Source organism: Telopea speciosissima, chromosome 2, assembly GCF_018873765.1.
Source record: "Telopea speciosissima isolate NSW1024214 ecotype Mountain lineage chromosome 2, Tspe_v1, whole genome shotgun sequence".
NCBI classification, from domain to species: Eukaryota; Viridiplantae; Streptophyta; class Magnoliopsida; order Proteales; family Proteaceae; genus Telopea; species Telopea speciosissima.
This window is the reverse complement of record NC_057917.1, coordinates 60,112,338-60,167,756: the sequence shown is the minus strand read 5'-3', so window position 1 is coordinate 60,167,756 and position 55,419 is coordinate 60,112,338. Positions and strand designations below refer to the sequence as shown.

Here is a 55,419-nt window from a genome sequence, read left to right as displayed (position 1 = left end):
ATTGGTTCGGTTTCGGTTCCATAAAGTGATAGTGTGATCCAAATCCGAACCAAGAACCGCCTCGGTTTTAGAATTAAATCCAAATCCGAACCTACTCGGTTCGGTTTGGTTACGGTTCCAATTCAATTATAGAATACGGTTCCAATTCGGGTCTTGATACGGTTTTAATTTGGTTATACAGCTCGATTCTTATTCGGTTTGCTAAACAGTTCTACTATTTGACTTTAAATTCCTAGCAACATCTGCTACTAAAAGTCCTACAAATGCCCACCTCGTATTTTTTGGCCTTACATGTTTAAATGCACAGTTTGAAAATCCATTAAATTAAAAAATTATAAAAGTTTGGAACTTGGAACTTGGGACTTGGGAGAGACGAAGAGTTGTAGATAATAGAAATAGTAAAACCTTTTAAAAATTATAAAAGGTTGGAACTTGAAACTTTGGAAGGTAAAGAATCTCCTACGACAAAGGAATGAAGGAATAAAGCATTAAAGCCTAAAGCCTAAAGGTCAACTATCAAACTTATTGTTGTAAAACTAAAATACTAGGGATTTAGGTTCGGTCATTTGGTTCGGTTTTGAATAGAACTGGCGGTTCCTACATCGAAACCATATCCGAACAAAACCAAAATAAAATCTTGATTGGTCGATCTGAATCCGAAGCTAATTAATCTGGTCCGGTACAATTCGGTTACTTTAAAAATTATTATTGTAAATCTAAAATACTAGGGATTTAGGTTCGGTCATTTGGTTCGGTTTTGGATAGAACCGGCGGTTCCTACATCGAAACCATATCCGAACAAAACCAAAATAAAATCTTGATTGGTCGATCCGAATCCGAACCGAATTAATCCGGTCCGGTACAATTTGGTTAATTTGGCTCGGTTTTGGATTCGGTATTCGGTTCCGGTTACATTTTGACACCCTTAGTATTGGGTATATAGTTGTTACAGCGTCTAGGCGAACCAAAGTGGTCGAGGGGCTCAAAAAACTAAGGCAACACCAAGTCACCAACAAGGTGACTAGGCAACCAAGACTCTCATCCACACAAATGCACCTGGACACCTAGGCAACACCTTGACAACTATGATTGGGTGATTGTTTGGGATGCATCTGCAGTGAAGAATTCAGCTGAAGAATAATCCTTCCATTGAAGCAATGTGCGGGCAGAACTTCTGCCATGGCATCTGTACATGGAGTTCAAGGTTTCAAATGGCGTAGAGAGTAATCATTTACTACACAATTCCAATTTTGAAATACATCCAATTTTAAGGCTGTTAATTTTTTTTGGGTGCGAATTTAAGGCTGTTATTTTGTTTGATGATCTTCATTACAATTATCTATCAAATTCAAATATAATCTCTTTCACTATTCCAGGTGGTTATTCTATTCTGGGTACTGAAGAACTTAGCATTTTGAATTCTTGCCTTCAGGAATTCCTATATAATTTAAGTGATACAATAAAAGTTTTTCAGTTCTTTTATTAACCGATTTATATATAAGATTCCACTCGCGCCCATGGTTGGGAATTAATTATTGGTTGTGTCTCCAAAGGTTTTGAATTTGTTCATAATGATTAAATTATATCTGGTCTTGTTTCTGCTTTTCCAGTAAATGTTTTAGAACTTTATATCGACACTTCATTACTGATTCTAACGATGCCATGTTTAACTCTTTTTCTTTTATTTGGTGGAATCATGTTCCCTCTTCTTCCTTAATCTTGGAGTATGTGAATTTTGCTCGGTTGTAACAGTCCAGTGTAAGCGTAGATCAAGAAATAAAATTCAATTTACAGGATCTTGCTAACAGTTGTTTGTCACAATTATTGCACTCAAGTGAAAGCTTTGTATTTCATAATTCTTAAATCCAGTAACAGTAGACATTCGTTGGAGCTGGGTTCCTTGAGGGGCAGCGACTAGAGAACACAGAAATGAGGGCAAATCAGTGAGGTTCCTATGGCAAAATAACCAGTGAGTAGACCAAATAGATGATGGCAGCGACTATTTTTTTTTTCTTTTCAAATTATGATTATGGAGATATAATTGAGCCAGCAACAAACAAATTGACAAACACAACAATGGGGGAAAAATGAGCAAAACATCTCACAGTATCATATATTATAATCATAAAACGAGTAGTGTTTTACATCTTTGTTGATTTCTAACTATATATATATTTTTACTGTAGAAGCTGAAGATGCAAGACCTGACAAACATCTCATACTATCTAAGTAAACATCTCTTTGTACATATTGCTAACCATGAAAAGGTAAACACAAAGAACTACATATGAAATAGACCATACTAGATAGTGCTTATCAGGGCCTTCTTGATGTTCTCCTTTCATGAATGAATTTGGTTGGATCCAATGTTTCATCTTCAATACCTACATTGCCATTGTTTATGACTCTTTCCTCAAGTAGATTTTGCTTCTCTTCACTCTCCACATCTAGACTTGATCTGTCTATCTCTGCTTTAACATGAGCGTGTGAGCTGTCCTCATCCAATGATTTATAAGGTGCAAGACTAAGCAGTATCTTTGCTGCAACATTTTCGGATATCTCTTCAATTGTTGCTTCATTCTTGGGTTCCTCATTACTTCTTGTCACTACTGGTTGCTTATGACTTGCAACAGTTTCAGGGTTTCCATTTGAGCAATTACTGTGGTCCATGTGGTTGGCTTCAGAATCTGAAATAGAAGATGCATGGGAAGTCTCAATGCTGTTTCTCAACCAAACTGATTCTTTAAGTTCTGATTGAACTCCTCCTGTTTTGACTTTGTTCATATGAATGGGCTCAGCACATTCACCAACCAATTTGGGGCTACTGCTGATAGTTAAAGTGCTAAGATTGCCATCATTACAAACATCAACACCATGTGATTCTATGCTGTTGCTCCCATGACTCGAGATATTCAGATTGTTACTCCCACCATCATCACTTGTTTGGGAGGTTAAGCTGAAGAATCACGAGTTTTGCATCCCAGAAACTGAATTAGTTTCTAGGGAAGTTGACGTTCGGACGCAGTGGAGGTCCTTGGAGTCGTAATGCAGAGATTTAGACGATGAAATTTGAGGACAAACGGTAAGTTGTGCTGATAGTAACTCTTCACCAGTGGAATCTTTCTGTTGGTGGTGTTTATCCTTTTTCAAATCAGGTGTCAGAAAACTGCTACCAATTTCTGTAGGTTGATATATCTGAGGAGAAGCTAAATCAATGCATCCTTTGGCCAGCTCAAGAGTACTCCCAACATGTTCTCTGGGTTTGGAAGACACTGAATCAAGAGAGTTAAATCTTTGAGCTGTAACTACCAATGATCCCTGCAAGAGGAAAATTTGAGCAGAAAAATGGCATTAGCATGAGTCAGCTAAGATGAACAAACACCACTTTAACAACTACTGGCCATTAAACGAGTCATTAGTGAAGTCTCAACAAGGTAAATGCCTGCGTAGGCGGCTTGGAGCAGGAAAGGGAGAAACAAATACTTCCTTTCAGGACAATACTTTTGGTACACACTTCCTCTCTCAGGACAATACTTTTGGCACACGTAGGAACTGATGCCCAGACCCCCAGAGGGCCCATCAAGGAGGGTCATTTAGTTCTATTTTAAAAGTTAATGGTCATACGATGAGCTTATCAATAGTTTGTAAACTTGTCAGTTACGATAATTTCTCTACACCTCTAATGCAGTAGATTGGATGCATCTGACCTGGTTTGTGGCCTAGGAAATAATGGGTTTTCTAATCTCCTAACAGAATAACTCTAGCAGAAGTCAGAATAATATGATACAGGGTTAGGGACAGAACAGAAACAGAGAAGTCTCAGCAGTTAGAGTTAAACAGATCAGAATGAGCTCAAATTTTTGTTGATAGATTTGTTTTGCTTACAGAACAGTTGTGCAAAATATTATCAGAATAAGATCATAGAATAGTAAGCTCTTGAAGAAACCTACTGCCATATGGAATTCTGCTAAACATAATCAGAACTGTAATAATCTCCCAGTAGGTTCAAAAATTCAGAACAAGAATTGAAGTAGATTGGACTCGGAAGTTAACTCAAACTTACAGAATATAGAAGAGCAAATAAACAGTAGCCGAATTTGAAAAATAACAGAATATAGCACAACCGTATGATAGGTTTAAGTGTTCATAGCTGACCAAGGATGAGCAAAAGAATAGAAGTTAACAGGCTATTAATCCACCTATGCCTCGCCCAGAATCCACCAGGTATATTACTGAATCCACAGCAGCTTAATTTCAGAAACACTGATCTCTGCATATTGCTAATAGTGATGGGAGGGGACCTGGAGGTCTTTACATATATTTATAGTATTCCTATATCAAAATTGTCTTGTGAAAGGATAATGTCAATCCTCATTCGAAAAGATTAGAGAATACTAAATTCTAATCTGTCCCAAATACTTGAACAGGACTGGATTTAAATAATCCTAATCCAGCCTAGCTAATAACAATAGAAATAATAATAATAATAAGACAGCAAAAGCCCCCACGATTTGGACTGGAGAGATTCCTGATGTGACCAGGAATCTGGAATCAGAAACTGGACATAACTTGAAACCTCCAGCTGTAATGGATGTCAGATCTGCTGGCAGATTTTCTGGTCTTCTTCCTCCTTTGGTACTGCTGCTGATACCTTTCTTCCACATCAGGAGATCTCCCAGGGAAGTTGGCTCCTTCCAGTCCTCTCAAGCAATTCAAATTACCAACAACTCAACCTTTTCTCAACTAAATGGGGTTGGCTACGAAAGTACCAGTTGATAGAAAAACCAGAGGAAATTAGTCATCTTTTAACAGCAAGTACCCACGATCCCAATGCTATCAGAAGGGATAACAGATCCTTGGCAATACAACAAGATCATCATAACCTTATCCCATAATAGACAAGTAAAAAAAGGGCAGGGGGGGAGGCATTGGGGGTAAACGGAACTCTAGGGCATTGTCCCTTATTAGCTATGTACCGTTTCTTAACTGCCCAACATTCTGCTCTATGTCTCGAGATGGTATAATACAACAATAACAATCACATCATTATGGTTCAACAGATCCTCGGCAGTCTGATGGCTAAATGAATGGTAAGATAGAATCATTATTTGAAAAATTATGCATTAGACAGATAATGTGACTGAAAATATATAAGGATAGAAATGATCACTCATATGCACATTCTGAATGATACGAATGCAGAGAGGATAGAGTAGCAAACTAAATCAAAGGTCCTATAAAGAATTTATACGCCGACTGGCAGAAAAAAGTAATATTCCAAACAGAAGATGTCAAATGTTGTTTGCTACACACCATGTATGGTAACTAAAAGGAACTTGGGGTGCCTGTCCTGTACCGTGCACATATTATGGCCAGTAATCCATCAAAACATTCTGTCCATTAAATAGGTAACTAAATGAATGGACAAACTCAACAAACTTTATCAGAAGATCCCAGCAACTCATTGATGGACTAGTTAATTATTACACCTATTTCCTTCGGTTGTTCTTTAGTTCCAGATTTCACAGTTCAATGATCGAGTTACAGTGCATGGGATATTCTGGAGGCAGCCTGCTTGATTAATTCTTCGCATTGATAGGCTACCCATGGTTGAAAAGTCCCATCATGGACCTAAAAATACCCCTTCATTGGAAATTCATGTGGAATAGAGAAAAGAACCATGCAACATAATTCATTTTAAATTGTCAACTTATAGGTCATATGCAATGAGATCAATACATAACCTGACGCAAGTGCACAAGCTTTCCTGCTTGGTGATTGGATGAAAGGATTGGTTCCACATTAATGGAAGGGTTCCCAACTGCAGGCAGATCATTCCATAGAAAATTACGAAGTATGTTCTTATGAAAACCTTCCTGTAGACTATAAATTCCAGAAGAGCACTTGTTCATATCAATTCCATAACTTTTGCTTTCTTGAGCTCGGACACAATCTTGATGCATCTGCTGCATTGATTCTGCAAGTGTACTGAAGTCTTTATCTGGATCTCTCCGCTTCAAACTTAGAGAATCTGCATGAGGAACAGATAAATTGCTTTCCCTGAATGAGACCTCATTTGTTTTTGTTCCTTCGAGCAAATTGGTATTAGAAAGCATTGCATAACTGTTTGCTTCAACCTTAGACTCAGAATCTTCCAAGTAGTCTTCTGGGGGCCTTTCAAGATCAATTTCTATTCTGGGTTTGGTCTGACCACTGGGAAATTCTTTTACTTCAGTGGCATTCATCCATGTCAATGTTTTTGGACCACAACCCGTAACCTCTTGGACTGCACAAATAGGGTTCAAGGAAAGAATAGTTGATCCAGCCCTACAAGCTTGAGTAGAAATACAGGATGGCCTTAAATGTTTTTTCTCCCCAACTGCACCATGAAGCTGACCATTGTGAACAGAAACGTTGTTGGAACTAAATGTTAACAATTGGACATGGACATCAATTCTTTGCGTTATTTCTTGCATTGCCAATTTTTGGATACTGTACAGCTTGTGCAGTGCCTGAACCTGAAGATGATAGACAACAATTCAGAAGGTTAAAAGTATTTGACTAGGAGTCCTAAATAATATTTGAAACATTTTGGAAGATGATAAAACTGACAATAAAATGTTTACTTTTTTTCATTGTCCATTCACACCTTCAATTTGTTTATCACTCCTTACTAGGGAATTCATTAGTTTCAGATGTACATGTTCAAACCATCTCAATTGACTTTCTCTCATCAAATCAACCACTGAATGTGTTTCTTATCTATATATAGCTCAACTAGATATATTGATAGGGTTAAAGATACAATGGAGCAGTAACTAGCTTGAGAACAATTGAAGAGACAACGAGTTTCAAATAAACAATGTGATGCAGATCCTGAGACAGTCTAACAGGTTAAGTTCTGCAAGATAGCTGAACCAGGCAATTTGTTTTATCCCAGCTTTATCCCACAAAAAGAAGCTTCCTAAGTATGTTCCATGGACCTCACCAATGGAAGAGAATCTTAAAACTGGAAAGAGGGAAGCAATTAAAATTGTAGGGAAATTGATTTCACAATACTGACCATTGAATTTATTCAATTTTAGAAACTAAGGTATTTTCTTACTTTGGGTTCAATCCTTTTGTTTGAAGTCCGGTTTGAGCCCAGTCAAGCGCTCTTGAGAACATTGCTGTTCCAGCATATTGATAGCATCTAAAATCAGGAAAATTGTAATATTTTTGTGCTTCTCACTAAATTTGAAAATACTACCTTCGCTGATATTAGAGCCAATTGGGCTTACATGTTTGTATTGTGTTCCCCTTGGCCTCAAATAGAAAGTAATGTATGTTCACTTCTTGTTGAGGTGTTCCCTCACTGCTTTATAATAAATCCCCACTTACCCAGGGGGGGGGGGGAAATAGTTTTAGTTTGGGTCAGTTACGGTTTTAGTCTTCGTCATATTCTGGTTGTGATTTGTCTTCGCTTTATTCTCAAATGTATATGTTGATCCAAAATACTATCCTCGTAACTTATTTTTTACCTTATTTTTCTGGGGGGTCAAAACTTGCTCATTTTGCTTGATTTTGTTCTCATTTTAAAGGTTTTTTGGTTACCTAAATCCAAGGGTATACGAAATACTCCATGATTTTCCGATTAAAGCTTTATGATCTTTTGCACTGCAACACGGAGATTTTCTTCATGTGAAGGTGTGATGCTTTCAATCCATTCTAGGTGTGATTTTAGAAAACTTATAGGTGTGATGCTGGTCTGCTCCATCCTTCTTCTTTTATTCCCTACTTTATTGCTGACATCGCACTTAGCACATTGCAAACACCATCCTTATCCTTTAATTACCCTAAAACTTGATTAACATCAATTAATCCTTTCAAATGATTCCATTATTCTACCTTTATAACTTAGTTTCCCTAGACCATTTCTTCAAAGAATAGTCCTAAATACTCCATCTTTTCATGTCCACAAATTCTAGGTTAAACCTATGGTATGTTTTTATGCTTACACCAAGGGTCCAAGTTGGGCCAACATACCTTAGGATTGGTTATGGATGAGTTGAATAGGAACACAGATAGTAAGTCACATAGGTTCTTTTTATGGTTAGTACATAGTTTTAATCATAAGACTAAAGAGGGATAAGTATTAAATATGAAGGGATGCTGCAGATCAAATGGTTTTAAGATAAGCCATATAGGTTAGATGGTTATTTTTAAGAGGAGACGTTGAAATGTCCTTGCTTCAAAAGAAAGAAAAAAAGAGGTTAAAATGTTTCCCATCAAACTACAAGTCTACAACAGGATATATCCTACTGACCAAATCATGCATTGGAGCAGAATGGAATTGTCGGAGCATTAAGTTAGGAGAACTTGAAATTTTGGAGCATGATTATCGTGCTCGTGTGTTTATAGGATAATTAGAAGCATTCTCAATAGTTAGGTTACATTGTAGGACCATTTTTTAATCTAAACAGAGACTTTACACTTCTTTTTTTTTTTTTTTTGTGGGGGGGAGAGGGGCGTTGAAGTTATTTATTCACAAGTAGTTTTTTACTTTTTATGTCCATACTCCATTTTACAGTAAAATATATGGTCTTTTTTTTACCCCTAAAGGAACAGAAAAAATATATTAATAAGAAAAAAACAGAGGATACAAAATTAATGTCTGGGCATACCTGGACGAATACAAAAACAAAAGAGGAGAACCCCACCTTCGGCATTGCCATCAGCAGGGAGAAACCAACTCAACCAAAAAGCAAAATCTAGGTAAACAGAAATCTGGGTTACCCTAGCATCTATTCTTAAATCTTCTTTGATATGGAAAGTGAAATTTGAAATTGTGAAAAGTATGGTCATCTTGTATAATGTTTTGGTATGTACTTATTTGGTCCTCTTATGTAATCGTTTAGTAAAATTAGATAAGTGAAAATATTGTTTGGGTTACTAGTAGTTATGTTTTAAGGGTAGTTTGGGAACTAGCCTATTGACTAGTTGCCTTAATATGTAATTTCTATCTTTTTACCTTTTTACTCTTTACCTCCTTAGGGAGGTGTATGTAATTCTATTATTTCTATTAGTGAATCAATATAGGTGTGGAAAGATCTCTCTCACACACAACACATTACAACCGAATCATTCTCCTTCTCTTCCTCTTGTCTCCAAACTTCTCCTTCTCTCTTCTTTTTCCTTCTCCATCTTCTTCCTCCCTATTACTTGTTTACTTAATCTAAAACTCAACTTGGTATCAGAGCAGGTTTGAGAGTCGTGTTTTAGCCCTTCTCCTATTCTTTTTCTTCTCTTTGAAACCCTAAGATACAAAGGGGTTCAAGGAGAAGATCCCTATGTAAAAGGATTACTGAAAGAGCATGGAATAGGTTCGATTTGACCTATTTGTGTGGTTGAAGCTGCTGTTGGAACTCTGTTGCAGCTCCCTTATGGTTTTGTAGCCCTTACAGCCACTGCAGAAATTTCCGCCAGCCAGAAGTTGCAGTCCTTGTTTCTCTCTCATTTCACATGGGTTTCAGCCTTGGAATGGCTCTTTGGAATCGCCCAAGGGTGCTTATCAGGCCCCTTAAGTCCCTTCTTGCAGCTTGAAGAATCTATTGGAACTTTTTCAGTTTTTTATGGAACCTCTGTTCTGCCCAAGTAAACCGAGACTGCACTTCTTCTGTGTTTTTTGTATTTGGGCTGCCCTATGCTGCTTTCTTGGTTGAAGAATGATAATGGCCATCTTGTTTGAGATCTTGGAGCTCTTTTTAAGTTTGTATTCCCTCTTGGAAAGTGTAAAGGACCAGCCTATATCTGTGTTCTTCCTTGCTGGGATTCCTGTTTTGTATTGGATTCTTCTATTTGGGTTGAGTGTGTACTCCCCAACTGCTGTTTGTTATCTGTTTTATGGTCAAGTGCTCTTTCCCATATAATATGGTTGATACACCCACATCTGAGGTTGGTTCGGCTGCTTCACAGCCCCTTCCCACAGCTCCTCCAGTTGTTTATGAGAGCATACCTACACAGATATCCTTTGTGAAGCTTGATGGTACCAACTACTTGGACTGGTCACACTCTGTGAGGCTGTCACTCAAGAGTAAAAGAAAAATGGGATACATTACAGGCACCATTACAGCTCCAGAGCCTGGTTCACCTACCTATGATCAATGGGAGGCCGACAATTCTACAGTAATGACATGGTTAATCTTCTCCATGACTTCTGAGATTGGACGAAGGTTTATCAGAAAGGAAACTGCCAAGGCAATCTGGGACAGTGTCTCCCAGACTATTGACAGAGTGGGTGACTCTGCCAAGGTCTATTAGCTTCACCAGAAGATTAACTCCATGAGGCAGGGTGACAGGACCATTTCTGAGTACTACAATGCCTTTCTTACCCTGTTAGAAGAATATAACCACTACAGGGATCTCCATTTGAAGGATCCAGAGGATGAAGCTAAGGTATACCGGACTCTTGAAAAGGAGCGTGTCTTCACTCTGCTTGGGGGTCTGAACCTTGACTATGAGCCCATCAGGCTTCAGATCTTAGGCCGGTCTCCCTTTCCATCTCTTAGTGAGGTGTGTAGTTACTTACAGAGTTAGGAGACTCGGCGTGTTGCTATGGAACCAGCTCCAGTATCCTCTCTTGAGAGGTCAGCTCTCAACTTTAGTTCTTCCAGAGACACGCGTGGAGGTGGTAGAGGCCCAAGGCCTAACCGTGAGGTAGCCAACACAGTGGAGACAATTGGTGCCAGTGGAGTTGGTAGGGACAAGTTTAAATGTGATCATTGTGGGAGAACTGGACATACCAAGGATAGGTGTTGGTCTCTCATGGTCGTCCTCCTGGCACACGTGGTCGTGGTGGCCGTAGAGGGGGAGCTCGAGCTCATTCAGTGATGACTGAGGCAGATACTACACAGGATGACTCCACCTTTATGGATACAATGGTCCGCAGGGTCATGTCACATCTTAGCATATCTCCTACTGCAGCCAGCTCCTCATCATCCTTAGCCTTACAGGTCTCCACCTCAACCCCTACTACAACCCAGTCTTGGGTCATTGACTCTGGTGCCACCGACCACATAACTGGTACGTCCCATAATTATGATACATATACCATTTGCTCTGGTAAGGATAAGGTTAGGATAGTTGATGGCTCCCTATCCTCCACATCTGGCAAGGGTAGCATTCCTGTCACCTCTTCTATTTCTCTTACTTCAATTCTTCATGTCCCTAACCTTGTAGTTAATCTTTTATCTGTGAGTCACCTGACTAAATCTTTGAACTGTTGTCACTTTTTTCCCTTCTCACTATATTTTTCAGGATTTGGTAACGAAGAGGATTATTGGTAGTGGACGTGAGGAGCAAGGCCTTTATCTTTTTGACCCTTTTTTGCCCACAACTCAGTCTTATGTGTGTGGAAGTACTAATAGTAGTTCAGTGAAGTCTGTTATGTTATGGCATCGTCGTCTTGGCCATCCATCTTTTGTTGTAATAAGGAAACAATTACCTCACTTATTTTCTTCTGTTGCTTCTTCTCATGTTTTTCAATGTGAACCGTGTATGTTTGCCAAACATTGCCATTCTTCTTATCCATATCATGGTAATAGAACTGCTGCTCCTTTCCATATTGTGCATACTGATATTTGGGGACCTTCCCCTACTACCTCTTTATTTGGCCATCATTACTTTATGTCATTTGTTGATGATTTTTCTCGTGCTACTTGGACTGTTCTTATGAAACATAAAAGTGATGTTTGTGAGGCATTTCAAACCTTTTATCAGATGATTCTTACTCAGTTTAACACCCGAATCAAAACTGTTTTGTCTGATAAAGGGGGAGAATACATGTTTGGTGGTCTCCAAACCTTCTTTGCTAATAATGGCATTATCCATCAGCTAGCGTGTGTTGACACACCCCAACAAAATGGGGCTGTTGAGAGGAAAAATCGTCATTTATTGGAAGTTACCCGTAGCCTCCTGTTTGGCATGCATGTCCCCAAGACCTTCTGGTCTGCTGCCCTTCTCACTGCCTCCTTTCTCATCAACCGCATGCCTACCAAACTTCTTGATTTCAAATCTCCCTTGGACATCTTATCTCCCAAAGTTTCTGCTTTCTCTCTTCCTCCTAAAGTCTTTGGGTGTGTTTGTTACGTGCATGTCCACAAATCAGCACGCATTAAACTTGACCCCAAACCCCTCAAGTGTCTATTCCTTGGGTATTCTCCTACTACCAAGGGTTACAAGTGCTATCACCCTTCTTCCCGTCGGTGTCTTATTTCTAAGGATGTCACCTTCCTTGAATCTGTTCCTTTCTTTGCCCCTTCTCAACATCCTCTTCAAGGGGAGAAGTGTGGAAGTGAAGAGGCTGCTGAGTTCCTTCATTCTCCTCTCCCTATCTCTCCTTTTCTATTTAACATTGGAACACATAAGACTGTGGATGTGGCAAATACTGGTGATCAATCAGGTGTGAATACAGAATTGGTGGTTGCAAGTGGCTCTGGTAAGGAGAAAGATTACTACATTACATACAAAAAGGGTGAAGGCTTGCATAACCAAGGAAAGCAGACCTACCAAGAGTCCTCTTTGGATCCAGATCCACATCTTGAGATTCATTCTTCTCAATCAGGTGACATCCCTTCTCCTCCATCTGATTTAGATCTTCCTATTGCTGTTAGAAAGGGGAAAAGAGCTTGTACTAATCCCATAGCCAGTTTGTCTCCTATGATGCTCTTTCTCCCACAAGTATTGCCTTTATTACTGCTCTCTCTACAGCTTCTATTCCCAGGAATGTTACTGATGCTATGTCTGACCCAAAGTGGAGACAAGCTATGTCTGAGGAGATGATGGCCCTTGAGAAGAATGGTACTTGGCAATTGGTGGACCTTCCCAAGGGACGTGTCCCAGTTGGATGCAGATGGGTCTATACAATCAAGTATAAATCTGATGGCAGTGTTGAAAGATACAAAGCAAGGTTGGTTGCAAAAGGGTACAGTCAAGTCTATGGGATTGACTATCAGGAGACATTTGCTCCTGTGGCCAAGCACAATTCTATAAGAGTCCTCTTATCTTTGGCTGTCAATAATGATTGGCCATTATATCAGTTAGATGTGAAAAATGCTTGTCTTCATGGTGAATTGGAAGAAGAAGTGTACATGCAAACCCCTCCAAGCTTCAAAATGCCTTCAGCTGAAGGGAAAGTGTGCCTCCTCAAGAAGGCACTATATGGTCTCAAACAATCACCCAAGGCATGGATTGAGCGCTTCCGACAGGCTATTCTGAAGAATGGGTATTCCCAGAGTCAAGCTGATCACACTCTCTTTACCAAGCGGGGCAATAGTACTATCACAGCCCTCATTGTATATGTTGATGATATTGTGGTCACAGGGGATGATATAACTGAGATAGGTAAACTGAAAAACTACCTGGCACAGCAGTTTAAGATCAAAGATCTGGGCCCCTTGAGGTACTTCTTAGGAATTGAAGTATCAAGGACCAAGAAAGGAATCAACATATGTCAACGGAAGTTTGTTCTTGATTTGTTGACAAAGACAGGGATGTTAGGCTGCAAACCAACAAATTCTCCCATTGAGCAGAATCATAAACTGGGAGAAGATTGTGGTTCTCCTTTGGTTGATGCGGGAAAGTACCAAAGGCTAGTAGGGAAGCTTATCTATCTTGCTATGACTCGCCCAGATATCTCCTATGCAGTGGGAGTGGTGAGCCAATTCATGCATGCTCCCAAGAGTGGCCACTTGGATGCTGTGTATCGCATTCTTAGGTATTTGAAGTCTTCTTCAGGGAAAGGACTGTTGTATGCCAGACACAATCACTTGAGAGTGGAAGGCTTCACTGATGCTGATTGGGCTGGCTCCATTACAGACAGGAGATCTACCTCCGGCTATTGTACCTTTGTGGGAGGTAATTTGGTTACTTGGAGAAGCAAAAAACAATATGTTGTAGCCAGATCCAGTGCAGAGGCAGAATTTCAAGCTTTGGCTCATGGTGTTTGTGAACTCATATGGTTGAAAAGGCTTGTTCAGTAACTGGGATTTGATACTGAAGGCCTTATGAGACTCCACTGTGACCATGGTACAAAATTTCGCGATATATCGGCGATATATCACGAAATTTCGGTAATTTCGGTAGGGCCTAGACGAGATGTGAAGGCGAAACCAAAAAAGACAAAATTTCGACGATATTTAGTAACATTTCGGGACATTTCGGCGATATACCAAAATATCGCCGAAATGTTACAAAAGACCTCACGTGACTCATTAAACCATGGTTATAAATACCATATTTCGCAATAACAATAAATATCGACCGAGAGTCAAGCGTAAGCTGTTTTTGGCCAGCTACACTCGCTTTCTTCTCCCAAACTATACCGTGGTCCACATATGTCCTTCAAACAGAGCAATGGACGCGACTCAGCGGGCCATGAGTGGGGTTGAGCCAGGAAGGCACAACAACTATTATTAGCACTTGTGAGTTGTGAGTTGTGAGTCTTGTGAGTCTTGTCTCTTGTAAGTTGTAAGTTGTGATTTCACTGATCTGTGAACTTGTGAGTTGTGAGTTGTGACTTTGTATATTGCCTATTAAAGTATTGACTAGTGAGCTATTGAGTATTGACTATTGAGTCATTGACTATTATGGAGTTTATGAGAATATGATTTACGAATTATGTCTTATGAGTTTTAATTAGTTTGTTTAAATTTCTCTTATGTCTTTAACTGTCTAATCAAGGGTCGGCAACCGTATACTGTCAATCAAGGGTGCAAGCCCAAAACACCACTTTGAGTTCATTTTTTTGCAATATGAAGGTTTAAATGTGTTTATTTAGCTTAAATAAGGGTGTCCATGAAGTATCAGGCCTAGACATGGCCAAAAATCCACCGAGATGGACTCCCAAAATATTGCAAAAAAAATGCAATATTTCGGCAAAATTTCGCCATATTTCGGATATTTTGGATATCTCGGTAGGCCCGAGATACCGATATATCACGAAATTTAATACCTTGACTATGACAACAAGGCTGCCATCAGTATTGCCCACAATCCAGTCCAACATGACCAAACTAAGCACATTGAGGTTGATAGGCACTTCATCAAGGAGAAGATAGACTCTGGCTACATTTGTACTCCTTTTGTGCAAACTGGTGATCAGCTGGCAGACATCTTCACCAAGGCTCTTGCTTTTCATCAATTTAGTGCTCTCCTAAGCAAGTTGGGAATGCATGATATATATTCTCCAGCTTGAGGGGGAGTGTTAGAGTTATTAGTAGTTATGTTTTAAGGGTAGTTTGGGAACTAGCCTGTTGACTATTTGCTTTGATATGTAATTTCTATCTTTTTACCTTTTTGCTCTTTACCTCCTTAGGGAGGTATATGTAATTCTATTATTTCTATTAGTGAATCAATATAGGTGTGGAGAGATCTCTCTCACACACAACACATTACAACCGAATCATTCTCCTTCTCTCTTCTTCTTCCTTCTCCATCTTCTTCCTCCCTATTACTTGTTTACTTAATGTAAAACCTTTTGAGTTTATGGAAGACGGAGAGATGATGTTTAACCAGAGACATTCAAGAACAGGTTCCTTGGTGTTTGTTTTTTGCTGAAGATATTATTTTGGTGTATGAGACAAGAGAACGCCAAGTTGGATTTATGAAGATCAATCTTGGAATTAAAAGGTTTTAAGATAAAAAGAACAAAAGTAACTTTAGTTACACTAAGACGGATAATGAGGTGGTGAATATTGATGAGAGGGAGATTCTGTAAAGTGATTATTTTAGGTATCTGGGCTCAATCATAAATAAAGAAAGTGATACAGAAGATGATGTTTCACAGAGAACTAAAATAGGATGGATGAAGTGGAGAGGTGTGTCCGGAGTGTTGTGTGATCCATGAAATCCTTTAACTTAAAGGAAAATTTTATAGGACAGTCTATGATGTATGGTGCGGAATGTTGGGCAATTAAGAAGTATTATATAGATAAACTCAATGTATCTGAGATGATGATGTTGAGATGGATGTGTGGCAAAACTAGGAAGGAAAAAGTAAGGAATGATCAAATTAGAGTTGATTTGGGAGTAGCTCACAATACATGATAAGCTACGACAAAGTTGTTAGAAGTGCATGTCCATGTTCAACGGAGGCCTTTAGATGCTCCAGTATGGAGGAGTGATTTGACTCAAATTGAAGGAGCTAAAGGAGCCAGGAGCAGACCTAAAATGATTCTGGGAGAAGTGGTGAGAAAAGACAGGCATAGTTTAAGCTTTGTATCGAGTATGACCTTGAGTAGAGCTGATTGGAGGGTAAGGATCCATGTAGCTGACCCATTTAGTTGGGATAAGACTGAGTTGTTGTTGTTGTTGGGGGAGAGATGATGTTTAAGAAGAGAGTGAAGGGATGTCTTTTCATGTAAATCAAGGAAAGTAAAGTCAAAATTAAATCATTTAAAGATAATTTTAGAAAGCACAATTAAAGAGAATAATTATAACGTTACATCCCTGGATAACTCATTCCATTGGAATCTCAAACAGCACTTAAAAGGCTAAATTTATGTGAAATACAGCTCTCCATCTAGTAATCAATTTCAATACAAGCTAAATTGAGCCGACTTACACCAAGAGGGCACAATCCATGGTGAACCACTTTAAAACGCCAAAAGATGCCAATGGCAAAAGGCAAGTTGGGACAATAAAACAATTCCTTTGGTCTAAAATGCCAACAGACAAATGGCAGGCTACTGGCTACCTCATTATCCAATGATAATCACAAAGAAAAGTTTGCCATAACAACAAGGTACATAAGAAAAAAGAGCCAGCAATGTGGTATAAAATGGAAATTGGAGCCAAAAATTGCCATGCTGGAATGGTATTGTGAAAAAGTTGCAGAATGCCATATAGTCCAATGTGTCAGTTTTAGACAAAATGTTTTAACTGATGTGGTGAACCAATTTAGACTGCCAAAAGGTAATTGTGGCAGTGATATGTTCCTATTTATTGGCCAAGAAAAGGGTTAGTATACTAACTGAAACACATACTAGTTGATTTCATAATGATTAAATTTGCCATCTTATTGAGAGGGGGAAAAAAGGAGCTGACCCAGTTCTAACGTGAGTTTTCAACTATTGAAAGTATAGGTTATCTGACCACATCAGTTCAGGCATAACAGAAAGAACTAGTGCATCCAGTCCTGCTAATCAGGTGACTATTATCATAACTTAAATACCTCCTCAATATTAAACAAAGAACTCAGCAACTAAAGTCAATCTCATTCTACCTTTGGGAAATCAATGGATTAAGGAAACAAAGGGGAAAGCAAGAAAGAAATGATCAAATGTTCAATAACTTTTCTTAGTAAAACAGTGTCGGCTTGTGCTGCAAGTTAGGAACCCAAACCTGCTCCCTAAACAAAGCTTCATGCTTCCTCATTGTTTCTCGAATTTTATCAATGCTTCCCTTTGATATACTTCGTGGACAATCCTCAGGTCTAAAAATACACAAATCATTATCGATTTTCATGTTACTGTTGAAGCTTTTTGGCCCATCATTGGGTAAACTCACAGCCATCATATCTATTCGAGCATCTGGAAAATTGCATATCATTGGTATCGTGTTGTGATATTAGCATGCTGGAATTTTATAGATACAAGACAATGAGAACCTTCTAACATACTTATCTCTCATGAGAATCAATATGGACATACAATAAAGAATTGACAACATCATCCAATTTTACCCTCATTACTAAAGATGAGCTAATTAAACATATAATTGGGAATATCTACCTTTAGTATATCAATACCAAATCCGAATTGAAAATTAGTCACCAGTTAAAATGAAAATTTGGAGTTGGGGATGGCTGGAATAAGTTTTTCATTCATAACTGTAAACTCAATTCAACTCAACCTTATTCCAATTAAATGGGATTTGGCTAAATGGATTATCATTCATAACCACAAGATACTAAAAACCTAAAATTTGTATGAATTTAAGGAAAACTACCGATCTCACACACCTATCATGGCTGCAGCAGAACCATGTGACATTAAGATACGAATCAAGCTCAGAAATATTTCAGAAGGGGACCAAAGGACATCAATTCATAAGTTTGTCATTCATAATTGTAAACTCAACTCAACTCAACCTTAGCCCAACTAAATGGGATTTGGCTAAATGGATTATCATTCATAACCACAAGATACTACAAAACTAAAATTTGTATGAATTTAAGGAAAACTACTGAGCTCACACACCTATCATGGCTGCAGCAGAACCATGTGACATTAGGATATGAATCAAGCTCAGAAATATTTCAGAAGGGGACCAAAGGATATCAATTCAGAAGAAGACCAAAAGATATCAATTCATAAGAAGACCAAAAGATATCAAACACGTTATTTCCTAAACATGGCCATTATCGATGCTTGACAACTACCCCCCTCCCAAAAAAAAAGCAGATTCAATTTGCATAACACCAGAGAATGAGATAATATCTTATTCTTCCTTTAGTGCCGACAAACAACAACCTGGGAAGTTAGAATAAAGTATTCAGTAACCCCTAACTAGATGAATTCGAGTCAATCTCCAAACCAAAATATTTTCGACAGCTGATTAAAACAAATCTTAATGAGATCACTTTGTCCACAAATTTCATTTAACTATGCACCCTTTTGGATTATGACAAAAAATTATAACCCTTTTGGAGAGGAAAATGTTTATTTCCAGTTAAGCAGTCTAATCAATTAATATCTCCAAAAGAGAGAAATTGAGCCAAAACCGACATTAAAAGGGGTGGGGGGATTTATTTTAGATTCTGTCTCCTTCATTCATTCTAACAATTGCAACCTCTTAGTACCCAAAAGATATATGTCATGAATCCAAGGAGCAGGATGGATGGATTCTGGAACTGCAAATAAAATTGAGTGATCTGTCACCATAAATTCATTATATATTCATGACAAAATAATTGGTGAGAAATGCCTGTACTTTGCAAATATTCTGTTAATATACTATCCTTCAGAGAATCAATAGCATTCTCATTGGCATTTCTATGTGTACCAAAGTATGCTTATACAAAATTTCAAGGTCTATGAAAATTCCAAATTCTAAGTTAAAGGAACTTCCAAGGACTCAGCAATGCATCCAATGCCTTAAGTGATAGTGTTCCTCAAACCGTTAAAGAGGCATTGAGGGAACAACAGAAGATTTTGACTCAAGTCAAAAGGAAATATCCAACAAATAGAGCTTGAAAGTTCAGCAATCAAATTTAAATATCCAAGAAATCTGTTGATATCAAGTTCTACAGTCCTGCAAGCCACAGCATAAGAAGAGAGGGAATAGGGAGCAGTGAACACAGGAACTAGTTGTGTCAAGCTTGCAGATGAGCATCCACAAACAGTGATAAAGACAGTGAGATCACAAGAGAGCAGTAGATCAAACATCCAAATCACATGAGAAGTAATTTTTCATCTGTAAATCCAACACTACATTTAACTACGAAAAAAGCAAATGTTCAAGCAAACAAATCAGAGTGATAAATGATAACACAATACCGAATCCAACGCCTGGTCGTCCATAAGAAAGCACTGTTGCAGAGCTTTGTGGATGAAACAACAGTAGATAGCGAGTTGTTGTCGATTCGGAATATAAAACGAGTAAGAGAAGAACTGAAAAATTAGGTTGACAGGAAAGCGACTGCAGGATTTAGGGAGAGAACAAAGAGTAATAAGAGCTTCAAAGACCCTCTCTCTTGGGTTCTTGCCAGGTCAAGCGTGCCACGTGGCATAAATGGCGAGGGACAAGATCAAAGTCCAGCACCTGATTGTTATCCAGTCTTTTTGTGCTTTCTTTTCTCAGATTTTTTATTTATGGGAAGTAGTTTTCAGTCCGGGAGTGTGGCCTACGCCAGCACTCCCATGTAATTTGGATCATCTATTGCCGAGTTGCCCGATAGGACCGTGTTGCCCAGACACGATGCTGCGTGCAACGTCTACTTTACCCCTACCCAAGCGCTTTGCCCGAGTAGGGGTAAGGCAGATTGAACGCAGCACCATGTCTGGGCAGCACGGTCCTACCGGTAGCTCGACAGTATAGGATTTCGATCCCACTCCCATGTGTCTATCTCTCCTTCTCAAAACAAGGGGGTAGAGGTATCTTTTCAAATGGGGAGGAGAGGGATAGACTCGGGAACCAGGAAATTATCCTCTCCAATTCCTTAAAGCGTGGCATGCGGCAGTACTAGATGTCAACACCTGGCAGTTGTTGCATCCAACGGTCCATATCAATGAGATCGGACCATTGGATGCAGAAGCTGACAGGTGTCGACATCTCCACCTAGCACTGCCGCACTGTCACACTTTAGGAATTGAAGAGGATAATAATTCGATAGACTCATGAGAGTGCTGGCATAGGCCACACTCTCGGACAGAGAACATTCTCCCTTTATTTATGTTCCTCCTGTTTTTCTTTTATTTTCTAAAATGAAATAAAAACTTTCTCCAAAACACACCCGTCGATAATTCTTTTGGAGGAAAAACCCACATATCGTTCCTAGACGGGTTGTCTGTACTCCGTAGCTCTTACTAAAAAAATAAGTTTACGTTTGGATGCCAAGAAAAAAAAAGACAAAATCATGAAGATGCGATGATTAATTTATGAGTCTATCACTCTCCTCAAATCTAATTTTACAAAATCATGAACGTGCAATGATTAATTTATGAGCCTATCTCTTTCCTCAAATTCAAAATTTTTTAATATTTTCTTGACATCTAAACATAGCCTGAGAAAAAGACTAGCTGTAACTTTGTCCTTTTAGTCCTGACGATGAGCCACTAAAACTAAATGTCTATTCTTTTTTAAAATATGGGAAGCAGTTTTCCATCCTGGAGTATGGCATACGCCAGCACTCCCATGTGTCTATATCTCTCATCCTTAAAACCAGGGGGCAGAGGTGTCTTTTCACATGGGGAGGAGAGAGATAGATTCATGGGAGTGCTGGCGTAGGCCACACTCCCGGACAGAGATCTTTTTCCCTTAAAATATTTACAGGTACACTAATAGAAATAGTATTAAAAATCAAATAACCAAGAAATAGCTCCCATGACTAGCATGATCTATTTCCCTAAGTTAGTCATTTAATCAAATCTTGACAGCCAACCCACACTTCTATTCTTTTCCATTCATGCGCTTGTGCCCCTATAGTCCTTCCTATAATCTCTTGACTTCTGATTCTTGAGCACATCCTGAAAAGCCACAATCCATATATGTCACAACAATTTTAGAGTGAAAAAATCCTGCAATTATATCAAAACAAGGAGCATCTATTAAAAAATGTCAAAAAAATTTTACATGTAGACCCACAGGTCTTCTGCTCGCATGTCACTTTAACGCAAACAGAATGTGTCAATTGGCAAAATAAAGGGAAAAAGAATGTTAACCAATCGCATGGTTACTCCACCCAGAAATAGGAGCATGTAAAAAGACTGTTCAGCCACCATTGAAATCGAAAATCTAATCCAAACCAATGACTCTATACGCATATCAAAGGTTAAAAAGAGAAAGGAATGGTTGGTACAAAAGGCAAGTACTTTATGAATAAATCCTGCAATTGGACCAAAATTAGGAGCATCTATTATACATTATAAAAACTTGATAGAAATTTAAGTAAATTGAAAAATGCATGCTTTCATTGAGAGTTGAACTCAAGACCTCCCGCTTACTAAACGGGTGCTCTAACCAACTGAGCTATGAAAGCGTTGGTCGTAAAGGTATTGAATTACTTATATAAAATTGTAGCAGCACAGTTTTCTGCACTCAGAAGGTTGAGGTTGGGTCAGCTAAGGGTCTCTGTTTCTTATATGCCTCTTAATTCGTTGTTGATTTTAATGGCAATCGTGGCCATAGGTGAGAAAGCATGTCTCCAATAGTCCCTTTGTTAAGACAAAGAAGACTTGAAAAGGACTCCTTTACCACAAGAGCTGTAGCTCGTCTTCTAGGAGCCTAGAATGCCTAGGGTGCATCCAACTGTTGGACTGTGCCGTACACATCCATAGGCATGCGCCGAGATGTGTATGGCACAATTCAACCGTTGGATGCCCCCTGTCCGCGGTTCCCTGGAGCCAATCCTGATTCGGAGGTGTGTGCTTGCTATTGAATTGAAATTCAACTATTAAAACAAGAAGGTGACATGGAGACATGGATGTGCTCCGTCCTCCACATAAGTCGATGTCAGTCTTTTTGGATTTCATGTGATCCATTTTTTTGTGGGTACGATTCTTATTCATATTTGTCTCATCTGATTCAGATATAATTATATCACCTTTTACTCTTAAATAAAAATTGATGAAAGAAACATAATATCAATGATTGTAAGATGACGTGTACCATGGGACAGCATGCCCTTCTTTTTCACTAAGTAATATTAGGTTTTGTAATTGATTGAAAAGTCAATGTAATATGTCTTGGGCTACTAGAAAAAAGAAAGGGAAATACAAGTCCAATATGTGGTGACCTTATAGTTAAGCCATAAATGTCTATAGAAAACTTGCTTATAAATTGTTGGAAGGGCAAATCATCAACTTCCACATAATAGAAAATTATTGGCTGCGGATAGAGGGAATAGAACATGCATGTTGCTCATATTAGAGTAATCTATGTCGGGATTTTCTTATTGACAATCTTTAAGGTGTCAAATAATTTGTAATCTTATATTTTTATATAACAACATGCTTATAAATTGTTAGAAGGGTAAATCATCAACTTCCACAGAGTAGAAAACTATTGGTTGCGGGTAAGGGGGAATAGAACATGTTTCTCATATTAGAGTAACCTATATCGAGATTTTTTTATTAACACCAATAATTTGTAATCATATATACAACTTGCTCGCACCAAATTTAATATACTCATGCATATATGTTAAACATAATCAACCCTGATTAGTTCTTAGAATCTCTCAGATCTCGTCTCTCTTTCATCATATGTTGTTATTCTACAAAAGTTCTTTTAATTACTATGTATTTTATAGGTCATTTGCTATTATATATTAGAACGTGGTACATCAGGGTTACAAAGCCTGTAAGAGACCAGAACCTCAAACAAATAAGAATATAAGACATTTAAGGACTAAGTAAGAGATGGCAAACATCCATTGGTAAAACATCAAACCAAAATTTATTATAATTTAATCACTAATTTCTTTTTAAACCAGAAGCTGACAGTGCAGTTTTAGTTATGAATATTGGATTGACTGTATCGGCTGATTCGTTTCAATGTCGGCTATCATAAATATTGATACAAATCGGTAGTATCGGTAAAAAATGGATTGTTTTTTGGAATTTTCATCCGATTCAGATCAATTCGATCTGATCCGTATCAATATCATATCGGTCTTGGCAGCAACCGATACCGTTTACTAAATTCCTGTTGTGAGGCCTTAAATAAAGTAAAAGAGAAATTGAGATTTGAGATGGAAAAAGATGGGAGAAGATTTTTCTTTGGTAGAAAGATGAGAGAAGTTGAAAGGAGGCAAATACCGAGTAGGAGGGGGGAAGTGATGGGGGCATTAAAGGCCTATCATGAGTCATAATATGGAGAGAGACATCTATGATTCTGAATAATATTAAATGGATCGTTTACCCAAAAAAATAAAAAAATAATAATAGTATTAAATGGATAACCACTTTCAAGTTTCAAATTAAATAACGGGAAAGCTACTAATACGAGTATTTAATATTTATATTTTTAGAAAAAAATTTAATAAAAAATCTTATGTGAATATATAAAAAATCTAATGTGAGTAGGCATAGGAAACGCCTCACGTTCATAAAGACTAGGGGCTGCAACAAGGTTGGGTTGGGCCGGGTTTTTTAAAACCCCAGTTCAACCCTGAGTCCTCTTAGCTGGACTCAGGCCCGGCCTTGACTCAGAGCCTAAAAAATCCAACCTAGACTCGCATTCAGGGTCGGACCGAGTTGACCATAATTGGCCCTGATCATGGAGTGGGGGAAGGGAGGGATCTTTATCACCTCCAGTTGGCTGCCCGGCCCAGTTCCCTAGTTCCTCTAACAAAGAGGGGCTGAAATGACCTCTCTACCCATGCCCAAACACTCTGCCCGGGTGGGGTCCACCATCCCCCTATTAGAGGAACTGGGGAACTGGGCCGGTCAACAAACTGGAGGTGATAATTTTCCGGGAAGGGAGAGATGCATGGGCTGGACTGAATCGGGGAGAAAATTATCAGTTGTACATAAAATAACACTATAATAAAATATATTTATAATTTATTATCTTTATATATAATATATTATATAACAAAATATGTGTGACATTTAAAGTTTATAGTAGTATAACTTGAAATAGGTTTGGGATGGGCTGGATCGGGCTCAGCCTAAGGCCTCAACCCTGGCCCGACCTGACCCTGACTGAGAGCCAAAAATTTTTAGCCCTGACCCGCCCTTAGGGTTAGGTATCTCAGCCCAAGTCATGTTCGGGTTCAGGGCGGGTTCGGGCCAACATGGCCAAACTTGCACCCCTAATGGTTAGTGTACATGCTAATTCCCAAGCTCTTATTCGTTACTTAGTTGGTGAATCGAAACAACCATCGATAGAATTTTTCAATGTTATCAGTGATATAAGGTTTGTAAAGGAGTTTAAAACTTGGAAACCGACTCTCCTACGAAAGGATAAGGTTGCGTACATTTACCCCTCTCAGACCCTATAATAGTGGGAACCTCATGTAGTAGGACACTTTGAGAAATGAGTCCTTTCTCTTTTGTGTTTTTTCACTCTGATTGTAGGCTAACTCTCATGCTCATGGTCTAGTTAGGTGGATTTTATGCTACCCAAGGTCGGGTCTTTGGGTCTCTTCTTCTTCGTAGGAACTCATACCTATTGTACGATCTTTTTTACCCTTTGAGAATGAATAAAAATATAAAATTTACTCCATAAATAGATTTGTACTCCCTCCCACCCCCACCACAACACCTCCCCCCAAAAAAAAAATGAAAAAGAAAAGCAAAACCGAAACATAAAACTTGATTTTAAAAAGAATACCAAAAAAAGAAGGAAGTTAGTATACATCATCAGTAGTATGAGAAACCAAAACCAATATTTTTTTCTATAATATGGTTGTTGCGAATGGAAACTTTCGATGCTTGGTTCGCCCACGGATGAGCCTACAAAAATCAAGTGATGAGCACAAGAGAACCGATGTGGCTCCGGCCTAGGACTCTCCGACGCTCAAGTTAGATCACCAGTGCAACAGCGTAACAGCTAGTAAAAAGTGAGATGTCGAATTGTGCTTCATACCTGGGTATTTATAGAGTATGGATGAGGTGAGGCGGTTGGGAGAGTCCTAGTAGGGTAGGAGTTCTTCTTTTGGAAGGCTCTCTAGCATAGAGCGGAGTGGAGAGCTATTTTCGGGGTCAAACTCCTATTAAAATAAGAGTCCATGTAGAGTGTGATTCCGTATCGCGCTGGGATCGTGGCTCGATCCTTATTCCAGGATATTCAGGCGGTGCTGACGTGGCACCCCGATTTCTGGCAGGCCGTCGTGATGACCTTGGTGGAGGGCTCAGCCTAGGAGCTCGGCCATGGAGGTCGGCCATGGGAGGTCGATCTCGGTAGTCACCTCGACCTTGCTATCCTGGGTATGCTCGGACAGAAGTTTATGGCTGACCTGAGTGAGCTCGGCTCGGAGCTCGGATTAGCCGGGCTAAAGTGTGTAAACTCGGCTCAGAGCTCGGCCTCAGCTTGGCTAACTTGTGTGAGCTCGGCTCTGGTAGGCGACCTATCAGGGATATGGTTGACCCGGTTTCCTACTCAGCCCAGTTCGGTTCTTGGACTGACATCAAGTCGGCCACGTGGCAGCTTCTAATTGGTGAGGTGACTCTGTGCTTTATCAATGTTAATTCAATCAATATCCAAACTAAGTATGTGTCCATCTCAACATCTAATAATGTGTTAATTAAATCTCATTTCTTTAAATACTAAAATAGAACTTTATTTGAAGAGCTTGTATTGCTTAAAAAACAAAGAGAAAGCCATAATGAAAGATGAGACTACAAAATTGAGATGGCAACCAATTGACATTTGGCAATTCAAATGGATTCTCTATATATCTTATGGTGAAAATGACGAAATAATCTCCACAGATGACAATAATACTCATTGGTGGTAGAAATCATCTCTGTTTGTTGGTGTCAAAATCTATCTTCAAAATTGCCCGCCGTTGCAATAAAAGTTGTGGTTACCAAAAAAAAATCTTTCTTCTAAATAAGGGAAGAGGGAAAAAATAAAAAGAAAGGAGCAAAAACCAAAACTATATTTTTTAGAAAAAAAGAGCCAGCCCGGGAGAGTGGCAGTTGCCACCCCTGCACTCGGCCAATGGAAGAGGAAGTATGGACATCGATATGGGGACCAAGGGCATGGTGGTCATTTTACACCCATATTATTGATAGGGACCATGCTCCCCCCATATTATTGATAGGGTTTTGCCACCTTTAATTTATCTGTATCCATATGAAAGGAGGCTCTTCAATAACCTATGATGCGGGCTTCTCTCTAGAGTCCCACTATACCAAAAGCAATAGAAACCCTAAACCTTTTTCTTTTTCTTCTTCCTTTGCGCTCCCATGTCGCCACAAGAGAAACATGGGGGCGTAAAAAGGGAAATCCAATCAATTTGTTCAAAATGCCAAAGTCCAATGTATGCTTTTAAAAGCCCAAGTTTGTCACAAACTCATACTTCATATTAATCTTAGCCAAATATGGTTGTACTATTATTTTCCTAATAATTAATTGCTTCTTTGATACTCATTCAAAACCCTACCCAAAACAAAATAGGTACTCTTTCAAAAATTCTAAAAGAGAGATGGAAGAGTGGAAAGAAACCATGGCCATCTATGCCACTTAGACCAAATTCATCCTTGACAGAGATGTGCTCTAGATGAAGGGGAGTCAGAGTGGCCTTGGGAGCTCTCATCCATTTTGTCTATATCTCTCCTCCCACATTAGGAGCAGATGTGTCATTTCATAGGATGAAGGAGAGAGATAGACACAGGGAGATGCTAGCGTAGCCTGGTAGCATTCTTTTTGCCTATATTATTTCTTGTATGTCTTTTTTGTGTAGTTAAAAAAGTAAAGATTTTTTATTTCCATGGCAAACAGTTTGGCTAGAAAGATTGAAGTTGAAAAACCTTGAGAACTGTTAGGTTATAGATATATACATACATAAGGCAAAAAGAACGCTGCTTGGTCATGTGGTTCCTACACCTAGACACATGAGTGTGCTAAATTACCATCCAACCCCTCCAAAAATTAAAAAAAAAAATCATCTGTATTGATGCTCTTATGTGGACTCTCATTGACATCCACGTTGTTACAGGAGCTACACGACGAAGCAGCAATATCTTGCCCCATACATAATTGTTCAACCCTAAGATGCCCTTTTCCCACCCCTCATGTGCAAGCTTATAGAGGATCCACAAATTAGGTTTTTGTCTTTATAATTGACATAATTAATATTCTAGTCATGACTTGGCAATCCACATGGATAGATCGGAGATCCAATTTTTTTTATATCTTTTGCCCATCAAGTGAATGGAATTTTCAATTCTAAAACACCTGTGCTCAACCCATTGAATCATTCTACCTAACCATCCAATTCTACTGTTTTTAATGTGTCCATGGCCATTCAAATTATCCCAATTATTGATGAGGGGATGAGCTTTGACAAGCCTACCCTTTACCAATTTAATAATTGAAGAGACTAGAATTCAGTACCTAACTTAAGACAATTTAGCCTTACCCGCAGCATCCGCCTGATTTCCATTCTTGAGCTGTTGAGCACAAGGTTTAAAAATTGGGATTGGATCAACTGATTCCGATTCTTACCGATTTGTTTCAACTTATGCCATTCCAAAATCTTTTTGTAAGGGTAACTTTACATCTATAGTGACCGATTCTTCATTGATCCTGAATTATTTTGATCCGGGTTCAATCGAAATCAATTAGGGTTCTGATTTTAGGTTTTTAAACCTGCTTGGACGTTACAATGTGGAAGATGAAATATAAGTTTTCAACAATCATGGAGTGAAATTTGACTAAATCGTTGTACATTGTATAGACAGGGCCTTCAGGCTAAGGAGTCAGCAATGTCATTGGCCAAACCATCGTACACTGCCTAATACCACTCTCTATTCATTTTTTTAGGCCGCTTTAAAAAGGCATATGTAGGAGTAGGCCAGTGAAACTAGCTCACATATATTTAAAGCCTACCCTTGTCTAATGCCTTGTCAAGTGAATACAATCAATAAAGTACCAAGTTGGAATTGACATTTTCAGTTAGGCCCTCTTTGGTATGATTAATTTGTTTCGGAACGTGATTGATATAATTTTTTTCACACCTTATTTCTATGAAACTAAAATCCATTTTCAATAGAAATCCTGAAATAGTTGAAGGGAAATTTCTTCTATTTCGGAAGAAATCCATTTCAATTATTTCATGCTAAAACCCTTTAATGAATATGTATTTATAATGAAGGTAAATATGTCATTTGACATTTGTAATAGGAATGAAGCTAAAACAAACAAGCATCTCTCTAACTCAACTCTTTCTATAACCCTTGACCCACCCAAGAAATAATAATAGGGGAGTGTGGTCCCTGTGCGTTCGGGGGCCAATGAGAATGCATAGAAGCATCTTGGGGGAGGGGCGAGAAGGTCATTTTATCCCCTGCGTTTGGGCGTGGGCGGTACACTCGCCTGTAGACACCTCAGTATGTCAGCCCCGGAGGCTTCTCGTGATGATGATGAGCATCTTTCAAGGCATAGAGTATGGGTATCTGTAGACCATATAGGGTAAATGTCCACTTCCTTGAATTTGCCCACAAATCATTCACCCAAAATATCCTGAGAGGCAGAACCCTGCAAACCCTCATACGGTTCACCGAAGTCAAAACACAAGCATCTGGACATTCCAAGCCACCCTTGGAAAGGCTAGACCCAACCCAGTTCAATTTGGAACCAACCTAATCCAGCACAAAACAAGCCCAGAATGCAGTCTCGATACCCACACCTGAGGTCAATAGCCAAAAGGCCCGAGTCAACATTGACCCTCCTCTTGTTAATGTCAAACAACACATTTTGAATGTATATGTACACTCGACATTCAAAATTCATCAATCAACAATGAACAACCTCTGAGTAGACATTGAGGCTTGTTCATCAACACCATGTCGATGTAGACTCCCACTCTCTTCGATGTCAATTCCTGTTTAATCTGAGACATCCAAAACTTATCATGTTTGACCGAGATTTTGATTTCTTTCGCGACTAAGCCCCATTTTGGCAATTTGGATCTGAATTTTGGCTTCCTTAGGCCTCTATAAACCCTAACTTTGTCAACAAAACAGTTGTCTACACCCCATTGCCAAATTTGTTGGCAAAACTCCCATCGTCGATGCAAAGACTCCTCACAAGATGGTCCTTAATTAGTTCATAGACTCTTTATTTGAAGCTTAGAATCACTACGTTTTAGTGAGTTTTGAGTGCTATGATGAAGTGCTATCCAAGGGAAAGCCGACTCAGCCCCTACAAGCGGCAATATGATCCTCAAACACTCCTCCCTCCCCTAAGTCACAAGAGGAAAGCCTCCCACTTTTGTTCTTAAGTCTCATCTCCATTAGGTAAATCCCCCCTTTTCTCCACCCTTTTAATTTGACTTATTTTCTCACCCCTTCTCTTTTATTTTGCATCTTAAAGGGAGGTGTGTGATTTCAACTCTTTAGATGGTCATCACACACACACAAACCTCCTTGCTGAGATATTTAGCATGTCCTCTTCCCGTAGATTAGATCTTGTAGACACTGAATTTTGTCACCCCCGGACGATGATGACAACAGGACACGAACAGACATCGGTATCTCTCTCAAGAAGGACTCTTGTCCCTACATCTAAATCAAATCACCCTAACATCCCTCAAATGACTTATAAGACCCTTTTACCAAATGCTGAAGGAGATACTAATCACCCTCCCCCACCACAGCGGTCGTGGACTCCTTCCCACGGCGTCGTAGGCTCCTTCCACAGCACCGTAGGCTCCTTCCCACGGCACCGTGGGGATGTGTATCGGATTTCCACGGCGCCACGAGGGGATGTGACATCAGCTTGTTGACGTCACCCACGATGCCGTAGAAAAGTCCCCCACGGCGCCGTGGAGGACTTATCTGGCCAGGAGAGAGAGGGGACCCCTCCCTATAAATAGGAGGGTCCCCCTCCCTCATTTGACAAGCTTTTCTCGGGTAAGGAGACCCACCAGGGCTTGTTTTGCCCCCTTTTCACCCTCTTTTCCTCTGTCTTTCCCTCGTGAGTATGTGAGTGAGTGAAGTTCTTCGACGTGGGTAGATCCTTCGGTTACCCATCCAAGCATAGAGCGATTCTGCTCTTGGGTATTGTTATCCTGTCAATGTAAGGAAAACGAAAAACCCCCTTCACAGCCGTTATTCTGTTTGTATACAGATAATGAGAATCTCTTATATAGCCGTTACTCTGCCCGAAGTCTGAGGGACAAAACTCATCTCGTATAGTCTCATCCTGTCCGACAAGAAAGAGACAAGCTGATCGTCCGTCTCCACCTGAGCCGTGGGACATCACATATTTTGCCCTCAGTGCGCTTTCATTTATTTCTTGCATTTCTAGACAGGTATCTGTCTCTTTCCCTCTCATTATTTTTGGCATAATGTAGACAATTAAAGTAACTCGTTTTAGTGTACATAGTAAATGATTTTTCTTTCTTTGTCATGATTAGTGCATCATAACTTAGCCTTACATGTTAGTATAAGATATATTATTAAGGGAGAATATTCAAAAACCAGCATCTAGTAGAAAGATCGGTTTATCCGGGCGAGGTGGGTGCCTAACACCTTCCCACCCTCGTAACCTGACTACTTACCCTGAATCTCTGACCAGACCATATGGAATCACGTAGCCCTTTCCGCTAACCCCGGATGGGGCTATACCCATTGGGTCCTAGGCCCTAACCCTAGGTGGCGACTCCATTCCTTTATAAAGCATGAACCCAATCCCCATGATGATATATCTCGAACGATACGCCATTGTACATCGAAGCCAATCTTTATCGCCATAAGGTGATGAACCCTCGTCCCGAGGACCACGGTACTTACAGATCTCTTTCATGCATGTCTCCTCCCCCCTTTATCTTATCTCTCCTTAGATGTGCTTTGCATGACTTGATGCTTGCATGCCTTATTTTGATTTCCTCATCTTTCTTGCAATATTTAGCATGTTCATTCATCACCTTTCATGATTCCCAAACCCCATAATCACCCATGCATAATAGGCTCATACCTCCATATATCACCATATTTTAATTCTCTCTCATGCATGTATGTGGACTAGGCTTTTTTCCTTATTCTCTCCATATCTCTATCGCTATTGCATGATTGTTATTTTAGTTTAGCATCTTGTCATCACCATCTCATTCATTCATATATGATGTTATATGCAATATATTTTAGTTCTCTCATACAGCTATTCTTATTTATTTTCTTGTATACTAACCCTTCCCTGCAGCTAAACCTTCGGGTATATCTCCCTCACTCTCCGTTGTACTTTTACCCCTTTTTTTCTCCTTTTTTCGTATGTCTTTCTTTCCCTAAGCCTATTATACTATTAGCCTAGCCAAGTAATAGAAATATTGGCTTGACCGGGTGGACTGGGGTGCATAATATCTTCCTCGGATTGTAACATGACTCGTACCTAGACCGAAGGGTTGATCAATCCTCAATGGGCATTCCAGGAATTAACTTTACTTTACGGGACCTAGACCCTATTCTAGGTGGTGACTCCAACATCTAATTCACTTCTTTCTCTCTCTCTCTCTCTCTCTTCTCCCTAAGGACGGATGAGATGGAGGACACGTGGCAATCCCCTGCCACCGCCGTTTATCCTCACATCCCCCACAGAGAACTTTTTCTCCATAATAATAATAAGAGATTGAGTTCCATGTTCGGATGCGTTACATTCACTAGCTTTCTTGTGTCTCTCTCTCCTCTCAAAATAGAGGTAGATATGTCAATTCATAGAGGGGAGGAGAGATATAGACACTAGTAGGTGCTAACATATGCTACGTAGCTTGACAACATTTTTTTTCATAATAATAATAAGGGAAGTGTTCTCTATCTAGGAGTATAGCTCTTATGCCTGCGTGAGACCCAATCAATGTCCCACTTTTGGTTTAATCTATTAGGGGCAAGGAGGTCATTTTATAGGGAGGAAGAGAGAAACACAGACATAAGGGTGTAGACGTAGAAGCCATGCTCCTGAACAGGAAACTTTCTTCCTAATAATAATAATATAAGGGCTCTCCTTGGTGTGATTCTAAAGAGAGCCCTTATTATTAATTTTGTTAATTATTAGTATTATCATTATCTGTTGGATTTATTGCAGTTGATATATGTGTCCATCAAACCCAATTTAATTTGGTTAAATTAATTAATATATTTCTTATATTATGTGCTTGTTGTAATTGTTATATTTTGTGCAATAACCCAAAAAGTATCACTTATTGTTCACAACTATGGACATACTTGGGTACTCTGCTCTAGGGTTACTGTATTGTATGTTTTCTAATATTGATTGAATGGAAATATAAATACGGGGCACTTTAATGTAGTGAACATTGATACATTGAAATTCTTGATGGTTTCACTATCGTTTGTTTTTTGACAACAGAAATTTAGGTAGTTACTTTTTACTCTCTTTGAGAGGCACTTACTATTACATTTGTATTTTGTGTGCTTGTGGTAAACCAAAGGTTGATGTCTACCGACAGAATTGACTACACACCGACAACTTGGTGTACACAGTATGAATGGTGATTGGCGTGACACTCAACAAGGTTACTACTGTTCGTTAAGGGAGAATATCCATGTTTGTGAGTTGTTGGACACTAGTAGGTGCTAATGTATGCTACGTAGCTTGACAACATTTTTTCCCGTAATAATAATAAGGGAAGTGTTCTCTATCTAGGAGTATAGCTCCTATGCCTGCGTGAGATCCAATCAATGTCCCACTTTTGGTTTAATCTATTAGGGCCAAGGATGTCATTTTATAGGGAGGAAGAGAGAAACACAGACATAAGGGTGTAGGCGTAGAAGCCGTGCTCTTGAATAGAAAACTTTCTTCCTAATAATAATAATAATAATATAAGGGCTCTCCTTGGTGTGATTCCAAAGAGAGCCCTTATTATTAATTTTGTTAATTATTAGTATTATCATTATCTGTTGGATTTATTGCACTTGATATATGTGTCCATCAAACCCAATTTAATTTGGTTAAATTAATTAATTATATTTCTTATATTATGTGCTTGTTGTAATTGTAATGAATTTGCAAAAGTAATTTTTTATTATATTATATTAAATTAAATATATTTGACAAAATGTGTTGGGGTCTAATTACTGGTCATGATACTCCTGTAGTTAATTGCGGTGGACCCATTTGCATGGCAATGATTTTTGTACAATGGTCGCAAGTCTACTGTGGATCATGGTTGTGGTGGGGAGAAAGTGTAATGAAAATATTTACCACTAGGATTTTTCAAGTTACGCCTTTTATTGAAATATTTTTTGTGTAATTAATGATAACTTAAGAGGCTACCTTATACATCACTTGGCGCGATATTATCCGTTAGATTGTAATCTCCTGAGTAGACTTCATCTATTCAAGAGAAATTTGGCACAAACCCTAAATTGCACTACAATTATTATTTTCACAATATTATCTTAGAGAAGAGAGAGACAACTATTTTTTGGTACGAGAAGAGAGAGAGACCTTGTGAGAGAAAAGAAAGCCTTTTTTCCCCTTCAAGCTAAGGTTTCTGCCATTGGAATTGGTGCAATCTAACGAAGTTTGTGACCTCATTTGCTTATGCTAAATAACCTATCAAACACGAAATTGATTTGTTATTACATGTGTTCATTGGGATCATATTACTGCTAAATTTTTGTTATGTATCTGATTTCGTACCGCTTCCGCCGCCGTTTTCATTATTATTATTATCATCACCATAAATAGAGAAAATCTATTCTTAAAATTGGATTATCAAATATATTTCTTGTTCTACAAATATTTTCAATTTATGCAACCAAACAATTTCAATTTCTTGACAGAAAACTATTTATTGACTTAATTTAAGAAATCAATCTAAAATTGATATAGAAATCCAACCAAAGAAAACCTAAGTAAAGGAGGCCAAAGCGCTACCAATGTTCACTACAGTGGGGCTCACAAGAGAGGCTTTAGGGGATGATGTTATATAATGAACTAGGGGTGTCAAAAAGGAGACCGGATCAATTGTTCGATTTGGTATTGATTTTGATTTTTAAGAAATCGTTAAAAGGCGGAAATGGATTAGAACAATTGAAAGAAACTGTTCAAATCGAATTGGAAAAAATAAATAAATAAACTTATTAATTAAATATCCCTTTGTATTTGGCACATATCTTGTGTATGTGAATCAATATTCTACAGATTATTGTTCAACCCCCCCCCCCCAATTATGAATTGGAACAATTAATTTAAATAAAAAAAACAATTAATTATCTTAGATTTGGTGATTTTCGAAAACATCATCTTCCATAGTTATATGGTAACTACTTTTTTTTTTTTTTTTTTAATACGAAAACTAAGATTGAATCATACATAAATGACCGAACTCTCATATGTCCATAGAGTACATAAAACTTTGAACTCAAATACATTATCCATAATCGAAGTAAACATGTTAAAAACATAACTTTTGTTAAAAAAGTCCAAAGAGTAAGCTACATAAACAATATATTGATAGATCACAAGACACGATCAATAAAAACCAATTTGATCAATAGCTTTCGGTATCATTTTGATTTTTATATATAGGTCAAACACCTTCTCAGCCTAATTTTGATCCAACTCAATATATATATAACTAAAGAGGAAAAGGTTCTCTAAACCGCTCAGGGTTTTAGCTTACAATATTGGAGTAGATATCGGCCAATTACAAAACCAATACCATATACGATACGTATTGATCCATATCGCACGTATTTGTTCTCAAAGATGCTGATATTGTACCATTTTACGCTCTGTCCATACCATATCACCGATCTAATATTTGCCAGGTATTGGTGTTGATTGATACTAATATGATATCAAATCCTAAAACCCTAAAACCACTAGGGGAGGGGTTCACTAGTAGTCTTGTCTATCTCTCTCCTCCTCAGATGAAACGACCTTATGACATTGAATATTAGCATTTAGAATCCCTAGGTGAGGACGATGTGTGTCATTAGAAACAACATATAGGAGAGGGACAAGAACACCACCTATGTGCAATAAGTTAGCATGAAACACCAATAAACAAAAGTGATAGAACATCATACATGAGGGACATGGATCGTTTCAAAGGGGGAAGAGAGATAGATACAGAGGTTGCTAATTTACAATAAACCAACGATGTGCTAGTTCTTTTCCCCAAAAATATACAAGGTATTGTAATTTAGAGAGAGGATTCTTTGAGCATGTAGAGTACACTCTACCTTGTTACATTGATTTTTTTAAAAGGAAAATGAATGCTACCTGGTCGCGTGACCAACATGGCTCTAGTGCCTAGACACAATGTTGCCTTGTCTCCATTGAAAGTACCATCCTGTGCCATGAAAAAGTGGAAATCTCACCCAGGTTGATGCTTGCATGTGCGTTCCCATTGGCCAACTCTACGTCCTGGCTCAAGAGATCAAGGCACCGTTACGCTAGCCTTTTTAAATTATTATTTAAAAAAAAATATTAAATATAATAATGATATGAGGAGGTGTAGTGTACGCTTTGGTTTAGACTTTAGAGAGCCATTTCCCCATAATTTAATATCCTCAGCCGCAGCGCAGAGTCGCAGGCTACACACCGCTCCACAACAAAATTAAATAGCATTAAACAGTAGCATTACAGTAACATAATAATTTGATTTGACAGAATCCGCAAAATTAATTTAATTTACAGCCCTCTCTTCCTCTTCTAAACTTCTTCTAACCTCCATTCCTGGAATAATCAGGACCGTCTATTTCTCATCAAATCAAAAAGTAAACAAAACAGAAAAGATAAAAAAAAAAAAAAAAAAACAAATCAAAGCCTGCAATCGTCGACCACGTTCTTCCTCAACCGACCTATGGACCTACCCTATTTTAATATTATAATCTTTTTTTTTTTAAATTTTCCACTTTTTTCCCCGAGCTCCTTCTCTCTTTTAAGTTTTTTATCTTTGGTTTCATTTGCTGTAAATTTTATGATTTCTCTCTCCTGATGTCGATGGAAGGTGGTGAGCAGGGAAGACAGAAACCATGTTTTCTCTTTCTCTGAAAGCGATTCTCATGTCGACAAAAACCTCGATGTTGACCTAATTCTCTCTCTTTCTCTCTCTTGGCCGCCTTTAAAATATATTTATTTTTAAATTTTATTAAAAAAAAAGGAAAGATAGAAGCCCTAGAAAAGCTTCGTCGCATCTCTCATATCTCTTTTCTTAATCGCATTTCTTCATTTCTATTCTACGAAGAGCGAACCAGTGATCGGAATTTGGAGATCCTTGGATCGTGCCGGGGGATTATCTTCAATTCGAGGTGATACATCTCAGATCCGTTGTACCTTTTCATCTTCTCGATTTTCTCGGGTTCTTCTGTTCTTTTTCAACGTGTTAGGGTTTTGACGGATTTCTTAGGTTTTGATATTTTTTTTGTGGTGGATGATTTAAGGTTTGTTTGCTTGTTTGTGGGGCTTTTGCAGATCTGGTTAAGAAAAAGCGGTTCACGATAGATCGGTTGGGGTTCTGGGGGGCTCCGGTTGCGTATGGTTTATCTAGAGATCTGGTTTTGAAGGGAGTGCCGTCTGGCTTGGTATATTTACCGTGAAAATGTCGATGCTACCACCGAAAGGAGATATTCAAATTAGGGAGGTATGGTGCGATAACCTTGAAGCTGAATTTTCTCTGATTCGGGAGATTGTGGACGATTACCCGTACATCGCTATGGATACGGAGTTCCCGGGGATTGTTCTTCGTCCTGTAGGGAATTTCAAGACCAGCTCTGATTACCATTATCAGACCTTGAAGGCCAACGTTGATATGCTGAAGCTTATCCAGTTAGGGCTGACCTTTTCCGACGAGGCTGGGAACCTTCCTTCCTGCGGGACTGACAAGTACTGCGTCTGGCAATTCAATTTCCATGAGTTCAACGTCAGCGAAGATGTGTTTGCAAATGACTCAATTGAGCTGTTGCGCCAGAGCGGGATCGATTTCAAGAAAAATAACGAGAAAGGAATTGATGCGCAAAGATTTGGTGAACTCTTGATGTCTTCGGGAATTGTTTTGAACGATTGCGTGCATTGGGTTACCTTTCACAGTGGCTACGATTTTGGATACTTGCTCAAGCTCCTGACGTGCCAGAACCTCCCGGATACCCAGGCTGGATTTTTCAACCTGATCAACATGTATTTCCCCACCGTTTACGATATTAAGCATCTGATGAAATTCTGTAACAGCCTTCACGGTGGGTTGAACAAGCTTGCGGAGCTCTTGGAGGTGGAGAGGTTTGGTATTTGCCATCAAGCAGGGTCTGATAGTTTGCTCACTTCATGTACATTCAGGAAGTTGAAAGAATCTTTCTTTAATGGCTCAACCGAGAAATATGCTGGTGTCTTGTATGGTCTCGGTGTTGAGAATGGACAGAATACTCATTGAAATGAAAAATAAAAATTAAAATAAGAAATAAAAAAACTTTGTTTGAATATATCTTATTGTTATGACTCTAATCCCTCTTTGTGCACCTTTGGCAAAAAAAAAATTGTTGCTGAAGTTATGAATTTTCTTTTCTGTTTCCCAGTTTTAATTTTCTGAATTTCTTTACTGAACTTCGAGTTTGTGCTGTGGAAGTGCAGACGGTCACTGTTATAGTTTACATGTCAATAGCTTTGGTTTTCCATGACTTAATGCTACTAATGTTGCTTGAAAAGCATGCCTGGCATTTAGATTTTCTTTTGGTTGAGTAGTGTTGCTTTTGCTATCATTAAGATATTCAGCATTAGTATGCTTTTGATCTTCTTGAGCTTAGCAGGTAGTGGCTTTATAATAGTAATAGGCAACACCAGTCCTGAGGTTATCTATCATGAAAACCATAGGTTCTCAGGGTTCTGGCTCCATTTTTGTGAAGTTACTAGGTCTTATTTTTTATGGATGTTGAAGGCAGGCTTTGTCCCTTGTAGGTGATAAGCGCAAAAAGATGTGCAAGTATACATTATTATTATTTTTTTTTGGGGGGGAGGGGGAGGGGGGGGGGGGGCGTAGGGGCTAGAAAAAATTAATGATGTGTTCTGAATGTGTCAAAATCTCACAATTTAAAGTATGGGACATCTACTTTAGCATTTTTGGCTTTGTTGCAGAGCTTCTTTGTTTTGCTTCTGGTGCATTTGTTCATGCTGAAATTGATAGAATCTGAGAAGGTCGAAAATGAGACTGATTCGTTGTGCATTTCTCTTTGCATGACTTTTTATTCTCTCAAGTGGGTTATATAAGTAAATGATGTTACATGGACGGTGGAGCTGTTTATTATTTTCTTTGTTAGGTTTAAATCATTGGAGTGTGATTGATGATTTCTATAAACTACTTCTCTTTGATCTTTTATCAACTCTCTATTTGTTGCATGGAGCATTTTGCTTTTCCCCTTATGAAATGGTTTTTCCCAGTTTGCGAATCTTTATTGTAATTGTTTATGAGGTTTGGCTGAAGTAGGTGGTTGTGAGGATAGTACCTCAGTATCCATTAGAAATGGGCTTCGAATTATCTCATTGTTGTCAGGGAGCTGTAAATTGTTGGCAAAGGAGAAAGGGTTCTGTTGTTTCTGTTTCATTCTGTGTATGCTTTGTTATCTTCATGAATGCTCTTGATTGTAGCCGAGTTTGTCATGTCATCCTGGTTTTTATTTCCTCTGAAATTTTGTTTTGTAACCTCTTCAGTCAGTTTGTCGGTCTAGCAAGGCCATTTCATGATCTATCATCCGTTGAGTGAAATATTTACATTTTATTAGTCAAATACGTTGAATGTTCTATCATATAAATAATAGGCACATACTGCTTAAAATTCTTTTTTTGTATAAACTTAGGCACGTACCGCTTAAAATTCTCTTTTTGTATAATCTTGGCCTAGCGTTTTATGGTTTCTATGTTGACTGTTGTCTTGTGATTACTGTAGCCGAAAGTGAATGGTTTCGAGTGTTGGGGAAATGGAATTGTTTGGATCACATCTGGTGATGTGATAGATTTCTCTTAATGTTTCAGCAGGTTAGCAGAAAATTGATGAGATATTTTCGGAGTTCTATTGAGTTAGTTGCGCATGCACACCCCTATGATTTTCTATGCAATAATAGTCCTTGTAATTCGTCATGAGTGAATTTAGCATTTCAGCTCCTCAACCAGCTCTATTAGGGGATAATCTAACTGTGAAAGACTTTCTGTTTTGCTGCTCAACTTCATTATATAGTGTAAGCTTTTATGTTTGTGTAGTTTGTTGGTGGAAAGTTTGGTTGTACTTCTCATCTTAATTTTTCTCCTTTTAGAAAGATGTGGTTTTTCTTGATATTTTTGGCAGTTGTACTAGTATACTATTTTTTGAAGCTAGAATTCTTCTGGAGGAACCTTACTTCTGCGTTTTGTTGGGAGTTAAAAAAAAACTTTATTTTGTTGCTGGAAAATGATAGTTTTCTTACTCCCCACTGTCGAAGCAGCTTGGTCTGGTATAAATGGGAAGGCTATGAAATCTTATGCCCGAAATCCTTAAAAGAAAATTGGTTAACTAAGCTAGGTAATTCAGATGGTAAACACTGGGCTTTGAAATTCTAGTAAACCCTTTCTCTCTTCTCTCAATCCATTCTTTTTTTTTTTTTTTACCCTTCTGATTAAGATTTATCATGCTAAAAGTTTAACACAGCAACTACTAAATTTAGAGTCGTGAATGGCTCCTGTGAAACACTAGTTTACTTCAGTGGTTATGAATTAGATGTTAGTACTTTCTCATTGATTTTGAATTTGAATCATTGTGGTTGGTGTATCTCCATATTGAGCAACAGACTCCATTAATGCAATGCTGATTTTCTCCACTTTGTTTAATGTTATTGTTGTTTGGTACTTGGTTCTCAGTATCAGTACATCTTGAGCCTGTGATCTGTAATGAAGACTTCCCCCAAAAGCAAGGATTTCAAACTGAATTCTCAAAACCCATTTTAGAATCAATCATGAATGCATTTTGATATTCATTGCTTTTTTAATCATTTTTCTTGTCGGCAGCAAAGTTTAAATCTTTACTTGAAATCTTTAGGCATGGACCACAGTGATGCAAGTGCAAGTTCAATGGTTGTTGAGTAAGAATGAGAGAGACAGACCTGGTTTGTTTTGATGTCTTACAAAACTAGAAAAGATACCGTGTATTATGTAATGTCAAGCTGGCAAATGTTATTGAGGGGGTGATAGTTGCATGATCCCATCAACAGATGATGCCCCACTTATAGCCCATTTGCATTTGTAATGATTTTTTTTTGGTTAAAGTATTTGTAATGATTGAAGTGTACATAAAGAAGGAACTTCTTATCATACGTATCTAAAGCAGTAAGGTTGCTTTATTCTTTGCAATGGCTTTTTTTTTTCGGTTTTATAGTCTTGAAGGCTTTTAAGGAGCATGGGGAGCAGAATCTGATCTAATTATATATGCCTCGTTAGTGGGGTAATGGGGGGCAGTGGAAGATGGGATTCTATCTCTTAGGTCTCTGTAGACAAAAAAGATTTTTTTGGGTACCCATGGTCTTTTCATTATTAGATTTACAATAAACAAAAGGTAGTGATGAATGAGAAGAGGCAAGTTTATCTCGAGTTATGAACTGTTAGACCTTAAACGATCTTACTTGTAATGAAAGGACAATGGGTACCAAGGTTAAAGGTTTCGAAAAATCGGCATGAACCATAGAGTTCTTGCCTGGAATCACTGGCTGAAATTGGGCTGATTCCTATTTACATTGGCAGGAGCCAGTGATCTGATTCTGATTTCAATTCCTTGGGTACCCCGGAGGATACCGAATTTTGGCTGAATCAACTGATTAGATTTGGATCAGACCAAGGCAAATTCCGACCCGATTTGAATTGGAATGAACGGAGATCAATCTTGTACCGATTCAGAGTTTTTAAACCCTGATCTGGCATCTTGAAGAAAGAAGAATTACACACAGCATCATGATCCAAACTGAGTATTGTAATCTAAAGTTGCACAAAAGTCACTGCAAAGGCCACCTTCTGTGATCACCATGTCTTCTTCTTAGACATTCAACAGGTTCCGTAAAGCACACAAGAAGACGCCCATGGCCAGTAGTACTGAAGTTGAAGGTCAACAACCTACTTAACCTAGAGGATCATAGAAAACAAACCAGTCCTATGGTGCACCGGTTAATTCACAGCCCAAACAACTTGAGTGGATCTGCTTAAAAGTTTAGCGAATGTTGACTCATGGCCAGATAACAGGTAACAGAGAAATTCTCAGGATCAGGAAACCCTCAAACCATTGAATTAAGGACTCAAAAAGCTTGTAGATTTGCTGTTGGAGTGGGTTTAGCAACTACAATTTTACAATGCATAAAACACAGTTGAAGAAGAAGAAGAAGAAGAAGATTAAGACTGTAGAAATTGCACCAAGGCACATTGCCTTTCAACTTCCATTATTTAAACCATAACAAGCAAAGTTAGTTAAATGGGTCCATACATGACAAGTAACATTGTGAGAAATCCACAATCTACAATTCAACTACCCAATGTTGACACTTCCGTTTCAAGGCTACTTTCTCAGTAGGCTATACCCGAATAACTTATGGCACTGCTTCTTGGTCAGTGCTCAGGGCATTCCTTTATCTGGATGCAGCTTCACCCATAGTCTTAGAACCCTGATGCCTGACCGAACAGCAAACCTGCAGGGTGGGGGTTGGTCTGGTTGTTCCGTTTCTGGTTTAACCTGGTTTGATAGGGCAGTCCTGTCTAATTTTCAAAATTGTGGTTCCACATACTCACATATTTGGGTCTCATTCATATTGTCATCTGCTTAAACATAGGAAAGATAGCTCCACCAAAGTTACAATTATAGAAGAATTTTCACAATTTTCAAGCAAATCAAATGCATATAGTTGTGCTTGTGACACAAATGAGACACTGAGATCACTACAGCTGATGGCTAGAAATCCACACTAAGTACAGCATCAGTGAAACAATCAAGCAGTTGATAGAAGTACATATAAAGTACACAACTTTAAGTTCTAAACTTTGCCTGATCATTTTTTGCGCTTCACTATCCTCAATTGCTTCAATATATAACCGACAACCTCTTTTAATGTGGCTTTTCTCCCTTCTTTAAAGTTCCAAAGCTCAGGTACAGGATACCTACCACTGGGATTGTACTCATTGACTTCTAGCAAGGCTGTAACAACAGCAATATGAATCTCATCACCCCAATCTTTCCTTAGATTTTTTAACTTTTCATCGTCTTCATCGACTGTATCCTGAAGCATGAGATAACATTTTCATGTGTTAATTTCTCAATTCTTTCTGGGTTCGTAGTAAAGGAGAAAAACTATAATTGTTTCTTTTAGATTCAACACCAACAAAATAATTTCCAACAATTTACGTGAGGTTAAAAGAGATAATTAATTAAAACCTTAATTTGTCTGCAAAATGCAAATAACTTTATATGGCCATGAATGCAATCATAAAATGTTCAGGCCCAAGAGAGAATGCACATTAGGACTGGAAGTTTTACTGATGCTACAGGCAGTCAGCCCAACTAGTAACAAGAGAAAAATGCAACAGAAGTTATCTCAAACATGAGGACATGAATGCAGGATGATTGCATACATAGTCACCTATACACATGGAAGAACAAAATGATAGAGATTGATACATACTTTTGGATTACCGTTGGCAATGACAATTTTAAATGGATACCATCCTGAATTTCTGATTTCTTCTTGCCATAAGCTGCATAGTTCAACAGATTTAATTGATGCTTCTGTGGATGGAAATCTTTGCTTGCATGCATTTTGAAATGGCTTTGCATCGAGTTCCCCCATTTTTTTGATTCCAATCAAAGTTCTCCCACTCAACATCTCTTGCAAACCCTTAAGAAAAAGAAGAAGAGTTCCATCAAATATTTCTGAGCCATACTATCATCTGGATTATGAAGGAAATGATTTTTGCATTAAATTAAGGTTACATTATTTATAGATTTAATAGTATCTATTCCTTAATAAAGATTTATTTAGTACTCACCACTACATGATCCCACCTGAAATCTCCAGTATCATACCAATTGACTTTTTCTTAGAATGTTTGACAAAATTGATTGATTTTGACTGTATAAAAGATTGGTAGATCATGCGTTGCTATAGCTGATGGTCTAGGAGAACTCTTAAGTCGTTTCTCTTGGCCCTAGTGTGGGTGTTGTTATAGAGTGTTACTCTATGTATAGACATCGGTACCAGATATCATATAAGTAGAGGGTGGCAATTTGGGAATTCCTAACCTGACCAGCCAAACCAACCACTTTTTCTGGATCAGGGTGTTGTTATAGAGTGTTAATCTATGTATAGACATCAGTTCCAGATCATATATAAGTAGAGAGTGGCAATTTGGCAATTCCTAACCTGACCATCCAAACCACCCACTTTTTCAACCTATTCCATAAATGGTTTGTATTTAAGTTAGTGTTTGTTCACTATGTAGCATGGTATTATATTTTTAGGATAAGTTGGCCAGCTGTTGACTATAAACAACTGGACTGATCTCCATTAATTTTTCCTAGGTTCAGACTGCAGATGAAGCCAAATCAGATCAGGAAAGTGTTGTGCTTCTTTTTCCATTTCACTTTCTGGCTGATCCAATCAGGATCCAATATGAATCATAACAAAAGCAGATTGGAATGCTCAGAGAAAAAGGTTAAGTAAAACATAGTAACCAATAATAGCATACTTCAATCAATTCGTAACGAGCATCTTGCAGCTCATCATTACTCTGGCGCTCTTTGATTATGAGAGTTTGATGCATATCTTCCATATCGTTTAAATCCCCTATCTTTTCGTTCAATTCTTGGGTCATCTCTATCATCTTCTTCTGAACTCCTGTATCATCTTCACCTGCCATGTGTTTCATCACCTCTAAATTCCCTTTCAATTCCTCAATTTCTAACTCCAATTTTTGTTTGGCATCCAACTTCTTCTCCAGCTCAAGTATCTTACTCAAAGCTGCTTCTTTCTCCCTCTGCATATTTTTTTTAAAAATTCTGGGCATATGAGAAGTGATTTGATCTAAAAGAAGAAGGAATAATTATCTTTTGAAGTACAACTTAAGGTTCACATCATGCAGCATACCTTTTGCTCCTCAATCAGCCTCAAGACATTCTCGTCAGCCCTCTTCTGCTCCATGGATGCCATGTGAAGGGAATTGTTTTTCAAAATATTCTGAAGGGACATAAGTACATCAGTATTAATTAACTAGCATCTTCATACATCAGTAAAACTAGAGAAATTTGTCACAGAATCCCCCTCTCATAACACAGCTACAGTAAGTTTTATTGATCTGAGTACACAGAATGCTGAAACAGATGGATTAGATTTTTATTGTTATGAATGACATTCAAGCAATTTAACTTGATACTCTATCCTATTTTTGGCTTAAACTGCATAAAAGTGGAACATGCTCTCATTCAGGATTATTTTTGGCACACCAATTTGCAGGAAAGACGGTTAATGTAGTCCTAGATAGGTAGAAGACCTACTAGAAGCCAGGTAGAGCAAACCCTCACAAAAAGATGCTGGCCGATTGGGGCAGAATTGAGGTTTTAGGTCAAATCTAGGGTTAGGTTTATGAGAATACGGTTGAATCTTATATGGTTTTAATGGGCAGGTCTAGGAGAAGCTAATAGGGTAGGTTTGAACAAGGTTTAAACAAAAATAAAAATTACAGAAATTAGGGTTAGGGTGTTAGAATTTAGGTTAAAACTAGGGTTTAAACTTGGAATTAGCGCAAGGGGCTAAGGTCGAGTGTTAGGGGCAATGGGAAGAATACTTGGCTGGAATATGGTGTAATTCTGATGGCTGAATTGGCTATACAGAATTTAGGGTTTTTTTGGGTTCTACAGAGACAAGACAAATTAGGGTTTGAGTGGTTGGATGGGGCTGCAACTTAGGTCGAGTGAAGGAGGAGATGAGAGGGCGTTGTGGTTGAAATTTGGTTGGGATTGGATGGAGGAACAAGGCTGTACAGAATTTAGAATAATTAGGGTTTATGGGGATCAATGGATTTTTAATGGAGGAGACAATGTGGATCTATTAGGGCAGGTGGGGCTTGGGTTGGAGGGTTAAGAAGAAGGGGGAATGCTAAAACAGTAAATAACTTACTGGTTTAAGGAGATCTTTAATGGCAGTAACCTTGAAGACAGCTTTGAAGATGAACCTCCTGTTCTACAAGATGCAAGGAGTCACTGGAGATCCACCAGCCCTTCAACCTTGATATGACTCACAAGGGGGGTCTTGATATGACTCAAAAGACAATCTCAGAAGAGAGAAACAGCAGCAGCAATAGCCAGCAGCACATAAACAATTTTTTTTAAAACTTTAATTGGTGGGGGAGCCTCTCCCATGATTTCTCTTAATAAGGGGGCCCAAGGACCACAATCCTAATACAATTTAAAATCCTCTCTCTTTCAAAAACGTGGAAGGAGTGTGCTTAATGAAATAACTCAGAGTTTAAAGTCCTACCTACCCCTATTAACTTAAAACACTTAAAACTCTTAAACTAAGAAGATTCCTCATCAACCAATAGGATATAAGGTCCTAATAGCCAATAGGAACACTTCACTTAAGTTAGACCAACTTAAATTGAACCAATTGGATGCAACCAATTTGAACCAGTTCAATTAAAGACATAAAAATAAAATTAAGTATAGAACTGAAGTAAACTAAGTATAAACTAGTCTAAGGCTCCTACTAAAACCCTATGATCAGGGGGCTTTTTCAGCTCATGGGGGCTTGGATCTGCATCAACGGTTCTTTGGGCTGCCTATTCCAGATCTATGGTTTACAGCATGCCAATCCATTCAAAGGTCTCACATCCTATTCATTTGTGGAAAGAAATGTTTGCACTGTAGTCAATAGGACAAAGAAACTACTATGTTTACCATGAATGCAAAGAATTTAAACTATTTTGTTCATGAATGCAAATAATTTCTGTATAGAAAAGGCCTTACTAAGCAAAGAAATCCATTCAAATTACTACGCGATAAAAAAGACATTATTTTCTCAATTGTTCAACTTATGTGTCAAGGACTACTGTGAACTGAAACTAAAAGGCGTATGATTTGGCCACTAAATCTTCCTCATTGGCTGATAATATTATCAATTAGCATTTCAAATATAACATATATATTGACCAGGGAGTCTCACCTTTTCAATCTCCTCATTGAGTTTGCTTCTCTCAAGTTCATTTAGGGCTTCTTGTTTGTTTAATACTTTGCTCCGCAATTCAAGTTTTCTCCTTTGAGAATCCAACTGATATCTTAGCATTTCATTCTCCTCAAGAATCCTAAGAGCATGATCACGTGACATGTGTTGCAGCCTCTTCATTTCTGATAAAAAGATAAATATGGAAGAATATAAGTCCATTTTCCTTATAACAATGGGGAGGGGACAATAGAGAGATGTGTGATGGCTGAGGGGGCTACAGACCTTCGTTGTAAGCTTGATGTAGTCTGTCCTTTTCTGCTATCGTTATACTCAACGACATACTCTGTTCATTGCACTTGTATTGTAGTTCATTTATAGTTTCATTTGTGACATCAATTTTGTTGGTTAGGTTTGCCACAACACTGTTTGTTTGCTCTATTGCTTCTTGTGCAATGTTAGCAATGGTTTTCAAGTCCCCATTTTTTCGGAGATAATCCCCAACTGGGCCTTCTGAATTATAATCATCTGCACGTGCAAACCAACCATAAATGTTTGGATCAGGGTCTTGCTTCCGCTCATTCCAGTCCTTTTTGCCATGATGATCAGCTTCAAAAGCTTTTTCGAATTCCATAGCATCCTTGAATCCGGGCCAGTCTTTACTGAAGTCTACAATGGCATATACTGTAGAGTCTTGTTCTGTCCTTAATGTATGAACTTCTAAAATCTTATATTCAGAAAGCTGTTCTTCAATCCAAGATGCATATACACTAGGGTCTTCGCCATTCTTTAGCTTGGCGGAAAGGTTAACAATGATTCCTTTCCAAGGCCAAACAAACAGGTCATCTTGCTCAGGGGGCTTAGCATCTGGCTCCTGCACAACCACGGGTTGTAATGGACCCGATGCATCAGCCAGGTCTGTTTCTAAGTATTTAGCTAAGGCGAGATGGTTTGCCTTTTGCTTCGCACTTCTGTTAGATGAACCTTTACCTACTCCAGAAGCATGTTGGAGGAGGTCCTTGAAACGATAATCTTGCTTTTTCTTCCCCTTACAGAAGGGACATCTAAAGGCAACATCTGAATACTTTACTTTGTGCTTTCCAGCCTTCAGTTGTTCATATGGTTTCTCTATGAACTCATCAATCTCAGATTCACTTATGTCTGAGTCTTCTTCTGAATCATAGTCCATTTGACTAATCAAATATTAATTGGTAGCAAGCGTGGGAACTAAATAGGAAACTGCAAGTGTGAGATAATCAATAAAACTCAGCATCAGGATGAGATAAGAGAAAACATAAAAATAAGATAAGAAATTGATCACCAGTAGCAGAAATGTTAGTTGGTCAGACTGAGACTCCATTTACAGTAATTCTCCAATAAATCAATTTATACTCACAAAGATTAAATGTCTTATTGCGAGAGGGTTTTTTTTTTTTTTTTTTTTGGGGGGGGGGGGTGGGGAGGTCCAAAGCTTTTTATTTTTTTATTTCTGAAGGTGTAAACCATATAGGAGAGTTCTAGGTCTAAGGAAACATAAATGACAAATCCAAATAAGTAAGGAGATGGTATTGTGGACTGACTCCCAAGCTTCTATAGCCAACATGACTCTAGAAGAAATCCAATCAATTGAGAATTGTAGATGAGAAGGATACAACCAAGGAATATGTGGACATATGGATAGAGCAGAATGGCCAAGGTGGAGAAGCATGTATAGAGTACTACGTGGTCAATGAATATCAAGCTAAAGAAATATCTTTTTTTTTTTTTTAATGGAAACAAGATCTGCCACGTGCAATTACATGAAATGCAGAACTATTGAGAAACAGCATCTTCACTGAATGAGTAAGATTGGTATAAGGAAGATGAAGGGACTAATGAAAATACTTGAAAAGATAATATCAGGAATGAGCATGCTGAAGTAAAGTTAGCACTGAGCTCCAATGGGGGATCACAAAAGTTGATTACACCAATACTTTGAACATGTATGGTGTAGTTCATTTGAAAGTCTACAGAAGAACAAGGCTGGAAGCAAAATGGGAGCGGATTTAAAGGTGCATTGCTTAAAAAACAAGTCAAAAGGGAAGGAAAGTAATCCTGTGGTGCACCCAATTTAGAGAAGGAAATTAGGATGACCATGAAAACAATGGTCATTATGAAGGCGATGGATATAACTAAATATTGAAATATTTATCAAGGAGGCACAGAAAGAGCAACCAACTCTCAAAGCTTTTTCCCAACTACTTGGAGTAAAAATCCTCCACATGGTTCCACCTTAATTATGGCCATATGAGCTATTAACTCATAAATATTAACCTCTGTTTTCACCACTTCAGCCCAGCTCATCTTCTAATTTCCCATTGTCATTTTTACACCTTCTATTAATTCCATATGACACTCCTTTGTGGCTAGTTATTCACAGGACTTTGATGCACATGGCCAAGCCATCTCACAGAATTCTTTTTGGGATTGGGAACTTATATGTATTTTATCTATAGGGGGGGGGGGGAGTGACCTGGGAAGGGGGTAAGGTACCAGCCAGGAGACTTGAACTCGAGACCTCCTGGTGAGCATGGGCATGAAGCGCATCACGGCTCACCAACTGAGCTAAGCAGTTGTTGGTCATCTCACAGAATTCAAATTCAAGATATTTGACCGTACATAATCAAAACAAAATTCTGTCAGCTAAATAATCAAACAGTTTGAACACATTTGGATTGAAGTTCACAGCCATTTTTACTTAGCATAGTCATGCATGTGGAGTTGTGCTACCCCCCCCCCCCAAAAAAAAAAAGAAGCCATGCATTTGGGGTTCCTCCTTGATTTAAAGTCTCAGTAACATGAAACCCATATACTAAGAGGATATCAAAGTGAGTGAAAGTAGTTAGGAATAAAAATCATCCAAACAATAAATACTATGTTGCATTCTCCTGAATGCACAGACAGAACCATAAACTGAAACAACAACCAAAAAAGAAAAAAAGAGAGCACCTCTAGTACAGATTGAAGGTAAAGTCCAAAGTCCAAGAAAGGGAAAGATTAAAATGCAGTGGACAATGAGCTTGAAGAAGAAATAAAGAAGGAAAAAAAATGGAGAGATTAACATATAAGCATAAGGAAATGAGAGGGAACTCACACAGAAGAGAACTACGAAGAAGAGCAAAGTGGGCTTCACCGATTATGGTCTCATCAGAGAGACACCAAGAAGCTGCTTAGCACTAACATAAGCATGCTCTGGTCTCTGGGTACCAACTGGATTACTGGAAGATGAACCTGACAAGACGGTAGGTAACGATTTCAAGAATCAGGAATGGTTACCATTTACCAAGACTTTAAAAACTCTACCAAAAAAAAAAAACTTTACCAAATCCAAAAAACTAAAAACTTAAAAAAGGCATGACTTTAAATGGATATTAACCGTCCAATCTGTTGACCGTTACATTGGACTTTCCGCTCCAAGTTTTTAATCCGACATAAAAATTAAATCCACGTGTAAAATATAGGGTTTTTGAAAAATGAACTGAGAACAAAGGACCGTTAGAGAGGAATAGCGTATTTACTTGGTGGGCCATATTTAAGCCAACCGTTAGATTTGTTAGGACTTCCACGTGGCATATTCTAAATGTTCTGATTAGTTTCCAGATATGGATGTATTAGAGTCTGGTCACAGTTTTACAAAAACAGAAAAAGTGAAACGGGTCGAATCACACGTGAACTCTGCCTGTACGTTAATTGAACGGTGATTGGACACGGGTCTGACGCTCTTAGATATATCAGCCGTTGGATCGGAATTTTGGGAAATTCTTCTCTGACAATGTCGGATATCAACCAGACAGTTTCTCATATGCTCTACTGGATCATTTAGGAATCTCTGATCCCCAAGAGCCTATCGAGGAATTTCAAGATAATGGAGAACAACTGGCGAGAGTAATTTCGTAATTCTGGGATAAGATTATGTTGTTTCAATTTCATGACAAATGACAGTGTCACAATAAATTAAAAGCGAGGGTTGGGCACATAGACCAATTAAGGCTGGACATGGGGGGGGGGGGGGGGGGGGGAATTACCAAGGGGAGAGGAGAGAGGATGACACATGTTGTGGCACCTTTTTTGATGACATTATAATCACACAAATTACACATCAATCTCAAAAGGTTATCCGATTTTTAGGACTGTGGAATGGGGGATATACATAACACACATCACACTCCCATGCCCGATGTGGGACTAAATCCACGCACCCAACGCACATAGCTCAGCCTTTTTTTTTGATGAAAGTGTAATCACACCAATCTTAAAACGTTAACCAATTTTTAGGATCGTGGAATAGCGGATATACAGAATACACACCACACTCACACACCCGATGTGGGACTAAACCCACGCACCCAACAGACACAGGTAACTTTTTTTGACATGCTGCAACACCTTGGTGGTGTTCCTAGCCTTTTCCTAAATTTAAAATATGGGAAGAGCGTGTCCCTACGCCCAGACATAGGGGTGTGCATAATGACCACTATGCCCTTCTTGCTTGATGCCCACACACTCTCTCTCATTGGTTGGGGTGCTAGCACAAGGGCCACGCTCCGAGACAAAGTTCAATGTTAGTAAAAAATATAAGGGTAAAGTGCATTTGAGGTAACCCAATCTTTAAGAAAAGGACATTTGGATACCTTAAGTTTCAAAAGTGACATTTGTGGTATCTGAACTATTTTTTTTCACAAATTAGATGGATTTCCTATTTTACCCCTCCACGTCCATCTCAGCCTCTACCTCCACCCCCAACCCCACCTCCCATGTGCAGCCACTGTTGCCCTGTTGCGCAACCTCTACCTCCACTTGTGAAGACAGTTGATGACAGGGCACCATGCATCCTCCACTTCACCCCTCTTCGGTAGAAGGGAAAGAATTGAATCAGATTCACCACCTAGATAAGGGTCTAGGACCTTTGTAAAACAATGTTTGATTCCATGACTGCACAATGGCGATTGGTCGAACCGTTGGTCTGGGTACGGGTCAATATTACTACGGTTTGGGGAAGATAATAGGCACTCCAGTCAAAGTTGTATGACACGTGAAAAAATTAAAGGGAGAGGATTGGGCATGCTGCCAACTTTCAGTAAGCTAACAACATACACCAATCACAGGGTTGGACACATAAGGGCAAGGGGGTCTTTTCCAAAGGGGGAGGAGAGAGGATGACACATGTTGGGCACTTTGGCGGCATGCCCAACCTTTTCCTTAAATTAAAATACATGAAATAAAGAGTTGGAGTTAAAAAGGCACAACCCTGGAGGTTTGGCTACAAGACAAGGATTAGCGTATAGATCGAATGTAAAAGGAAGAAAAACAAGAGAAGAATTAAATATTCGCTCACCCAAGAATTCACCAAGAAAAGTTAGAACATAGAAAATATAAGAAGAGATGATATAACATGAAACATGGCCAGATATAATATAGACCCTAAACATGCAAAACCCTAATCTTGGTGTAGAAAAAGGCTAAATCATATGAGAGTGATGTAAGGATGTAAACAGATCTAATTCAGTCAGATAGTATTCGATTATATTTGAACGGATTCAGATAATATCCTATTAGTTTTCGGACGGACTTAGATAGTTTCCATAGTGATTTTTGAATACAGATTCTCCTAAATAGATATGAACGCGGATCGAATACAGATTTTCGACTATCTGTTGACATCTTTACTATTTTGTTGATGAGGGTTAGGGTTGAGACTTGAGAGTTCAGAAACTTTTCTTATGTTTTTTACTTTTGATTTTGTTTTGTATTTATTTTTATAGATATGTGACTCCATGTATCACAATGCATAAAATAATATATATAAACCAATTGAAAATCTAGAAAAAGAATCACATTATCTTTACTTATAAAATTATAAAAATAAGAAAACAAAATCCAATAAGGTAGCTTAATAAGATAGATGGACACAAAGATATATTTTAAACATTTTATTACCATCGGATTGCTAAACGAATCAGATAATAATCGATCGGATAGGGGGATTATCATATTCTTATCCAATTAGTTTTCAGACAGATTCGGATTCTCCTAAATGGATATGTACACGGATCGCATATAGATTTTTCGAATATCCGTTGACATCCTTTAGTGATCATAATGGAAGATTAGCCCTATCATCTCAAGATGAACAAGAGGGAAGTATGCATAGAAAAACTATACCTAGGCATAATACATGAGGAAAGTATGAACGCATGAATGAAATTTACTCTGCCATGTGGATGATACATAACAAAGACAATGTTCGCGAGCATGTAGAACACGAACTACCATTGAGCACATAAAGGGGAATCACAGACATATGAATCACCATGATCTAATGAGCAAGATTGACAAAATAAAACCTAGCAGGAATCATGTTGTCTAACCTAAACATGAGAGGTAAAGGTGATTGCAAAAGAAAACATCATATATACATAAGATACAGACATGATAAACAATCACATCATGGGGATGTGTCCTCTACCTAGAGAGGTGGGATCACTTGCCCCCCCCCCCCCTTTTAATGCTATACAAGAAGAAAGGAAATAAAATCAGTGAAATTGAAGAGTAGAAACTTACCTAATCAATGATCTACTGAGCAGAAGTGTTGAAGGCCACCCTAGACTCAGGAAGAAAGCCAAAGATTCGGACTTAAGCACTTGCTAATTAGGGTTCGTAGACTTTCTCTCTCTAGCTCACTTAGAGATAGAAAACTTAGTTGTGTAGAGCTTTCCTAAGTGAAAATCGGAGAAGGATCCCCCTTTACGAGAGAGGACTGTCGTTTATAGTTGTAGACGAAACAAACACCCCTAGATTCATTCTAGGATTTGATCTATGTCGTTCATTAGGAATTTCCCAAGGTAGTTATGTATCAATGGTGTAGATTGTGACAACAATGTTTTCCAATGGTGTGTATACACGTAGATTTCATGCAAAGGAGGTTACTTGGAGGCTAAGGAATGACCAAAGATAGGCTTCTAGCTTCCAAATTAGCTCCCAATCACAATTAACAACACAATCTTGCAAAAAATGGAAGGCATAATATTCTAAAAAATATGTAGAATTCGACAATGAGACAGGCCCATTCGACATCGAGGGTTTATCGAAGAATAAGCCTCACTGTCGAGCAAACCCGGGTGTCTGTCGATGCCTATGATTGATGGATCCAACCTTAGAAGGATTTTGTTCGACACTTTGATGGGTCCCTTCGATGGATAAGGACCGTTAGTCGACAATCCCTTTCTAATGAGTTAGGGCTTTATATTGTCGACTTCCTCTTATGGTGTCGAGTATTACTTTTACCGTTATGGCCAGTTCACCTCTGAACTAGGCCAATTCCAAATAGAATTGGGCCAAACTATGCCTGTCCAGGGTTTGTCTTAGAACATTCGAACGCTCATCTCTTAGTTCCGTATGCCTAAATTGGGAGATTCAAAAACCATTTTCTCCTTATTTTGCATACTTTAACTTGGTATGGAAATTAAGGATTGTACTGGATGGCATAGATTGCCTCTAGTGTGGATTCAACTCCATGGAATAGAATCTTCTCCTTGTGAATGGGTGTATGAACTTATTTTGTACCAAATATCGATATGGTGAAATGAACTGTCTATCATATATCAACAAATTTTCGGGAACAATAACCACTTATTATTATTTTCTTGTGCGATGGGTATTTTAATCATTTTACATGAACGACTTGTGAACTAGTCAAAGGAAGTAGGCAACCTTCCTAAATTTCAGATAAAAGAACTCTCGGCCTCGAGGGATATTCATCATCAACAGAGTGGCCTTCAAGGGGTAGCAAAATGAGGTATCTACATAATTCTCTTTTATGACTGAGACTATGACGAGGTATATCAACAAATTTTCAGGAACAATAACCACTTATTATTATTTTCTTCTGCGAGGGGTATTTTAATCATTTTACATGAACGACTTGTGAACTAGTCAAAGGATGTGGGCAATCTTCCTAAATTTTAGATTAAAGAACTCTCGGCCTCGAGGGATATTCATCATCGACAGAGTGGCCTTCAAGGGGTAGCAAAATGAGGTATCTACAGAATTCTCTTTTATGACTGAGACTATGACAAGGTGGAATCCCATTGGATATTTTATGTAATACAAATATCTTATAATATTAATTAATCTCATTAACAATATTATAAAGACATTAATAGATAAGTCAATACCATTATCTCCCCAAAGAAATAGAAATTCATAATAATCAAATTAATTGCATACCAGTCCCTCCACTAAAACAATATCACATAATGGACTATAAGTCATGTAATTTAATTATTGCCAAACCCCAATCCATCAAATATGCCACTTTAAGTCATGTAATTTAATTATTGTCAAACCCTAGTCCATCAAATATGTCACTTTAGAGATTCCAAGCTAGTGATTGGACAAAAATATTTAATAAATAATATTGGTTTTAAAAATAATTCGTAAACACTTTACAAAGCGTTATCGGATCTAGATTTCTGTCCAACCATACATAGATATTCTTCTTTCTCCTTGATATTCCCCAGTAGGGCAATGGCTTCCATGTTGACTAACTCTTTCGTTCATGATCAAACACCATGAATCCAATACACCTATATGTAATCAGATAAAGACATCAACTATTGATGTGTCAAAACCCATTATGCGTAACCGCAATGACAAGGACCTTTCAGGTCAAGGAACCAATCAAATTTTACAAATAAGAATCTTACTTCTTATCAGTTGGCAATGACAAGTGCAAAGATTCTCGTGTGATCCAATACTACTATGCACAAATAGTTTGAGTAATCACACTTGTGTCTCTAGTCCAGTACGTTGTAGGTGAAAATCTAAGGACAACCAT

General features: G+C 38.4%; 3 protein-coding genes, 1 long non-coding RNA gene and 1 other non-coding gene across 5 annotated transcripts; 2 read left to right on the top strand and 3 right to left on the bottom strand.

Moving 5' to 3' along the window:
• Positions 1–2,316: 2,316 nt before the first annotated feature.
• Positions 2,317–19,606, bottom strand: LOC122650941. The gene is made up of 5 exons (XM_043844299.1): positions 19,536–19,606; positions 17,380–17,567; positions 5,745–6,518; positions 3,104–3,318; positions 2,317–2,956 (listed from the first exon to the last, which is right to left on the bottom strand). Exons 2-5 carry the CDS (start codon positions 17,551–17,553, stop codon positions 2,317–2,319), a joined length of 1,803 nt encoding a protein of 600 aa, XP_043700234.1. The 5' UTR covers positions 17,554–17,567; positions 19,536–19,606.
• Positions 19,607–21,662: 2,056 nt separating this feature from the next.
• TRNAT-AGU lies at positions 21,663–21,736 on the bottom strand. Its single transcript has one exon. It is a non-coding gene; the product is annotated as a tRNA-Thr (tRNA).
• Positions 21,737–36,467: 14,731 nt separating this feature from the next.
• On the top strand, positions 36,468–37,789 carry LOC122652117 (probable CCR4-associated factor 1 homolog 7). The gene is made up of 2 exons (XM_043845788.1): positions 36,468–36,653; positions 36,817–37,789. Exon 2 carries the CDS (start codon positions 36,944–36,946, stop codon positions 37,766–37,768), a length of 825 nt encoding a protein of 274 aa, XP_043701723.1. The 5' UTR covers positions 36,468–36,653; positions 36,817–36,943; the 3' UTR covers positions 37,769–37,789.
• Positions 37,790–42,129: 4,340 nt separating this feature from the next.
• LOC122652986 (factor of DNA methylation 1) lies at positions 42,130–47,947 on the bottom strand. The gene is made up of 6 exons (XM_043846890.1): positions 46,830–47,947; positions 46,548–46,729; positions 44,475–44,564; positions 44,077–44,364; positions 43,014–43,226; positions 42,130–42,611 (listed from the first exon to the last, which is right to left on the bottom strand). The coding sequence occupies exons 1-6, from the start codon at positions 47,731–47,733 to the stop codon at positions 42,384–42,386; spliced, it is 1,905 nt and encodes a 634-aa protein (XP_043702825.1). The 5' UTR covers positions 47,734–47,947; the 3' UTR covers positions 42,130–42,383.
• On the top strand, positions 47,634–49,781 carry LOC122652989. Its single transcript, XR_006331679.1, has 3 exons — positions 47,634–47,764; positions 48,058–48,065; positions 49,685–49,781. It is a non-coding gene; the product is annotated as an uncharacterized LOC122652989 (long non-coding RNA).
• The last annotated feature ends 5,638 nt before the right edge of the window (positions 49,782–55,419 follow it).

Bases quoted from the DNA above. Each gene is read 5' to 3' on its own strand.
- LOC122650941 (XM_043844299.1), bottom strand. From the start codon at position 17,553: ATGATGGCTGTGAGTTTACCCAATGATGGGCCAAAAAGCTTCAACAGT. The intron at 6,519-17,379 runs GTTTGGGTTCCT...TATCATCTTCAG, and splicing joins AAGCTTTGTTTAGGGAGCAG to GTTCAGGCACTGCACAAGCT. The intron at 2,957-3,103 runs GTTACTATCAGC...GTGATTCTTCAG, and splicing joins AAAGATTCCACTGGTGAAGA to CTTAACCTCCCAAACAAGTG.
- LOC122652117 (XM_043845788.1), top strand. From the start codon at position 36,944: ATGTCGATGCTACCACCGAAAGGAGATATTCAAATTAGGGAGGTATGG.
- LOC122652986 (XM_043846890.1), bottom strand. From the start codon at position 47,733: ATGGACTATGATTCAGAAGAAGACTCAGACATAAGTGAATCTGAGATT. The intron at 44,365-44,474 runs GTATGCTGCATG...AAAAATATGCAG, and splicing joins GGCTGATTGAGGAGCAAAAG to AGGGAGAAAGAAGCAGCTTT. The intron at 42,612-43,013 runs GTATGTATCAAT...CTCATGCTTCAG, and splicing joins TTGCCAACGGTAATCCAAAA to GATACAGTCGATGAAGACGA.